The sequence below is a fragment of the Heterocephalus glaber genome, unplaced genomic scaffold (assembly GCF_053883595.1).
Source record: "Heterocephalus glaber isolate CG9 unplaced genomic scaffold, H.glaber_assembly_v1.0 deba00001778, whole genome shotgun sequence".
Classification (NCBI taxonomy): Eukaryota; Metazoa; Chordata; class Mammalia; order Rodentia; family Bathyergidae; genus Heterocephalus; species Heterocephalus glaber.
The window spans coordinates 612584-684134 of NW_028258465.1; the positions used below are offsets into that span (position 1 = coordinate 612584).

Here is a 71551-nt window from a genome sequence, read left to right on the forward strand (position 1 = left end):
AAAGCGCCATGACTTTTACATTCCCGTTCTTCACGTGGTGGTTCACTTGGAGCCCACGTGCAGCCAGGCCCTCCTCTGCCCAGAGCTCTGCACCCCAACCGGCATGCTGTGTGCTCAGCCTTGCCTTGCTCTGAGTCATCTCCTCGGGCCACCTTCTTGCTCTCTCGTGTAGCTATGGGTGAAGGTGCCTTAGTCCTCCTACAGGACTGCGAGCTGGATTCCCACAGCCGCCTTCCATCGTCCATGTTAGCTGCTGTGTCAAAGCCAGGCCACTCTGTTGCTACCCTTGTGCTAGCAGGACAAGGCCTAACGCTGTCTGCACTTGTCCTCAGCTCGCCGAGCCTTTTGGCTCTTTTCCGGTGCTTGTTGCAGCCTCTTCAGAGAAGACCTTGGAGGTCTTCCTCAGGCCCAGTAAAGGTCCCCTGAGCACCTTACCAAGAGGAGGCACGGCCCAGTGCAGGGTGGCAGGGAGGGAGGCCAGCACCCAGCATTGCCAGTGTAGACTGCACTGTGGCTGTTGCCACCCCAGGGTTCTGCAGGGGGCTCCAGATCCTGCTGGTGCCCTCTCAGGGACAAGGCGGACAGCCGTTCTGCCAGGGACGGAGGAGCCACTCAAATCCCCTCTCCTCTGCTTCAAGGCAAGCCTGTAGCATGTTCACCCCACTGCTACCTCTGTGTCCCCACCACGGGCTGCACCAGCTGTTGACAAACCCCAAAACAGTGCTCAAGTCCTGGACATGAGTCCTCCATGGTCGATTCAGAAGTTTCTTAAAAGGTTACTGACATGAATCCAGTTCACAGTGCTCAGCATTAGTGGGTCACACAGGCTGACTTTGTGGTTATAATCATTAACCCCCAGATTGTTTTTTTTCAAACATTTGCAAAACTTCCTCCCCCCCCCCGCCCCACTGACTTCTTAAACACAGCCTAAGGTGTCTGCGTCCCAGCAGTTTTTATCAGAGATAACAGCACTGTCCCCTCCCCAAACTACCTCTTCTTCCCCCCTCCAGACTCTGTCAGAGTTTTCTGTCAGAGTTTGCTTCACTTTTTCTATCTCCCAACATGATGCTTTGCCCACTTGGGCAGGGCATGTAGCTCAGAGGCAGAGCGTGCGCCTAGCTTGCAGGAGGCCCTGGGTTTGATGCCCAGGATGGGAGAAGGGAGTACTGTTCGGTTAAATTAAATCTTATTCCCGTAGTATGTGAGGAACACATTTTTCCTCTCATGGCAGACGGTCTAAAATGTTCAGTAATCCTTACCTGAGCATGTTGAAATAATTTCTAAAGGAAACTTGATTCTTAGAACAAACTAGTTTTCCTGCCTTAAAGAGAGGACAAGGGAGGTGTCTGCCTTGCTCTACCCACAAGAAGAAGCAGGTGGCTGGTCCCACTCTTCTCCAGATGGCCGCTGCCCCGAAAGTCTTGGCTGGCTCCAGCCCAGGTCTTAATGTTCAGCCACCTTGGAGCCTGGGACTTGAGTGGCGGTCAAAACTAGTTTTAGAATCAGCAAGGCCCTCACTAAAAGGCCCATAGTGAAAACAATGACTATGGCAATGTTCCAGATGTAGAAAAGCTGGGTTCCTTGTCAATTGCTGGTGGGAATGTGAAATGGCACTCCCGATTTGGAAAGTACTTGACAGTTTCTAAAAAGTGAGACCTAAACTTGGTTTATGACCCAGCAGTTCTACTCCTAGACATCTTCTCAAGAGAAATGCAAACATAGGTTCCTACAAACACAGGTAAAGGAATCTTTACTGCAGTTTTATTCATAATTCCCCCTAAAGGACAGTCCATGAGTCTCTCAGTTGGTATTGAAAAACAAAATGTGTTACATCCATTCATTGGAATAGTCTACAGCAACTAAAGAGTAAAGCACCAACCTCGATAACATTATGCTCATGGGAGGAAGCCAGACACATGAAAGAACTACGTGTTGTATGATTCTACGTATCTGAAACATCCATGAAAGGCAAATCTGCAAGAGAGAAAGCACAACCGTGACTGCTGGGGCTGAGGTAGGAATAGAGATTGACCAGAAATGGACCCAAGGGCTCTTCTGTTTTGTTTTTTTCAGATAAGGCCTCGCTATGTCACCCAGGCTGGCCTCAAACTTGCAGTGATCCTCCTGCCTCAGCCTCCTGAGTGCTGGGATTACAGGCATGCGCCACCACACCCCACTACAAGGGATCTTCTTAGGGTGATGGAAAATTGGCGAATTTTAAACAACTGTAAATTTACTTTAAAAATTACTCAAATGGGTGAATTTAAGGTTATGTTATTTATATATCCACCAAGGTTGTTAAAAACAACACAACAGATCGAGGCCTTGGTTAATTCTCCTTGGCAGCAGTGCTTTTTGTCTGATTACAAATCCTGAAGGGGCTCCATGTCAGCCAGCCCCATCCTTTTAAAAAATTATTATTAGGGGTGGACGAGGAGATGGGGCAACTGTGCTGACAGATGAGAAGGAGGCAAACCCCAGGCTTCTTCAACCACGGCCAGGCTGGGCACACGGCCTGCGGGGAGCCATGGGTCTCGGTGTAGCTGTGCCCGGGCCTCCCGCCGTCTTGTCCTGCTGTTGGCTGTGGGGTAGGAGTCTCTGAGGGGGGTTGTGTCCTGGTCCTCATACACATTTCAGAAGCTGCATGGCATGGAAAGAGCTACAGGATCCTGACCCTTGGATCAGCTGGATCCCATCTCACCTTAAAGGATGAGATCATTTCTCTCCAAAAGACACTTTTCAGACCTCCCCAAAGGATGGGAACCCATGGGTGAGGCTTAATTTGCTCCCAGCAGGACCTCCAGAGGCCGTTCCACCCAGGGGTCTAATTCTTTTGCCATGTCACCCCAACTACTTTTCATACCCTTGGACTCTTCTGGGTACAACTGAGGGTTTAAAAAGCTGTATCCACTTTTCCTTTCTAATGTCATTTTTTTTTTTTATTGTGTTAAGAACATGTAGCATGAGGTTGACCCTCCTGACGATATTTAAGAGCGTGATACAGTATTGTTAGCTACCAGGCACGATGTTGTATACTAGGTCCCTAGGCTTGTTCTCCCACAACTGAAACTTCACTCCATTGAACAGTAGCACCCTATTCCCCTCCCCCAGCCCTTGGCAACCACCGTTCTGCTTTCTGTTTCTGAATTCGACTGTCTTAGGAACTTCATATAATGGAATCATGCAGTATTTATCCTTTTGTCACTGGCTTCTTTCACTTAGCACAACGTCTTTCAGGTCCATCCATCTTGTCCCAAATGGTTAAAATTTCCCTCTTTTTAATGTGGAACAATATTTCATTGTACATATCAACCATGGTTTCTTTATCCACTCATCCACTGGTGGGTGTTTATGTCATCTCTGTATCTTGACTATTGAGTAATGCTGCAGTGAACATGGGAGTGCACATATACCTCTTTTGGATCCTGATTTCAGTTGCTTTGACTCCACATGCAGAAGTGAGAATGCTGGTAAGCCTATTACCATTATGGTAATTTTATTTTTAATTTTTTGAAAGCCTCCATACTGTTTACCATAGCAGCCATACCATCAGAACTTCCTATTAATAATGTACAAGGGTTCCAATTTCTCCATAGTCTTGCCGACACTTTTTCATTAATTAATTAGTTAATTAATTCATTTTTATGAAGGCATGTCTGCAGTACATAATGGTTACTTTCCTTGTGTGGAGTTGGTATATGCACATAATACCTCTTCATTCCTTTTTTCATCCCTTTTCCCTCTCCTCCCTCTTCTTCCCTCCACCTCTTGATTTACTTCCCATTTGAGAAAGATCTATCACCCTGTTTTCTATTGTCTTTTATTTTACTCTTTATTTATAATTTAGGCTTCTCATAGAAGAGAAACCATGTGATATTTAAACTTGTGTGTCTGATTTATTTCTCTTAACATTACGGTCTAAAGGTGCATCCATTTTCCTACAAATGACTCAAGTTCACCCTTCTCTATGGTAGAGTAGTGGTCTATTTTGTACATTTTCTTTATCCATTCATCTATTGATGGATATATAGGCCACTTCCAAGATTTAGTGATTATGTGCCACTATGAATATGGGTGTGCACTTATACTGTAATGTGATGCCTTTAATTCTTTCAGGAAGATGCCTATGGAAAATAGCTGGGTCAAATGGAATTTCTAGTTTTAGTTTTATAAGGAATCTCCAGACTGATTTTTAAAATATCAGCCATCTTACCAGGTGTGAGGTGATACCATGTCGTTTTAATTCACATTTTCCTGGTGATTGATATCCACCTTTCTATTACGAGTGCCTGGCGATGCCTGGGACCCAGTGGATGTTCACTCAGGCATTGCTGAGTGAGTGGATTAAGCCATAAGCAACTCTATCCTCACATATGACAAACCATGGTGCTGTGTGGACTAGGGGAGGTAAGGGGGTCTGTGACACAAAAGCAGAAGGCCCCCAGGCTGGTGAGATTCTTACCCCTCTGCTGGTGTTAGAAGGCTGCCAAGAGTGGCTGGGACCTGGGACTCTGCATGGGCTCACCACAGTGGAAGGACATGTGCTTTCTAAAAGAGTGAAATTTTACTCAATGCCCTATCACCTGCGTTGACGCCCCCTCCCCTCCCCTTCACCCTTCCCTTCAAATACCTTACACACACTGAGTCCCCCAAATGTGAAACCAAGGGGTTGTCTTAGTCACTTTCCTCTCTGCTGAGGCAAAATACCCAACACCCACGACTTTAAGGAGGAGCGGTTTATTTTGGCTTGTGGTTTCAGAGATTTCAGCCCATGCACGGCTGGCAGCCTCGAATGCAGAAATGGCGTGGGGGAAGGGTGTGGGCATGGGAATGCTGCTCACGTCAGGAAACAGAGAGGGACGGGAGGAGCTGGAGAGAGAGATGCACCCTTCAGAGTCACACCCCAGTGACTCACCTCCAACCACGACCCAGCTCCTAACTCAGCTGCAGCACCCTGTAATCCAACCACCTCCCACAGACCTGCCTCTAAGCACAGGAGGCTTTGGGAGACATGGCAGGTCCAAACCCCAACAGGGGGAGCCTGGGGCAAGAGGGTGGTGGGGCAATCATTAGAGTATGTCATGCCAAAATAAATATATGCATTTCCCAGCCGCTTTTCAGAGAACTGCAGGCTGAATGAAGACTGGTGTGACAGGTGTGGTGTTAACTTGAATAAAAAGGCCTACGTGATTGGTTTAGCACGGTTCTGGATATGTCAGCAGGCACCCAGGGCATTCTGTGGTGAGATGTGAATGCCAAAGGGCTTGGCAGCCCTGACCCTACAGCACTGCTTGCCAGCCCTCATGGCTTCTTTCTCAGGCTGGTTTTGCTCACTCCTTACAGCTTTCCCCAGACATTGTAGGTTCCTGGCCTCTCCAATATCCTGAGACCTCCACAGCACCTTGGGCTTCATTCACACAGTGCACTCTTAGGAGCACACTGCCCGGCCTCCCAGGTCTTCTTCTGAAATCTGGATGGAAGCCTTCCCGACCCCACAACGCTTCCATTCTGCATGTACCTAAAACCAGCACCACGTGGATGACGTCAAAGTCTGTCACCAGTGGGAGCAGTAGCTTTTGCATCTTGCCAATGGTTGCAGAGGCCTCTGAGTGCCTGATTTGCTGAGCATGATGAACTGAATCCTGGGGAATCCTGAAGGCCAAATGCCAATGCAGTCCTTCTCCCAACTGAAACTTTCTGAACCTGATCTTTACCAACTGCATTACTGTTAACATTCTGGTCTTCTGAGCTCCAACCAGAATCTCCCATCAAGCTCTGCCCACAGCATTCTAGTGCCACTTCTCCAGCCAGCATCTCCAAACCTTTCCTAACTCCTCCCAAGCCAATTCCAAAGGCCTCTGAATCGCAAGGTCAGGTAGCATCACAGCAGCCACTCCACTTCTCTGGTACCAACATCTATCTTTGTCACTTTCTGGCCCCTGAGACGTTATAACTGACACTCACAATTTAAGGAAGATGAGGTTTATTTTGGCTCACAGTTTGTAGAGGTTTCAGTTCATAGCTGTGTCCATGGCAGAATGGCATGGCAAAGGGACATTGCAGAGGAAAGAGAGGCCATGATGTGGTGTCAGGAAGCAGAGAGATCGAAGGAGGCCACACCCTCAGTGAGCCACCTCCTCCAGCCAGGCTTCACCTTCCAAATCACATTTAGCTATAAATTCATCAGTGGACAAATTCAGTGATGAGTCCTCACCCACATGATCCGATCACCTCCCTAAAGCCCCACCTGTGAGTGCTTGAGGCTTTGAGGGGGCTCTGTATAAACCATAACAGCCAATGACCAGGCCAGGATGGGAAGGCTCTTCTGCCAGGCTTGGAGTGGCCGGATGGTCGTGAGAGGAAGAGACCTAAGAATGGGCGGAGGCAGGGGCTGGAGAAGAAATGACAGTAAGAAGAGGTCCCGCATGCCCAGCATCTTGAGCACAGTGAAGATAAGAGAAAGAGGGGAAGACAGAGGCAGGTAGCTGTGCCAGATGACCTGTGACCAGGGTGGCTGGCTTGTCCTAGTACTGCTGCAAGGACTTGGACCCTTATGTAATACCCTACCACTTCCAATCCCCATGCACCAGCATTTCCCTGCAGCAGCCTCATTAAGGGCTGGTTTCAAAGCTCCTTCACAGGAGAGGATAATGATGCCAAGGAAGAGCAGATTTCTTGGGGGAAAGGGCAGGAGAGCGCTGTGAGCCTAATGTGGAAACAGGCTCCCACTCCTGTCTCCACCACAAGAAGGCCAGAGAAGAGAACTGGGTCCGGGAAAGAGGGTCATGGCTCTTCTTCTCTGTCCCAGCTGGCGCTCAGGTAAGCCCACCTGGGCCACACTGGCTTCCGCCCCTCTGGGGTTGCCTCTAGTCCTGGGCTCTAGGAGTGTTCATCCTAAGTGTCCTTCTTTGAGATGTGGTTGTACCTCAGGGGTGGAAGCAGACAATTTCCACCTCTTCTTTCAGCCTGGGTGCAAGAAGGACTGGAGGAGGAGGAAGATAGGAAGAGGAGACAAACACACCATGCAACTTCTGCTACTTTCTGACCTTATGTGGGAAGCCTGGGCTTCTGCTCCCCCTTTTTACCAGCTAAAATAAAGAAGGCAATTGGAGGTGTTGGCCATACACCTATGTCCATATCTCAGGGCTGCTAATAGCTGTGAAATCTTGGCCTATCACCTTGACTTATCTTCCCCGGTGTTAAATAGATTAAAGCCATCAAAGCGGATATGTTATTTTCTAAAACATTCTTTACTCCCCCTCTCAATTAGGCTTTTTTTTTTAGTATAAAGAGAAAATTGTCTAAAGCATGAGTTTACGATTTCAGGTGCCTACTAAAATCAGTGCTTTGCCTTCCCTGCCCGTCAGTCCAGGGCCCTACATCAAGGACGCTTCTGTAGGATATTGTTTGACTTAGAGTTAATGTGTTGTTGAGTATTTAAACACCCATCACTGTCTCTTCATGTTGAGAAAATTGCAGAAAAATTTGCCTTAGATCTAACTGCGAGAAACCTTTTGTTTCTCTTTAATGGATATTTCTTTTTTCACAGATGGTAATGTGGTTCTTATAACAATCACATTTTTACTTTGGCATAACTCAGCTGTAGTAATTGTAAACCTCTAGAGAGCACCCTGCTGTGTTAATTCTCATATTTCTCTCTCTCTCTCTTTCTTTTTCCTGTCTGTCTCCCTCCCTCTCTCCCTCCTTCCCTCTTTCTCTGTGTATACTTTAACTTCTCTTAACTTGGGGGAAGATTTCTTTCCAACCCTGTTCATATTTTAGGATATGTTTGTTGAACATTTTATTTTGAACTAATTTTAGACTCTAAAAAGTTGCAAGTACAGAGCACTACGTTCCTGATTACTCTTCCCCCTGCCTCCCTGACTTATCACTTGGCTCTGTGGAATATGTTTGGGAGAATCACCTGAAATTCATTTTGGGAACAGGGCCTACTGTGTGTCACTAATTGGAACACCCAGACGTTGTGTGCCTTGGGACAAACGGGTTGGAAATGACAGAGAGACATTTCAGTCCAGGTGGCATGGGGAAGATGACCCGGAATCTTCCAGTGATTCACTCAACAGTGACTTGGCAGCAAGGAGACAGGACCTTGAAAAGGTAGCTCAGAGAAAACTGACCGATAAGACAATCCTGTTAGCATCCCTTAATAGAAATTGACTGCAGTTTTAAATTATTGGGATTAATCATGGGGTTGAGATACAGTCTTCTTATGTGCTGTAAGCATTTTGTCCACATCTCATTTTATAGCTATGATAACTCTTAACTTGTTCTGCTGCTTTTTTCCCCATTCCCCTCCTCTCTGTTCAATCTCTCTTCCCCTCCTTATTTACAAAAACTTTGTTTCCATTTCTCCCCCGCCTTCTCTTTCTCTCTTGTCCTTTCTTCCTCCCACCCCCCTTAATTTGTGTTGGACTGATAAGATATTTGTTGAAATTATCCATAGGTCTAGTAGTTAAATCCTAGCACATAGTTTATGTTGCAGGTAGTGAAGCATTATTATGGCGTGATCCTATTTTGCAAGGGTGACAGATGCGTATGTGTGTGCATTTATACGTGTGTGTGTGTGTGTGTGTGTGTGTGTGTATACATTAAAAAGACCCGGTGGGAAATAATTCAAGGTTTAAAGCTTTCAACTGGATAGATGACTTACCTCCATTTTTGCATATGTATTTTCTATTTTTATATTGCAAAACATTACTTTTATACCAAGCAAAAATTAACAGGGCCGGGGATTTAGCTCAGTAGTTCCGGCGCCTGCTTCGCAAGTGTAAGGTCCCGAGTTCGATCCCCGGTACCAAAAAAAAAATATTAACAGAAAATTAAAGAAGAAAATAAAGCTTGGAAGAAAATATAAGAAAATTCTATTCTAATAGCTTCCCTTGTTAATGAATATTTAGGCTGTTTTAACCAACTTGCTTTTGTTGTTTATTTAGGTTATTTCAAATATATGTTGTCATTACACAATTCTTTTTCCTAATTTTTCAGGATTGTAAGAAGCAAAAAGCATATGTAATTGGCAAAACAAAAAGAGGTAGTGTGCTTGCCTTACCCGTGTGAGACCCCGGGTTCTATCCTCAGCACAAAAAAAAGCCCCAAAAGAAACAATTATTACAATTAAACAAAAATACTTAAGATACACAGAGAGCTCTAAGGCTACCTCCATATATATATACCAAAGTCACTAACACTAAAAAACTCAATGATTATGCTTACTCATTATGTATATTATTTGTACTAATTGCTCCACTGATCAAATTACTTGAAAAATAATTTTTAAACTAAACTATAAATATTTTAGATTTGGTGAATTATTTGTTGAAATTCCACTTGGCCAAATTGATTTCAGGCAAACCATCTGCTGTAGTTTGTGAACCTGGAAACACCTTAGCATTTTCCATCAGGCCTTGATGTGCTGTTGATTCACCAGGTCCTAAAATGTGAAGCAAACAGGACGCTTTCTTCAGCTGGGGTCCCCAGGTCCCTTGGCTGCTCTGCCTTTGGAATCTGTTCACCACAGAGTGTGAGCGGTCCCTGAATCTGTCGGGAATGTGCAAAAGTTCTTTACAATCTGCACTATGCTCTACTACATAGCATGTGGCTGTGGTAGAAACAGTCAAATGGAAAGTGGAACAAGAATCAACCCTTCCCCCCTTTAATTACTTCATGTGATCAGTTAGTGCAGTTATGTGTAATAAGCCTGGGGAGGGTGGGACTCCTGCTGTGACTATAATTGAGACTTTCCAATTCTACTCCAAGAACATTATATTCTCCCTAGGATTTTATAATCTCACATAAATCTGGAGACACTGCGAAACTCCTTCCTAGTGGGCTCTAAGTAGAAATAACAAGGGTAATCAAAATACATGGTGAATGTTTAGATTTTTTTAAATTTATGATTGTAAAAAAATGAACTATAAACCCTTCCTCAAAATACTCCCCTTATTTTAACACACATATCCCAGCCTTCTTGCCACTTTCTGAAACAGTTCTGGAAGTCTTCTTTCATGAGTATCTAAAAAATTTGATAAAAAAATACAGCGAATGCTGCTGCTGAGTGCTATCCAATGGAAATGCAGCCTCATAGAAACACACACTGCAGTGTTTTCAGCCACTGAATTCACTAGATCTGGCTCTACATGACTTCTGGCTCTTCCTCAAAGTCAAAGTGACAATGAAAGACAAATGTTTTAAGTTGATTCAGATCATGGAGGCAGCTATCTACAGCTAAAGACACTCACAAAAGAGACTTCCAGAAGGTGCCAAGGATGGGGTAAGAGTGTTGGAAGGGAGGGATATTTTGAGGGGGATTAATATCAATGTGCTTTTTATGGTAATACAATTTTTAATACAATTTAATACAATTTAAATATTCACCATATTCTTTTATCTCACATTGTATTTGTCCCTTGATACACTCGATCATAGCCATTTGCAGGGTGCCTGGCTAATGAAAAGCCGCAGTCAGCTCCACCACTCTCCCCTCTCACGGATGCTCGCTCCAAACATTTCCTTGTAGTGAACTGTGTAGCCTCGAATCATTCAAGTGTTAAAATCCAGTACTGACACAGAAACAGTACCAAACTTTGTCTCCATTTCCTCCTATATATTTATGCCAAAGTTGTTGTCACTAACTGTGCCTAGTTATCAGTTGATTCCATCTTAAAACAATACTTCATTTTCTAAAGGGGACCTGTTCCAAATGTGAACTACTTATAGGCACAGATTCAATTTTAGAAAAATAATTTTTTATTTTTTTTTGGTACTGGGAATCGAACTTGGGTCCTTCCGCTTGCGAGGCAGGCGCTGGAACCACTGAGCTAAATCCCCGGCCCTAGAAAAATTATTTTTAAAAATCAAAAGCAGACAATTCCAACCTCCAGCACACATTGTTGCTTCCTCCCCAGTACCTACCTTCCCCTTCATTTTCCTATGAGTATTCCAATTTGGTCTAGGATGGATGCTAATTAATCCAAGCCAATTATGGGAAGCTTATACCTCTACTGGGGGCTGGGAGGGAAAGGGTAATTGTGGGCCTGTGGGGGAAGCCAGTTGGGGCGCATCTAGAAAATGCTTCCTGCTCCCCAGGGTGAGACAAGGAAGTTGATGCTGACTGTCCATCCTTGGAAGTGTGTCCAGAACCATGGGAGCCATATGGCCACCAGCTGGAGAATAAAGCCAACGTGGGAGATGATGGAGCTGATGAAAATACCCAGGACTAGAACAAAGCTGAAAGTACCATGCCCAGACATCACTGGAAGACACACAGGTCTTTATTGGCCTGAGTGAGGCAAGGTTCCAGTTGTTTGTATCCCAAAGCCTTCGAACTCATAGCCAAGTGTGCCCTGGAGTTTACTCACTTCGCTCATGAAACATTATGTTAGACACTGAGTTCCAGTACACAAGCTTGTCCAATTTCTCAGTTCTAGGAAGCAGGCTTATCTGATCTCCCAGTTCAGGGCAGATTAGAACTAGCAAGTGAGAGGTAGATGAAGTGAGGGCAGCTGGTCAGGGAGGGAAGAGACACAGGTGGAAACCAGCACACAAGATGTGGCACTGGAGGGCCATCGAGTGTCCAGACAAACAGGTGCTCCCCTTCTGCCGCCCCAGTGTGTGCTGGATACAGGCCAGTGACTGAGCCATCACGACGGCCACGTGTCGTCAAAGGAAGTTTGCTTTCTTTCTGTTTTAGGAGGGGGATGAGGCTGAAAAATGTTTAATAACACTACTTTGTAAACAAGGAAAAGGTTAAATGATTAAAAGGGTACACTTATCTGAAAAGTCACACAGAGAACAAACTCACTAAACTCAACGAATGAGTATAATATACCCACAGAGATGCATGCAAATAGAACCTCTAGAAAGTCATCCAGAGAAAAGGAGGGAAAGAGCAGCAGGCAGTAGTCTGCTTGCTACGGAGAGCACTTCATTTCAGGGTCCGCACGAGAAGCCCTGGAGAAGCCAAGCTGGCGACTGAGTACAAGGCTTTGCTCTTCTGCCAGTGGCTTGAATAGACTCTGGTGGCTCAGAGAGCTGCCTAAGCTATTCTCTCAGAAGCCCACTAGTGGGAAACAAATAAGCTGCTTGACTTTTCTTGGTAGGAGGGGGTTGAACACTCCTAATTCAATGTAAATAATTCTCAAAGCCAAGCACTTGCAGCAAAAATGACTGGAATGGTCACAGACACTAAAACTGTGCCGTGCAAAACAGGTCCTGGGTCTCTGTGTGCACAAACACAGAGCCCAGCAGCTGATGTAGTTACTCCGGGAGAAGCCACTCCAACCCAGTCATTCCCAGCTACATGCCGGGTGCCAGGGAGCTGCTACACTCCACTGGCACCAGAGTCTAAAGTTTGGGGTGGCTTGTTTACCAAGGATGTGGGCATGAAGGATGCAGTGCTGAGGTGTGAGACGAACATGGGGGTTCTCTGCAATCCTCCAGTCACCTTTCAATCTTGCAGAGCCTACACCCAACAGAGCACTGCTCTGCTTTAACACAGAAACTTACAAATATGCAAATCAAGGTAAATAAAAAGGAAAAATTGGGTACCTTTTCTGATTACTCACCCATTTGTGTGTGTGTTACACACAATTTTTAAATGAACAGTAGGTGATGTATGAACCTCAGTGTTATTTAAGGAAAACCCATAAACAATTAAATAAATTTACCAAGAATGAAACGTAAGACTTTAGATTAGTGGTTTCGAGTGGTCTTTTTTTACTTCATGCAAGAATATTACCACCTACACTGAGACTGTGCTACTAGTAAATTATGATTATTATCATCAACCCATTATTAGTCAACAATTTGCTGGCATGGTCCTAAATAATCTACATTCATTATCTTATTTTATTATCATAATAGCATGAGTCTAAGTATTAAACCAGTTTTACTGATGGAGAAAATGAGGCCTAGAGCTGTGATTTGCTGGGGGAGCCAGAACAAGGAAAAGCTTGGGGTCCCAGAAAACACAGATTCATCCCAGAGGCAAAGGCTTAATCACACCAGAGTTACAACAATAGATTCATCTGCTGATGGACATACTGGATGTGCTACTTCTAAAGTTGAGCAATCGTGAATTGTGCTGCTATAAACGTGAGTACGCTGTGTCACTGTAATATGATGTCTTTGACCCTTTTAATTTTTCCACCTTGTGATGGCATGAAAACAAACCAGTTCAGTAGAAACCATACTTGGAAACTGAGTTTTGATATTAGGCGGAAGTGGTCTGGTGCTCACTGTCTGGTGACACCAAGTAGTCCTGGTCCTCCGTGTGACCCCGAGGTTGACAACCCATACTCTACAGTGGGCTGGGTTGCCGAGCTGTGATGTTAGGTAAGCCAGGTGTAAAAAATCCATTTCTGACTTATGATGAGTTTGTGGAGACACAACTCTCTTTGTAGGCTGTGGGTGGCTTCATCTCACATCCTTTGGACACCTTGTTGCTTTCCTTTGTCTCCGCTACATGGACACTGGTTTGGGATCATTTCCTTTTATTCCTTTGACATATCTTGCACCAAGATTGGTTCCAAATGTTGTCCATGCTTTTGGCTGTTCTGTTTAGTTGTTTTGTCTGTTTTTATGTAGAAATACAGAAAGTTTCAAGAGCTGTGTCACTGCTACTTCAACTTCACAGGACACTCCTCTACTCTCAGGCTTCCTACTTCGAATAACAGGGTTGCAGTAGTTACAGAATAAAGCCAACATCATTCTTGATTGGCCTTGCACTAAACCATAATGTTCTGCACAAAATAATTCTTGTTAACCTTGGCTCTACATTAACACCTTGGGACTCACTGTAAAGTGCTGAGTCTTTGGTCTGTACCCTGCAAGAGCCTCTGATTTAATTGGTCTTGTGTAGAATACTTCCAGTAGACTGTAAGGCAGACCAAGGTTTGGCAACCACTAGTATGGAGAAAAACAATTTGTTAAACATTTCTATTGAGACCAAGCCAGTCACTGGTTGCTCAGTTCACCATGAGTGTAGTCACTCCCCCACTCTTAGCCCACCTGGCTCAGGTGAGACAGGCCCATTACCCGCATCTGGAAAAGTCAAGCCACATAAGTACAGCCAGCCAGGGTGCTCCACTCCTGTCCAAGGACAAGCATGTGACCTGCCTGGACCAATGAAAAAAGTCCCCATGATTTCTGAAAGACTCATCAAAGAGTCGTTTTTTATTTTTCATTCAAATTGAGCTTCAAGGTCAATATAAAGAATTTGTTTTAGAATAAAGCTGAGGGCAAAGAACATTGTTGTAGGAATGGAAAGAGCAAGAATGTATCCTAATTGGCCTAATATAGCGATTCCAAATATATACTTATTTCCATCTAAATCAGGACAAATCGGGGAGAGAGAGAGATGGAGAAGTCAGGTAATTGGAGGAAAAGTAGTTCTATCCCCGAGGAGCTGATTGAGGTCCTGGCTTTGGATTGTTTCCCGGAAGAACTGCGTTGCCCTCTGCTCCTTGGTTCACCTGATTTATAACCACTCACAGGCATGGCGGGGGTCTTTGGACCTTGGCCTCCAGGCAGACTGCTCAGAGAAGGGAAGAGGACAGACTACAAGGCAGAGCCTCTGAGCAGACGCAAGAAAGGCCCTGGGAGACTGGAGCCATGCCTAACACCAGCCCCTGCCCACATTCCCCGTCGGGTGAGTTTCTCCTGAGAGTCATCATGCTTTGGGGAACTGAGCTTCTGCTGGCTGGGAGCTCCTAGGCACCTGCAGCCCTAGATCACCCTACTACTCTTAGGAGGGAGGAATGGGGACGGGACGGGGGACAGGGTGTGAGAGTTTCCCCAAGCTCCTTCACCCCAAGAGAAAATTGGTCTTCTTTTCCTCTCACTGAGCCCATGGATCCAGCTACGTATGAAGCCAGCTGCACTCTTGAATTTCCCAGCAGTGATCAAATACATTTTCTTTCTTTGTTTAAGAGAGTTTACTTAGGTTTTTGTCAGTTACGAAACTGATTAATGCATCAGTTTTCTTGTGCTTTAGTTAATGCATTGAGGGCCCATAAGGAAACACCACTTTCCTTGTGCTGCATTAGGCTTATCATGCTGGGTTTGAATGTGATTGTCCTTCGGGATTTTCATAACCTGGCCTTGGCCCTCCCTCCTGGGCCAGGTGGTGCAGTGCTATCCCTGTTGCCCTCAGAAAGGGCTAACACACTCATGTTTAAATGCATCCATTGTGCAAAAGTCAACACTTTCTAGTATTTTGCCCACAAGTTCCTTCCCCCGCACATACAACATTTGTCTGTCTATTTAAGAGAAATTAAGTTTTTAAAAAATGTTTTTCCTGATTAACAGTACTCATAAGAACATCTAGATAGAAAGAAGTATTTGCTCACCTCAGAATTCTCCAATTGGTCAGAAAATATTTTTAAAATTGTTTATTCAATTAAAGCTGTAAATGTGGTTTTAAAATATCACATGAGGAAGGAGTTTGAGAATAATTTTTTTTTGTGGGGAAGGTAGGAGGTACTGTGGTACTATGGCTTTTCCATGCTACTCTCAGATGAGTATTTTATCTCTTTCTGCTCTTTCCCCCTTTCCATCCTCTTTGACTAAGGGTAAAAGAATCCAAAATGTTATTTCTAATCTTCATCCTTTTCTCATTACAAATGTACTAACTTCATTTGATGTTAAGCGAGCACCATCTATAATGAAAGCTGTTGTCTGGTGGGGTCTTCTAGGTGGTGCTGAAGTGCGTCTGAGGTTCTTTGAGCCTCGCAGAACACATGAGGCCTCAGCTTTCACTACATCCCCAAATAACCAGTGAGAAAACATGATGGAAAGAAAGAAACACTCCATTCACGAAGTACAAAAGGGCATAAAATATATATGAGTAGCCTTAACAAGAAATGTGCCTGGCCTAACTGAAGCAATCCTACAACATTATTGAGAAAATAAAGAAGATGAATGAAGATAATGAAAGTTGGCATCTTTGTGTTTTTCAGATGGGGCTTGTGCTGGGGTCTGCCTGGATCGCCTGCTCATCCACGAGGCAGGGAAGAAGCAGCACGCGGCTCCTCTCCCACTCAGGACGTGGGCTGTACACTGCACTTCTTTGGGCTTCAGCTTCTGCATCGGTAAAGCACACCGAGGGACATTCATACTTCACCAGATTCTTGAGTGATTTAAATAACCCCCTACAAACAAGCGCTTAGAACAGAGCCTGCAAATACCAAACCCTCACTATTTATCCGTTGTTTTCACCATTTAATAAACTAATCCCCGACATAGGTACAGTGGTTAGAATCGTGTCACAGAGGAGAAAACTGATTTGAGAGACAATAATGGTTTACCTAATGGCGTCCAGAATGCAAGTGCCTGGGATTCCTGAACTGACTGTCCAACTCGAGGGCTATTATTACCTCTTTGTTTTTAGATAAGAAGGCAATGGTGTGTGTCTTGACATTCTGTAGAGTAATTCTACAGTTTACCTAAAAGAATAAGGAAGAAATGTTTGTTTAAAAAAATAGAAAAATAATGGGTGATAAGTCATACATGATTGCATCAAAAAGGTAAACATTTCTATGTGAAAATAGAAGATAATTAGGGTGAAGGCAGTGTTCTTTATCTTGATTGTGGGGTTACACAACTATAATTGTAGCCAAAATTTTTTAAAATTTACATTTAAAAGGGGAGAATTTTGTGTGTGAAAATTATACCACCATAAAAACTTGAGAAAAAGGTAATTATAATTTAAAAAGGAAGAAATCAACTAGGCAGAAATGTTGCCTATAACATATTTGCTAGAGCACCAACCAAAGCCAAACAATCATAACCTATGGCCCAGCAGTTCTAGCCCTGAGTATACACCCAGAAAGGAGCACATATCTGCCAGGTGAAATGTAAAGAGATGTTCCTAGTTGCTTTATCTGTAATAGCTCCAGATTACAAACAACCCAAATTTCCATCAACAATAGAATGGTTAAGAAATCGTGGTATTCAGACAATAGAAAACTACAGAGAAATGAAAAAGAATGAACTCAATATATAACATAGACGAATTTTCCAAACCTAATGTTTCATTTCAGAAGCTTAACCCAACCAAACACACACAGGATGGCTCCATGTGTAAGAAGTCTGGAACACGCTAAGCTGGTCCACAATGACAAAAAAGTCATGACTTGGCAGTGGCCACTGCTAACTGGCAGGGGACATGGGAAGCCTTAGGGTGCTGGGACTGTCCTATATCTCCACCTGGGAGTTAGTTATATGGGTGTGTACATATGTAAATATTGGTTGAGCTATGTATTTAAGAACATTCACTTTTCTCTATGTTAAGTTACACATAAAAAAGACCTAATCTGAATTTTTTAAAATGGGCAAAGGACTTGAGATCAGGAAAGAAGCAATCTTAACTGACTTAACTATTATGGACACATAGTTACACATGCCAAATCACTAATCACACAAATGCAAATGAAAAGTTTTTCTGAAATTATAATGCCTCTATTTGAGGGACATGAAGTTATGCGCAAGGCCCTGAGATGAAGATTTTTGAGGCAAGTGATTCTCAAGGAACTTCTGAAACAAGAACCCAGAAAGCAGAAAAGGAAGAGGAAGAAGATGCCAAGAAAGGGCACAGTTTCAGGAGATCTTGCCTGCTCAGCACTGTCCCGTGGGAACTGTGAGATGCATTGACTCCACATACAGTGGACTCTCGAGTTAGACTGGACTAACATATGAACGACTTGGGTTATGACCGGAATTTTAGTTTTAACTTATAACCAAAGTCTTGAGTTACCATCCAAATGCCTGCCACTTGTTCTTCCAGATGGTCTCAGATACAAATTTAACCCTTAAAGAGTGCTGGAGGGAATATGACAACATCCTTTTCTGTGTGGGGTTCACTGAGAAATCCTGGGCCAATGTCTCTCTAAGGACACTGAGATCTGCCAGTGTACAGGAGAGAGACTTTGAGGGCTGTGTAGAGGAGGCTGACCCTTCAATTGACCAACTTGAGTTACAGCCAGCGAACTGAGTTTGTAAGTCAAGGGTCCATGGTATTTTATTCTGTCTCAAGGTGAATCCTCTAGGCTTTCATAGTCTCTAGTGCTCAGGGCCATTGACTCTCGCTCCCGCACAGACTTCTAGCTTGCAGTGCCCTGGGCAGTTCTCTGCAGAAGGGAGCGGGGGATGGGCACAGAGAGACAAACAAGCAGAAGGATCCTAGTCAGAGCTCTGGTAAGCTTCTGTGATAACTGCCTTGCTGCAGGGTTGGAGATTATCAACCTGAAGGTTTCATCTTTGCACAAGATTGAACTGACCAATTGCGACAGAAAAGCCAGTGGAGAAATAAAGTCAGGAGTGAATGACCGAATGGTCTTTCCTGGAAAAGGCTAGGTCTTCAGTGTAACCTCTCCACATTTTATGTGAAATAGGTGCTTTGTTCCCAGTGTTGGCAGAAGGGAGATGTGGGAGATTTGTGGACAATGAAGTGAGGAGTGGATTCCTTGGGGAAGGACTCAGATCCTAGTTAAATCTTGGAATCGATGAGTCATGGCTATGTCACAGCAGAGCGTTTGGGTTGTGAAACTGAGTGTGTTCTTCCTGGTGGGCCTATTCGGTCACCCTCAATCCTTGTCCCCAAGCGCAGTCCCTTCTGTCCTGGAGTTCTTTGCTCCTAACTGCGTTTGATCTTCATGACATCTTGTGAGGCAGCAAGATCAGCTGTTTTCCAGATGAGTAAACTGAGGCCAGATAGGTTAACTTCTTGTTCCTCAAATTCAGCAGCACATTGCAATCATTTGCTGGAGTTTTGTAAACTGTTACTTGGAATGCTTGTGTATGAGGACCAATTGCTGTTTTTAAAACAGTTCCCAAGGTGATCCTGAAATACAGCCAGATCTGGAAAAAGAGGGATTACATGACATTTCCAGTGTCCTGAGAGAATAAGAGAACACTCATTCTTGGGTCATTAATCTATCCTTTTCACTCATTCACCCATTTATGGAGCATTTACTGCGAATACTAGGAATGCAACAGTCAGAAGTGGAACAGTGACAATTCTGCTGGCATCTTAAGAGATTACAGGTGGGAAGGTTGGGGCATCAGGTGAGAGGAACACAGTGTAGCACTGTGGTGTTCCCACGAAACTGTCCATGCTGTCAGGCAGACGGACCCGCTATGAACTTGGGGATAAGAGAGACATTGAACTAATCATTCCGAAAGTGATCAAAATTCCTAAAACTCAAGTTTTCATGCATTTGGGGAACGATAATGTCAATCATCTTCACACACAGGAGAGTCGCTGGCCATGTTGGGCCATTGGCACCGTCTGTGAAGAGAATCAAATCTGCTGTTATACACATCAAATGCCCTCTGTTAGTGAAACATTGTGGAACCCCCTGGGTAGGCTTAGGGACAGAGCTGCTCCTGACTGTCTGCTCTCACAGCCAGATTCAGCTACTTAGTGCAGAATTTTCTTATAGTTATCAGGGAACTTGCCTAGAGTCCAAACAGATACACAATTCATCCTTTGTTCCCTATCTTCTAATGAGTCAGTAGAGAATTGGGGGAAGGTTTTATTTTAGATAAAACAGGCAAACAAAGGGCATTTGGAGAAGCTGAGCACATTGGCATTAAGGGTTTAAGGCCTTTGGACAGGTATTCTCCCAGAGCAAGACTAACCAAGGACCAGGCCCCTACCCTGGCACAGAGACCAGAGGGAAGCCTTCCCTGGGGTGAGCTGAGTCAGCCACAGCTCAGGGGGCACCCACAGAAGAGCAGGGGACCCCGATTCTGGCATGCTTTCCTCTACATGCTCCATTGCCGTCATATGCTCACTATTTGCCCTGTAATATCTGTTTCTTTTCTTTTTAGTACCGGGGATCGAACTCCGGTCCTTGCGCTTGCTTGCACAGCAAGTGGCGAAACCACTGAGCTAAATCCCTGGCCCAACATCCGGTTCTTTATGTGTTCAAAATCTATTTCTTCCAAGTACCTTAGCATATTTTAAACAAGCCTCAAGATAATTGTGAAGAATAATTACTCTTCCTAATACCTGTACTTTCTTTAGGTTTTTGTCTTTCTAATTTAATGAATCATAGTGTCTTCTTTTGTCTTTTTCCATGTTTTTTTCAGCTCATCAAACCCTCGCAATAATTTGTGTTCTTTTAAATTCTCGTCCTGTATTTTTCTCCTTTTTAAAAATTTGTTTGTTTGCTTTATCTTTGAGAGCAAGTCTTGCTAAGTAGTCTGGATTAGTCTTGTACTGGCTGTGTCACCTAGGCATGCCTTGAACTTGTGTGTTCTGAGTGCTGGGATTGCAGGCGTGTGCCACCATGCCAGGTCCTTACTATCATTTATAATTCACACTTTTCTGGAGAGGGCAGAACTGGTACTAAGAGTGGAGGTAGCCAGGGGTGGTTCACATGCCTCTAATCCCAGTACTTGGGAGGCTGAGGCAGGAAGATTGCCATGAGTTCGAGGCCAGACTAGACTACATAGTAAGTTTAAGGCCTTATCCCCCCCCCAAAAAAACCCCAAAAGACCCCCACAAAGAGTAGTGGTAGTTAAGTGCCCTGGTTAGAATGTGTCCCCCAAGTTCATGTGCTAGAACTCAATCCCCTATCCAGCAGTGCTGGAAGGTAGAGTCTACAAGAGCTGAATAGGCCATGAAGGCACTGCCTTTAGAAGCAGATTAATGACATTATTGATAGGATGTGTTCCTTATAAAAGGATAAATTCAGCCTCTCTTTCCTGTTACTTTCTCTTTGCTCTTTTGCCATGGAATGACATAACAAGAAAGCCCTTACTAGCTGTGCCTAGCCGCATAGACTGTAATCCCAATACTCTGGGAGGCTGAAGCAGGAGGACTGTAAATTTGAGCCCAGACTGGGCAATTTAGCAAGACCCTGTCTCAAAATAAAAAGCAAAAATGGCTGTCAGTGCAAAGGCCTTGTGTTAAATCTTCAGTACTGAGAGAAAAAACAAAACAAAACAACAACAACAAAAAAACCCAAAACAAACAAACAAAACCTCTCACTACATGCAGTCCCTGCGTCTTAGACTTCCCAGCCTCAGAACTATGAGCCAATACATTTCAGTTCGTTATAAATTACCTGGTCTCCCGCATTCTGTTATAGCAGCACACAAGGACTAAGACATGAAGCTGTGGATCTCAGAGTGTTTCCCTGTAGACAGCACAATGTCAACAAAGCAAGTAAGTAAATTGAGTCCGTGCTGACTGTGTATGACAATACGGAAGATGTTAACCCAGTAAGTCACAAGCAAGGTGACTACTAACTACTAAAGCAAGATTTTCCCCAATAAGCTGCCCTGGGATAAAGCAAAGTTGACTCCATTAGGCAAACTTTCAGCTGGGCCAGGCGCTGGAGACAAGTGATGCAGTGAGTGATCTTTCAGATTCGGGGAGCTGTGAGAGACTTCAGGCAAGGGTGAGGTACAACTGCTGCCCCTACACTAGCTAACAGATATGCAGCTTACTCATAAGGTAGTTTCTTCCAGTGTTTAGGGTTTCTAAATGCTCCCTCCTTGTGTGCAGAAGGAGCTTCACCCAAAAGGAAGAGCATTTTTCTTTGATGAAACGACCTGGCTTCCTGACGAGAGCTGCATATAGCTTTGCCACTGAGGGGGTCGAGCACAGCGGGTCTGGAGCCAGACTGCCTTGGGCGTGAACCCCACTCACACCCTTCTGCTCACAGCTTCGCAGCCAGTTTCTCAGCCTGCTGGGCTTCCTTACTGGGAGAATGGAAGCATTACCAGCTGGCTGTCTCCTAGGTGGGGTGAGGATTCAGCGGGGTCATGTATTTCAAGTCCTTGCTTACTGTGGTGGATAAGTTCTCAGTAATCACAACGGTAACAATGAACATGATTGTTATTAAACGCATCCTATATTTGAAGGTGGCAGTTAGGCCAATCACTTTGTCTTCTACTCAGCATTAAAAAATTCAAATTCCTTTTGGAAAACTTTGAAATTGTCTCATTTTTCCCGTTCCATCCATTTGAGGTCCTTAACATAGTAGCTGGTGTCCCAACATGCTAGAAAGACTGAGAAACTTATTTTATTGTTATTATTTTTTTTTTAGTACTGGGGATCGAACTCAGGTCCTTGCACTTGCGCAGCAGGCGGTGAAACCACTGAGCTAAATCTCTGGCCCTAGAAATTTATTTTATTACAGCATGTTTCTTGTGTATCAGTGACCTTGAGTCATTAAAGTTTGCGTGATAGTCACTATGCTGAACTTGAGATTTCCCGCTGAGATATTATTGCTTCTCTTTTAAAAAATCAACTCTAGGAGGGACAACTGACTGTGGATGTAGCTCAGTGCCTAACATTCACGAATGCCAGCAAATAAATAATAAATAGGAAATAAAAATAAAGAGACAATCAGCTTGTGAGCAGGCCCTGAAAGCAGAGCAGGGAGAAAGGATGGGGTGCAGTGTCCTTTGTAATCCCAATACTCTGGTGGTCAGGTGAGGTAGATCTTCTCAAATAGTCATAAAATAAGAAGGCCTAATTAATAAGTCAAATAATCCTATAAGGAAGTAAGGACACAAAAAGAATCTTGGGTTCACCAGGCTTCCCCAAGGAAGGGACACCCAAACAAAGCCTGGGCTATGCACAAGGCAGTGGGGCAGTGGGAAGCAGCTGTGGAGGGGAATACTTTGTGGAGAAAGAGTACCAGAAAAAAGAGGATCAGAGAGAGAGGCCAGGGCTTAGAGACACAGGCTGTGATTCCAGTGACTTGAGAGGCTGAGGCAGGGGGATCACAAGTTGGAGGCCAGCCTGGGCAACTGGTGAGATCTTGTCTCAAAGTAAAGAAAAAAGGGCTGAGGCTGTAGCTCAGTGGCAGTGTTTGGCTGGCCTGTGCGAAGGCCTTGGGCTCTATCTGCAGCAAAGAAAAGAAAGAAGGAAGCACAGCAGCATCTCAGCTGGAAGGAGGAGCCAGATACGGCCAGCCAGCGAGATGCCCATCCAGTTCCTGCAGGCCCTCGCAGGTCTCATTAATGGGAACAGTGGGAGGGAACGCAGGTTATAGGAGCAAGATGTGGATTGCACTTTGCCAGGTGGTGATGCCTGCAGTGTGGGAAAGGCAGGAGCTGGGAAACAGCTGCAGAAGTCTGAGGACCCTGCCACCTGGGCAGGGTCTCCACGGAGGGGAGGAAGGAGGCAGACTCCTGTGGGAAACACCCCAGGCAGCATCTGGGGATGGGAAGATGTGGGGCGAGGAGGAGGAGGGGGAGGGGGAGGAGGAGGAGGAGGCAGCAGCCTTTGGGAAGATCCCAGTCCTGCGGTGGGCCACTGAAAAGCTGGGGCAGTTCTTAGGAAGATGGAGCCCCCCATGAGTCGCTCCACCCACGGCTTGGATGGAGGCTGTGAATTTTTCTTTAGACATGCTTAGAAGGTTCCAGAAGATTTCTGGTGAACATGGACTGAAAAACAAACAAACAAACAAACACATCTGGGTGTGGTGGTCCATACTTGTAAGCCCAGCACTAAGAGAGGCTGAGGCAGGAAGATCAAAGTTTGAGTCCTGCCTGGGAAATTTAGTGAGATTGTTTCAAAAATAAAATAGTAAAATAAAATAAAACGGGGGTATCTATTTAGCTCAGTGGCAAAGCACCCCTGGGTTCAATCCCTAGTGCCCCCCCCTTAAGACAAAAACCAAAACCAAAAAACCCCAAACAAAACAAAACAAAAATAATGGAGAGTCCTGATGAACAATTTGTCCAAATTGTGGTCATGATATTTCTTTAAAGACTGCATTTGTGTTTCCTAGATTTAGAATTTGTCCTCTTAGAGCAAACTCTGCAGACTGTAACACACTAGCCATCGCTTAAGATTTGGGGCTGTCTAGTGAATGGCGTCAGATTGCACTGAGCATTCAAATCTCTTCCCTCCTGAATCCAGCTCAGAGAACAACAAAATGATTTTTTTTTTTTGGTACCGGGGATTGAACTCCAGTTCTTGCGCTTGTGCAGCAGGTGTCGAAACCACTGAGCTAAATCCCTGGCCCCAACAAAATGATTTTTAACAAAACATAAATGCACAAGGGTGCAGGTGATGGGAAGGAGAGACAGCAACGAGACTTGGAAACTGGGAAGCTGCAGAGGCAGTAGTAACTCACGCAGGACACACAGCAAGCCGGATTTTAAGCCCGATGAGACCCAGCCCAACTTATCTGCAGAGCCCTAAAAATTGGATAACAGAGTACTTTCAAAACTAGAAATGAGGGTAGGGCCTTGGGGGATTTGGTGGGATTCACTGCAAGAACCTGGTGTATCTCCAGGTCCCCACTCTGATTCTTTTTCAGGTGGGTGACATCCTCTTCCTAGCTCGTTCTGGTCACAAAACAAAGGGACTCTGGCGTAGTTACTGGAAAATATGAGGGCTACGATATGGAAGACAAGGTATCAAGAGTAAGTTTGTAGGCTGCTTCCAAGGTTTAGATATCATGGATTGTGCTGCTATAAACATGGGTGTGCTGTGTCACTGTAATGTGATGCCTTTAGCTCTTTTGGGAAGATATCTAGAAGGGGACTAGCTGGGCCAAATGCAAATCTCCATACTGATTTCCATAATGGTACTAGTTTACAGCTTATCTGTCCAGACAAATGCATAAAGAAAATGTGGCATCTATACTTAAGGGATCTATATGTAAGGGATACATACACCCTGAAAACATGTTAAGTAAAATAGATCAGATATACAAGCTTGAATATCAATGGTTTCTCTCATTTGAATAATCCAAGGTATAAATAAAGAACAAAATAAAAGACTGATAAAAAGAAACAAGGAAATAGATCTTTTAACAGGAAGGGGACCAAGACATTGAGTGTGGGGGGAGGACCTAAAAAGATGTAATAAGCATCATGTTCAAGTACCAACTACCCTCAATAAAGGTAATCATTATATGTTGCAAACCCAAACTAAAAAAAAAAACTAACAACATTAAAAATAGGGAAAAGGGGTCTAGAGATGGAGGGAGGAGGCTTATAGGGAGGGGAAGAAGAGTAGAAAGATCAAGATGTGTTAGGTGTACCCACTCCCTAAGATGATGGTAAATGTCATGTACTGAACAAGAACTAAACAGAGAAGGAGAAGGGGCAAGACTGTAAGTTGTGCACTGAGACTTCCTCAAGCTCCCGATGCCAGGCTTATGTTTCCATGGCAGGAGGCTGAAGCTTCCAGCAGCCGTCCCAGCAGCCCGAGAAAAGACACTGACACTTGTCGGCCATGAAGGCCTGGTCACCTCATCCTGAAGCAAACCTCACAATGGAGTGAGTGCTCTTATTCACACAGACCACCCCCTTAAAAATGCCCCATCCTTAAAATAAAACTGGGCAGCCAGGGATGGTCCGACATTTGAGGAAAGCCAATTAGTCAAAGATACAGACTGAAAACAAACAGAAGAAATCAATCTGCAGGAGACAAACTCAGCCAACAGAAAACTTTAAACAAACTCTCATGCCTTCAGAAAGATATTAAACAATAACAGGGTTATTTATAAAAGGAATTTTCACTGAGCTCAAAAGAAACCTATACATTAAAAATATGACATTAGAAATGAGAAATGCAGGGCTGGGGATTTAGCTCAGTGGTTTCGCTGCCTGCTGCGCAAATGCAAGGACCCGAGTTTGATCCCCGGTTCCAAAAAAAAAAACATTCAAAAATGAGAAATGCAGGGCAAAGAATGGTGCCACATGCCTGTCATCCCAGCACTCAGGAGGCTGAGACAGGAGAATCACTACAAGTTTGAGGCCAGGCTGGGCTACATAGTAAGTTCAAGGCCTTCCTAACTACATAGCAAGATTGTCTCAAAATTAAAAAAAAAAAAAGAAATGCAATGTAAGGGCTAAAAGATAAAGTTGAAAACTCCTGGGAAGAAGAGAAAAAGACTAATACAGGATATAGGAGGAGATAATGAAAATCAGAGGGCCAATTTAAGAAGTCCAATATCCAGCAACAGGATTATTAAAAGAAGAAGATAGGAAATAATCAGAAAAAATATCTCAGTTTTTAGAGGATGTTAGGGGGCTGCTGTGAGATGTGTCAAAGCCCAGGCATCTGAGGGTGTCTGAGAGCACCTGAGGACACAATCCCATCATTTAGTGCAGTTGCACTATGGGGCTTCGGTATATAATAATGAATCAGCATAGACAACCCACACATGTGCCATGCAGCTTGCAAGGCTGTCCAGAATGTTTTGTCTTACTATGTCTCAGTGAACTGATAAAAAAACAAAAAAAACCCTAACTACTACAAATACTTTTTTGGAAAATAAAGCTGGATTCCTGCTTTGCTGTCTGCTGCATGTGTGTTCTTTCCTTTGGGAACCTCACCTTACCAGGCCTCCCTTCTGCCACCAGCAAGGACAGAGAGCCCACACATTAGTGAGAACAATGGGTTAAAATAGATACCAATTGAGACCATCAAAATAACATTTTCATTGACATATTTCTAGTACCTAAAATAGTGCCTTGCACCTACTCTATAAATCTGAATTGTAGAATAAACTTCCCTGGAGGAAGTCAGTGCAGAAGAGGAGAACACCTCTAAAGCTGTGGCTGGAGGCACATCTGAAGAAGATTAAAGCCACAATGGCCAGATCTGCATACTTTCCTAAGGGATGAAAGGAAGCTTGAGATTATTGGCACCACCCTAGACCATTAACTCACTGGGGTGGGCCATCCTCTCCCACTCACTGGTTAAGGCCACTAAGACTCAGAAGGCGTAACACTAAAACTACAGATTATCAACTAAGGTTAATGATGCCATCCACATGCCCTTGTTACTACTGGGTCAATATTACCAAAGCAATTATGCTTGAAATCTTACTGGTTGATTACAGTTTTAACCCATGTTGTACCCACCCCTTGAGACTTTGCTCTATAGAATAGCCTTTGAGAAGTGGGCTCTTTGGCAACCCATTTGGGACCCCTCTGGTCTCTCAGGAGCTATTCTTATTCCCCATTCCTATTCTCAAATAAATTTTCCTACTCTTAACCTCCATTTTCCTTAGAATTCACTCTTTGACTTTGACATCTAACATGTTGAGGGGTACATTTACTTCCCCCATATTATTCCTATATGAATTTGTTCTTCTTAATAGCAACACCTGAATCTAGAAGACAATAGAGCGATCCATTCAACATTGAGAGGAAAAATTGACTTTTCTGCTTTTAAAGAGAAGCCACGTAGCTGGGCGGAACGGCACAGGCCTATAATCATAGCGCCCTGGAAGGTTGAGGGAGGATTCCAAGTTTCAGCTCAGCCTGACAATTTAGCAACTTAGCAAGACCCCTGTCTGAAAATTATTGTTTTAAAGAAAGGGGGTGAGGTGGGGGTGGGGATTGGGAATGTAGCTCAGTACAAAGCCCCTGGGTTCAACCTCTACTAGGAGAAAAAAGGAAACCACTGATATGTTCAGATATACAAGATCTCCAAGTTTGCTTCCTTTGCATTTTTTCTCAGAAAGCTTCTAAATTGTGTCCTTCACTAAAACAAGGGTACAAGCAAGGGAGGGGAATACACAGGAATCAGGAAACAGAATCCAAGACCAGAGACAGGCAAAGAGAATCCTCGGGATGACCAGGAAAGGAGCCTCATCTGCTGCCTGGACTAGGGCTAGAGCACCTCCAACTGACTGCTTTAGAGCAAGTCTGCATTCCTGTAGAAGATGAAACAGTCGCTAGTGTATCTGGATATACTGAAAGGAGATTTACACAATTGAGGGAGAGGTAGAATTAGTAACATGTCAATAAAAGAAAACCCAACCAAACAGCACTCAAATAATCAAGACAGTAAAATAAAATAAGAGTCTATAGAAGGAAACAGTCACTGTGATTTGCAGGGATTAGCTGTGAATAGCGTTTTCCTGCTTCTAATAATGCATACTATTAATATAACGATGAACCTGGTGTTTCTACATCGAGATGATGGGTAGAGGGGATGAGTGCTCAGGATGGCAGCAGGGAACAAGAGAACGAGATGAAGTCCTTACTTCTGGAAGCAGAGAGAATGTCTAACCTGGAAAACCCTCTGAGTCACACTCCAGCTCCTGCGTTACCTAGGAACCTGGAGGGAAATCCCCTAGGACTCAAGGGTGGGCTGGGTGTGGGGAAGTAGCTACCCGTAGGGAATAAGGATGGGTGGGGGAGAATGGTTAGGGATGGTTGTTTTCAAAACTGCAGATCTGTTTGATTCTTTGAATTATATGCATGTGTAGCTTCAGTAAAATGAAACCAACCCAGGAAATTAGGCTGTGGAAGTATCTGCTGTCACACAGACCTAATTGTTAACACTTCCTTCAGATGATGTTTTTAACTTCTTTGAACATCAGTTTCTCATCTGAAAACAATGGAGATAATAATGTTACTTCCATGCCTGGTAACAGAGAGGATGAAATACAGTAAAGTGCACAAAGCCTTAGCACCATGCACTTAGCTTTTGGGGGATTCCTTTCGCTTTGCTTCTTTGCATCCTTATTTTATTCATTTGCTCTTTCCCCAGATTATCAAATTTCCATCACATTTATGATCAGATCAGCTTCCACATATTACAACCACTTCACTTTGCTTGGAATTCTGACTGCTATCAAATGCATTGAAAGATGAAATCAGTATCTACTAAAGTGGCAAAAGCAGGCATAGCACGCTCATAAGGGTGGCTGGAAACATATCCACCAGGAATTATAAGGAATCCATTTCTCACTTTGCTATCTACAGTATCTGGATTTTAAAATTTTATTTGTACAATGGGCAGGTAGCACTCTCTGATCACAAAGCAAACAAGCCTATTTCAAAACCTCTCCCATTATAAATTTGCAATTTTATGATTTATTTTTAAAGGTGGCTTTTTCTCCACTTTCTATGTGAATTTTGCTAGTCTGACTCTGTGAGAGCCAATGTCTTGGGACCCTGCTGTACCTCCCCAACAAAGACACTCTGTCTGCTGCCTACATCACTCCAGTTTGCCCATACAGAAATACAGGGTTAATGGCTGGTCTGGGTCACAGCCAGAAAGTGGAGGGTTAAGACTCACGTTCAAGTTTCCTCACTCTAAGCCTCATGTTCTTTCCACCATGGGAACTGACCATCAGGAAGTGACAATCATCTCTCTGGGCTCAGATTCATAATATGAAGGTGTGCAATAGGTGACCTTTAAGTTCCTGCCAGCCCTAGCTTTTCATGACAAAATTTAAAGTGCATCATTAACAATATTTGTTCAAGATCTGTATGGGGACTACGGATTCTACCAAATGCCAAAAAAGTCCATATGATCATGAAGTCCAGTTTTCTTGCTTTCCATTTCTACTTCCTATCTTATGTATAAATACCAAGGTATAAAATGGCCGTGTGTTTTATTTTCTCTTTCAAAATCCCTTATCAATGCTAAGCAAAGGGATTTGGAAACTCATTATGCATTTCCCCAGAAGCTGCAAAGTTGTGAAATTCACCAGGCTTGGGGCCTCCCAGGAGAATGAGCCCTGATTGGACAAGACAGCTGTTTGCAGCGATTGTTCGAGGAGTTCTCAGAAATAACGGAGAGGAGTGGCGACCCAGTTCCGAGCTTCCAGCTTCCTGTTAGGGCCCACATCCAGTGGCCATAGATGACATCCCACGGGGTTTTCTTCTTCCTTGGCCACAGAAAGCACTTGGAAAGCTGTGCTCAGCCAGCTGGGGAGGTCACAGATGTCACAGCCCAGCCTAGGGCCCTGGGGGACTCAGAAGGAACAAAAACCAAATTACTGCGAAAAACAGAGTTTCAAACTGAATAGAGATCAAAGAGATTGAGTGAAATGGCCTTTACTTAACTGTCGGCTGAAGTCTGTGTAATTAACTGTGTGACACACCTGCGCAGGTGGCCCCCCCCCCCCCCCCCCCCCCCGCCAACAACCCCTTGCAGCAATTGGTCAGAGGTCTTCCCCACGCAGTGGTGGTACCGCCTCTGGGACATGAAACTCCTTCTGCGATTGAAGATCCAGGACCCCATCTCAAAAAACTTCTTTTGAAAGACAAATCCTTATGAAACTGATCTGAGAGCTGATTATGTGTTAAAGGCACAATCCCAAACATCTCTCCTAAGTACCCGTGAGCGACTTCTGAAGGCTGAGGCACTGGTGAGGAGTTTCTGGTCCTTGCGCACTCTGCCACTTAACAAACCATTAAATGGAGCTAATTGCTATCAATATGTGGCCAGCTTGAAAACAACTCCGTCCTGCCCTTTGTATTCCCACACCTTCTCTTCAGCAAAAGGGAAGCAGATCAAGTGATGGAGGGGTGGGAAGGGGAGGCAGAGATTTAAGATGTGCATGTGCCGAGGCCCCATGAGGAATACGATCGTTATGTACCGCAAACGTGTGGGAATAAAAATTAAAAACTTAGAATCAGACAAAGGAGGTTATATCGCAGGTGCTACTCAGAGGCAGATGAAGGGAGACTCCCTCTGTCCCCACCTTGCAACACATCTGTACAGATCTTTCTTCTTTCTCCTCATAAAATTTGTATCCTCTAAGGAATATAATGAAGTTAGTCAAAAAGGTGTGTAAGACTTGTTCCTTTCCCTGTGGTCCCTCTTTCAGTCATGTTTCCATTTTTGTATCTCTTAGGACAGATAAGAGAGTCTTACTTTGCTGAGGCATGTGAAAGAGAAAGGGGTGATCTCCCCGTGTACCTAGCTGTAAATCTTCAAAGGATTGAAATCCAAGTGGTATTTATGCACAGTGGAGTACTATTGTGCCATAAAGAAGGATAGATTTAAGTCATTTGTAGGAAAATGGATGCACTTTGAGATCATAATGTTAAGTGAAATAAATCAGACATTCAAGCTTAAATACCATGAAATACCATGATAATAAACATGATTTCTCTTATATGAGAAACCCAAAGTATAAATTAAACAGCAGAATGAAAGCTAAATAACAGGAAAAGGGAAGACAGATTTTTTGCAAATGGGAAAGGGATGAAGAGGTGGAGGGACTGGGGAGGTGAAGGGGATGAACAAAGAATGAATGTGAACTGCAGATGTGCCTACCCTCCACTAGGAGTATGACCAGTGTGCACTGGAGACATGTGTTCTTAAAAAGACTATTTCTAAAGCGCTTAGCAGAGTGCTTGGCACCCAGCCAATGCCAATAAGCGTGAGTCCATACTTTTATTGTGATTTTATCCTTCTGGGTTCTGCCGCTTTGTTGCTGGGGAGGATGACAGAGCTTCCGCAGCCCAGATGGGGTCAGTGTAATCCACAACGGACCGCTGTGCTGTGTGGAACTTGCTCAGCCTGCCCTGGCTTCCAGGACTGGTAACTAGAAAAGAATGCATTTAGCTTTCCTCATCCTTGCTAATGGGAGTCAGCTGAAATAGCCTGGGGATTATAATTTTAGGAACTCTGACAGGAAAGGTTTGCAAAACTGTGGACAAACACAAGCTTCCTGAGAGGCCACAGACCAGGTGACTTTGCTGGGATGTCTAGTCAATCGGGGAGATGGTGAGGGAAGAGTGTGTTTGCTGGGCACCCGCGGGCATCTCATCTTCCTGTCCCTGGTCTCAGCTTGTCACAGGAATCAGCAATGGGATTATTATTTGATGTGTGGCCCAATTGCTACTTCCGGTCACACAAATAAAGCTCTAAGAAAGCGATTCTTCCTAGCAAGGCAGTCGACTTTTGTCATAAAGGAGCGTGTGCAATGGGTAAGTTGGAAGAGGTTTCAGTCAGTGCTAGGAATGATTCTTTTATATTAAACAAACAAAAGATGTTAAGGTGTTTTAGTGAGTACTCTTACCTAATGGAAAACAGGTTCTTTCAGTGAAAATGAAATTTTGATAAAAGGTGAAAAGGCAGTAGTTTATCCTGCAGATCTCTTCCTGCAGGTGTGCAGGCAGCTTATGCGTTGCAGCATTGTTTGTAGCACAAAAGATTGGAAATAATGTCCATCAACAGGGGAATAATAAAATAAATTACAGAAGTTCAGCAAGGGAATATTATGAGGACATAAAAAAGAATGAGCGAGCTCACTGGGTTTTATTATAAAGAAAGAGCAAGGTGCAAAGGAGTATTGTAAAAAGGTTTAGGGAAATTTTATACATATATTAATTCACAAAGGCAAAGTTATCTCTGAAAGGGTATAGGAGGAAATAGGAACAGAATGTTAGAGCTTAGGGAATTGACGGTTGGGGACAGACAGACTCGCTTCAGACACCTTGGCCCATGTTAATCATGAATCTGCGTGAATGCCCTTTCTTCTCTAGAAAATTGTTTTTTAATTTAAAAGAGGGAAGTACAGTAAAGAAAAGGCAGTGATGAGTTGGCCATCTCTCAGTGGAACGGAGAGAAAGCCAGGAAATCAGATAACATTGTTCTGTTTTCCTGAACCTTGTAATTTCAAAGATTTCTAGAAATATCCTTCAGGAATGTCAGACAGTCACGGTGCCATTAACGTCTCCGGCCACTCAACACCAGGTGAATCTGCGAGAATCATGCTGGGAATGCTACAGACATTTTTTCCATTTTACTGTAATTTTTTCTCACGCTGTCTTAGCAAACCCTTCATCAGAAGTTGAGCTCTCTGCAGCTAATCCGGTGAGCGTCCTGCCAGCGCCCACCTTGGGTCAGGGCCGCGGCCAGGGACTTCTGGATGCGGCCGGAAATCCGCCTCCCTCGCAGGGCTTTCCCTGGTTCAGGGCCAGCCAGCCTGGAAAGGGCACTGGGTAAAAACTAGGAACTTGTAACAAATGTTTCTTACTATGTCAGATACCACAGTAGCGAAAAACTGGTTGAGGAAGTACATTGGGAACTCTATCTTTGCTATTTTCTGTAAATGTACAATTGTCCAATAATAGTTAGATAGATAGATAGATAAATGATAGACTAAAATTAAGTGCTTGTTATCACCAATTCTATTAGATTTTCAAATTAAGAAAAAATTCTTTATTAAAAAATGATTTGCTTATTTTCTCTTTTTATAAACTATTTCTAGCTTTGTTTATTATTTTATTTTTTTCTGATTTACCCAGAATTGCTTCTTTCATATTACTTTAGAAATTAAAAGATTGGTTCATAACACTAACCTGATTAATCCAAATTCACTACCTTCTGTTCCACAACTTCCAGTGAATTGTTCAAAAACTGCCATTCGGAGTTGTTTTTCTGTCTTGTTTTGCTATCTTGGTATAAAAATCAGGTAAAGAACACAGTGTAAATATAATAGAGTGTGAATAACCTTTTCGCCCATTAGACTCATTTATTCTCTGAACTCATTTAATACGTGAAAGATGCCAATAAAATGAATAGATTGAGAGGTTGGTTGTGGAATCTCCCAAGTTGAACATTTTCCATTTATCTGTCTTTTGTGTTAATGTGAGCCCTAATTTTTTGTTTTTGTAAACTTTACAAACTTGGTGTTTTTGGTCTTTCAGATACAATCACACCTATATAAGAGAATCACACAAATTAAATTCATAATGAGGTAATTTTGAATTCAGAATAGCCAATGACTAATTTGGTGACATTCCACAACAGCCATATTATCTATACTTTTCTCTGTACATGTTTTCAGTTCTCACGAGCCTTAGAGAAGAACACACAATGGAATTCCGTGATCAGTAATAGACCAGGGCAAAGGGAATGAACTCATCTTGTAAAATACTACTTCCAGGTGGCTGGGGATGTAGCTCAGTGGCACCGTGCCTACCTGGCAAGCACAAGGTCCTGAGTTCAATCCTTGCTACTGCAAATAAATAAATAAAAATACTACTTCCAGGCTGAGGCAGAGTAAGCAGATCCTTTACCACCTATCAAATGTTTGGTTTTCCAGTGTCTGCTAGACCTTGAATTTCTGTTCCTGGGACAGCGCTGGACATTGATCAACAAAGGTACAACATCAAAGAGTATACAGCTGTTCTGCAAACTTTTGGCACACTTTTCTGTAAAGGGTCAGGTAGAAAATAATTTGGGCTTTGGGGACCATGGCAACTCTGTCACTACTCAGGCTCTGTCCCTGAAGATTGCCAACAGCCACAGGAGATAAACGGGTCTTAGGCTGCAGTCTGACAACCTCCTGACCCCTGTTAGTTTGTTTTGTTTTTAAATTGCATCTCCAAGCACATCACTCCACTCTGGGGACAGTGCCCAGGACTGCTTACATCTAATTAGAACTATTTATGTCTTGTGTGACGGTGACTTGGTTTCTTATGTTGTGTGGTAGAGACGCAGGCTTCGGGGCTGGAGAAATATGGTTGGAATTTCAGTACTGCCCCGCAGTAGCTGTGTGGTCTGGAAGCTTCCTTCTCTCATTTGTGGAATGTGGATAATAAATCCTACTTCAGAGCCATGTTGTAATGACTGAATGAGAATGGATGCCACACACCTGACACAAAGGAAATGCTAAAAAAATTATTTTTCTTCCCCAAACCTGCAAGAACATCCTCCTCTATGCATGGGGGAAGCGGAGAGCATGCCCAGCTTACCCACATACACGTGTAAACCCTTTCTCAGACCTCAGATATTGAAAATGAATTCTAATGAGCTTTAGTTTCAGATGATGCTATTTTAAAAAATCTGTCCTCAATTTCCAGGAATGCATTTTGTGCAGTTTTTGCAATCTCTCACATGCTAACCACAACCTGTCATCAAAGTGGCCAGAGGCTTTGATTCTGATGACTCGCAGGGAAGTAAAGCCAAACTAGAAAATATATGACCAGATTTTCCAGGGGCACGGAGCAAAAGAGATCTTAAAGAAAACAATTTAGATTTTATCGGATGCATGCTATGACCATATCTAAGCTTTTTAGAATTGGTTTTATTGTAAAAGTGCTTAGGGAATTTGCTTCCAGTGCCCTAAGTACTGGGTTGTAAAACAATATACTTGAAATTATTCCCCTTTGAAAAGTGTAATTAAAAATACAATACACAAGTGAAGCACTAGTGGTGGGAAATACGTTCATAGCTGGAGAGTGATTTGGTGTATTTCCTAACTTGTGTAAACATACTTAGATACTATAGAATTGAATGTATTTAGCATTAGATTTTTAAAGTTGGGGAATATTTCATTCTTTCTGTATTTAAAAAAATGTGCTTCCTCACTAGGAAAATTATTGTGCTCAATATTAACACGGCTATTTAACATGTGTAAAGCACTAATATCTTCAAAGAAATAGTGTAGTGCAAAAGCAATACAATTTTGGGAAACAATAAGCCACCCAACAGCTGGGAGAAATTATTTTTTCACGCAGATTTGAAGATTGGATGTCTTAGTCATGGAGTCTTCTCCTTGATTATTGGCATCAGTACTCTGATATGTGACTCACTACATTTGTTTCTGTGTTCATTTATTCATTTACTCAATGCATATGTGTTAAGGCACAAACAGTATATGAAGTGTTAGGAATATATTTTTTCAGGGGCAAATAGATGAGTTGATTACAATATATTTTCTAAACACTATGGTACAAATATGTAGCAAGATTTCAAAGAGCAATGAAGAGGTAAAGACTGAGGCTCCAAGGTGCAGACAGGAGTGTGGGAGGGAAGAGTGTCGTCAGACAGGCTTCCCAGAGAATGCAAACCATGCTTGGGCTAGGTACGGATGTTGCTGACGGTGTTGTGAGGATGAGAAAACCAGGAATTGTAGACATGGTGGACCATGTGATCTAAATCAAAGGAGCACACACGTGTTCTTTGCATCTGAGTGTATTCGTGAGTAGTTTGATGCAGGTGAAACATGACATCGGAGTGATGGGGGATGGAAATCTCTTGGCATAATACAAGGCTTGGTCCTTAATCTAGTTGGTCAGTGATTTCTTGTCTATCGTACTAGTTTTTCTCTATAAAGTCTACAAAGTCTGTTTTCAATGGCCAAAAATCCAGATGTACAAATACAGATGTGTTTGTAGGTTTAAGCGCAGACATACCTCTTACCTTGGGTGACTGGAATTTATTATAAGGATGAGTTCTACTCAGGAGACTGAGGCAGGAAGATTATAAGTTTGAGACAAACCTGGGCAACTTAGTGAGATCATTTAAAATTAAAAAAATAATAATAAAAGGATGGAGATGCAGTTAGGTGCTCCCTGGGTTCAATCCCCAGTACTGCCTAACTAACTAACTAACTAAATAAACAAGTATAGATTGTCGGGAGCAATGCTACATAATTTTAGGGTAAAATCATTTGGTTAGCTTAGTTCTCCTGCCTACAGCCCAGCTATGGAATTCCAAGACATAATTCCATTTTGGCCTCCGGTCACAACTGAGACCTCAATGATCCGGTGGTGCTGTGATTCTCCAGGGCAAGAAACATTCTGGAAGTTGAAAACATCCTGGGAGGAACAAACATCTACTCAGTTCCTCATTGCTCTTGGATTGTTACATCTTATTTATGCAGGATGTACTGAACTCTCTGCAAGTCATTTGTTACATTTCTTTCTCCTGATGTACTGAGTACTGAATAAAAGGTGTAGTAAACTGGGGCCTTTTGTCTTTGTCGTCCAGAGCAGCACTGATCAGAACCAAAGCTCAGCTTCTCAGTCTCATTTTTCTACCTTTCCTGTAATTCGCCTTGTGCTGCCATGGCTCGCAGGAGACTAGGACTCACTGCAGAGGCTCTGGTAACATCCCCTTTCCCTGTTACCTACAGTAGATTAGGGGGCAAGTAAGTACAGAACTATTTGAATACAACAATCAGGCTGCATTAGAACTGGAGCATTGTTCATTCATCTCCAGGATTATATAGCAACTCTGGTGCCCCAAAAGCAATGCTAGGGTTGTCATCACATGGAACCGCATTCATTCTTCCTGCACAAGTTCCCTTCCATTCATTTAATTCAAGTTCTCTCTCCTCTCTCTCTATTTATTTACTTACTTGATTTTTGAGAAAGCATCTCACTTTGTAGTTCAAGCTGACCCTGAACTTACTATGTAGCCCAGGCTGGCCTCAAACTTGTGGAGAATCCTCCTACCTCACCTTCCCTAGTGCTAGGCTATCCCTCTCTGCATACTTCTGTGCAGAAAAGCAGTAACAGGTGGCCCAGGCATGCTGCTCTCAGATCTGTTTACCAGGTTGGCATCTGGGAGCTTGGCGTTCAGGGGGTTTGTGGCCACCCCTGAAATGCTGAGTCCCCCACTGTAGCATAGTCCATGCTACATACTGCTGTCATTCAGGTGGCCCAGGGCCTTGGCGTGTGCCCGAAGAGGGTGCCCGTGTGCCCAGGCCTTAGTACAGACCCTGGGCACTGAGTCTGCAGCGAGCTTCCTGGGAGGCAGCCGCTCCTACCTGCTGTCCTACCCACTGCTGGAGGAGCCTCGTTAGAAGGAGACTCTTGGAAGCTGGTGCTGGTTTCCTCCAGACTCTGCCCCCAGTGCCTTTTCCCTGTGATGATTCTGCTGTTCCCTGTCACTGTCCCAGCCTAGGGAAAACTCTACATCCTGCTCGTCATCAAACCTAGGGGTTGGTGGTGAGGACTGCCACATAGCTTTGCTTGGGACTCCGCAAGGAAGCTCACCTTACTCACAGGACACCACCCAGTCCTGATGCTCTGATTTCCGGCTGCCTCTCATCTTCATCTAATATCACCCCCCAAATACTCCCTAGTTACCAGTTCCACTAGATTCCTTGCTGGTCCTCATTCCAAGAATGTTCTAATTCAAAGCTTTTCACTTGCATTTCCCTCTGCCTGTGCCTTTGCTCCCAGATATCTGCCTGGAAGTCTCCCTCACCCCATTCTTACCTCCACACATACCTACTCTCTTCTCCTGTGGAAATACTAGCATACCGATTTAAGGGGGAGGCACATAGCCCCCAGACATAAAGTCCACCTGGCTTGCTGATGGCTGTGGTTCTGTGACTAAGTACAAGCCAATAGCATAAAAGCAGAAGCCAGGTTTTTTTGTCTGAGCCCAGCCATATTGGATTTTTTCTCACTTGAAGTTGGCGCTAATCCTACTAATGTAAATCCTAATCTCTACTCACTTTGAAGTCAGGCACAGAGTGACCTCGTTCAAAACATAGTACCACATGAGCTTCATTTTGTGGGCATAACCAGAAAACTGACCCGTAGAATATTGTCCTATGGGAAATCTCAGCTGTGGAAAAGCACTGTAGTAATGCTCTCTGGTGAGTCACATGATCTTGTGTCCACACACTTTTCTGCAACTCGATGTAGTTATCTTCCATCAAAAGGCAGAGATAGGAGACCGAAAGAAAAAGCAAAGGTTATCTCTTCACCCTTTGTATCTGAGTGATACTGGCTTTGCCCAGTGGAATGGGACAGAGGTAACACTGCAGTTCTAGAGTCTAGGCCTTAAGACATGTCTAGGCCTTAAGACAAGTCTAGGCCTTGAAACTTCTACTCATCTTCTTGGAAGCCTGAGGTCATCAAGCTGTGAAGCTGGTGAGGCTTACAATAGCATGGAAGACCCTGTGGAGAACACGTAGGCACCCAGTGCAGAGCCAGGACCAGCTGGCAGCTCTGTGAGTGAGGGCTTCTGTTAGGGTCTGGAAGGGATATTCCCCCCAAATCTTGTGTGTCCAAAACTGGGGCTTGCGGAAGTGATGAGATCATGATGGCCCTGACTTCAGTGCATTAACTTAATTGATTTACTTATAATTTGACGGCTATCGAGAGGTGATGAAGATTTAAGAGTAGAGCCTAGTGGAATGGAGTGGGTAACAGAGGGCGTGACCTTAGGGACTCTATCTCGTCCCTGGCCCCTCCTCTCTGGCTCTTTCTCGAGCTCAGCTTCCTGGTTGCCAGGACCTAAGCAGCCTTCCTCTGCCGTGCCCTTTCGCCATGATGTTTCTGCCTTGCCATGGGCTGACAGACATTAGAGCCAGCTGACTCTGGACTGAAAACTCAAACCACAAGCCAATATAAACCTTTACTACTTTAAGTTGTTTTTCTCAGGAATTTGGTCACAGTGATGAGAAAGCTAACTGACATACCTTCTTAGACGTTTGGCCTCAGGTAAGCTGTCCCATGACAGATGACTTGAACAGATGAGTGCTTGCAGGCGAGACCAGAGTCACTCCCAGGTGAGCAGCTGACAGAAATATGAGGGCAAAGAGTTGCTGTTTTTAACTCAGTTTTGATGAGGATTTTTGTGCAGTACCTGAAGAAAAAAAAAGCCTGAAAGTGAACAGCAATTTAATTAGGATTAGAAACTTCTAAAAGGAACTACACAAGCTTTAGCTTACTACTTTTAACATTTAAAATGAGGATCATAAACTTTCAATAATAAGGAAAAAAGAAGAAAAGGAGTAGCATCAGATGGTGAAAGGAACATTGGATGAGAAATTAACAGAATTGGGTTGGACACCCCCTTCATTAACTAGTTTTATGACCTTAAAAAGTTGCCCAGCCTCTCAGTGTCTGACTTCCTCAGGGACAGTATGAAGATCACTCCACTGCTTACTCATTCATTCAGGAAATTTCCATCACTCCTTACTGCTGGGAACCGTTATCATGAGGGCTAATATGATAGGAGATATTAACTTTCTATGTACATTTTTCTGCATAATTTGCTTTTAAAAAACATAAAATTTTCTTTATGAGCAGCAAAAATAATAATAATAAAGGTGTTATGGAATTTGAATTGTGTCCTTCCTAAAATCCTTATGTTGAAGCCTCAAATCCTCAATACTTCAGAATATGACTATATTTAGAGACACAGCCTTTGAAGAGGTGATTAACATAAGTTTTAAATTAAAATGTCCTAATGCAAAATGACTAGTAGATTTCCTTTTTCTTTCTTTCTTTTTTTTTTTTTTGGTACTGAGGATTGAACTCAGGACCTTGTGCTTTCAAGGCAGGCATCGGCACCATTAAGCTAAATCCCCAGCCCCTGGATTTCCTTTTTTTGAGACAGGGTCTCACTCTGCAGTTCAGAATGGCCTTGGACTCAGTATGTAGCCCAGACTGGCTTGGAACTCATGGCGATCCTTCTGCCTCCACCTCCTGAGTGCTGGGAATACAGGTGTTCGCCACCACATGTGGCATGGATTTCCTTATAAGAAAGGAAATTTGGACACACACAGAGACCAGGAACCCACGTGCACAGGGTTAATGCCACGTGAAGCCATGGTGACATGCTGGCTCTTGGCAAGTGAAAAAAGGAGGGGTAAAAACCCAGTCTACTGACTCCATGATCTTTGGCTTCTAACCACTGGAACAGTGAGGAAATCCACTTCTCTTGTTTACTCCAGCCCATTTTTAGTATTTTGTTGTGGAGCTCCTGGCAAACTAATAAAGACTGTTATGGCTTGTGTCTAGATGTCACCCCAAAGCCTCATGTGATCTTAGGTGGGGCTTTTTCAGAGGTGACTGAGTCTAGGATGTGTGATTGATTCCTGGTGCAGTGCTAGGCCCGAGGGCACTAGGATTAAGGGTGTGAGTTCTACCTGCCCTAAGTAGTCTGGAGAAGAAGGGGGTAGAAAGACTTCTCTTGCTGCTTTTGCAGTCTTCTACCACCATCAACTGTTGCCCCTCTGCCATGTGCCACCCTGCCTTGAAGCCAGCTGATTATGGACTGAACCTCTACAAACTGTGAGCTAAATAAACCTTTCCTCCTTTAAATTTGGGTGTCAGTATTTTGTCTCAGCAATGAGAAAAGTAACTAACACAAAGATATTTTCATATGGAAAAAGAGTTAATGTGTTTAATGAGGTCATGGTCCATACTCCCCTCTGCTCAAGTTCAAGAAAAAGAAGAAGGAAATGCATCATCTATGTGGCTGTGTTGTGGCTAAGGGGATGTAAGTGGAAGAAATGTGTAAGCTGAAGCTCCGTGTAATTTCTGGGTCATCTCCACCATAAAAGGTAAGTCACCTGCCTCAGAGTCCCTCTCTTTCTAGGGGTCGGAACACTGAATGTGGACGACCCAGCTTTGCCCATGAAGCCACCTTAGAGAAGGACAAAGGGGAAAATGGAAGCAATCTGGCTCCCTGAGTACTGCAAAGAGGACCCCAAGAACCTGTACTGCTCACCTTGGGACGTAACCGGAGCAAGAAGGGAGGGAGCTTCCTTCTTAAGTGTCTGCATACACATGTTTGCACTTCGGTGTTGTTTCTTTGGGCTGCTACCCCTTTACCCTAATGAACAGGATCCATCTCTTTCTTAATTTCTCAATGTTTGCTTTCCAACTTCCCCTTCAAAGTTTCCATGGCGCTCCTATTTATCTCACCTACGTGGGATAGATGACCTAGCTGGTAGGGCACCAGAGAGACACTTGTGTGATATTCTCCTACCTAAATGTTGAATAACCCTAAAAGGAGAAGCCAGTTACCTCTCACTGCTCTCGCCTGGTTTCTCACACAGATCTCCGCCTTGCCCTCTTTGTCCTACTTGGAGAGAACAGCAACCTTGCCCTTCATGGTTTGGCCTTGCAACCAATGGGCATGGCCCACCAACAGGACTTTCCACCCTACCTGCCCCATTTCCCTTTTCTGTCTTCTGAGAGACCCTTGCCTCAGACCAAAAAAAAGAAAATCTGGTAAAATAATGTAGATGATTAAAGAAGGTTTATACAAGGTGGGGTGGAGGCTGGTCTTGGCCTTATTAGATGCTGAAAGATTATAAATACATAAATAAAAAGTAATTAAAGCATAGTACATATTGAGAATAGTCAGAAATCAGTAAACTAGAAGATAACATGTAAGTAGAGTTCTTAAAGTAGAAAGGGATAGTAAGATTTTAAATAAACTGCAAGTCTGAGGAAGAGTTTTTAAAAAATAAATAACACTGGGAAAATAACTTTTTGATGGACATTGTATTAGAGATTTGCATCACAGCATATATAGTGATAGATCAATGATTTAAATATTCAACCATAGCGAATTGGAAATGAAATAGAAGAAAGACTGTATTATTCCTTTATGATGAAGGGACTACCTCAAGCAAAAAAAAAGCAATGGAATAAAATATAGGAAAAATAATGGAGTTGACCATTTCAAAATACAAAGTTTCTAAAACACAGATAAAAGGAAAGGGCAAATCACAGTCTGGAAAGTTTGTACAACATACATTGCAAAAAATTGGGTTACTATCATTTGTCAAAATTCCAATACTGGTTACACCAGACTCGGCCTGTCTGTCCTACACCCTCACAGATGGACGCGTCTGATGAAAGACACAAACCATGTGGACTGGCCTCACTTTACACTGGCTGCCGAATGCCTTCAAGTATGACTTCAGTCCACATCTAAGATCGTAACGTGTTTTCCTAGTTCATTTGCTCTCCCAGAGTTCCCAACCACTGTCTCATACCCACTTCTCACGCTTCAAAATTCTAGCACCTCCTCCCCATCCTCTCTCTAAACTGATGATCTTGCTTACAGCACTTGGAAGAGTAACGATCAGAAGAGAGCTGCCACACACAATCAGAAGAGAACTCACCACCAAATCAGCCAGAAGAGCCATCTGTCTCTGTCCCCTCCACCCCTGCAAGGGCTCTAGCTCCTGTCCCCTGTCCCCTACTCAAGGGCAAGGATGTGTCTCTAGCAATATGACCTCCACCCCTAACTGGGTCATGCTCTTCAGCCTAGTCATTATTTTTCACGTTTCTCCCCAAGTCATTACCCTGTTTCTCGGCTCTCCTTTGCAGCAAGCTTCCCAGAAGGAGCTATCCATACCTATGTTGCCTGGCCCAATTCCTGTACTCTTGGCTCTCTCTCCAACTCAATTCATTTAAGCGTTCATCCTCCACCAACCTCAGGGCAACTGCTCTTGTCAAGGTCACCAGTGGTCTTCATTTTTGCGAATCTCCATGGTTGATCCTCAGTTATAGCTCACCTGATCTATCTGCAGTATCAGACACGATTACCCCTTCTCTCCAGAAATATCAGACTCACTCTTTATCCAGCATACTACTGTCCTTCCTGTGTTCTTCTGGCCCATTTTTTAGTGGCTAAAATTGTCCCTGTCTTTCCACCTTTCCCCAAACTGCTGCACGTGATGTCCTCCCCATTTCAGTCAATGACACCATCTTTCTAGCTGTCCAGACCAAGATGCTGGGAGCCATGCTGGCGTCTCCTCCTGTCACACTCAGCAGACAGTGGTCCCCATGGTGGTTCCAATTTCCACATGGATCCAGGTGCTGATTACACCTCACCATGGTGACTGCTACCACCCTGGGACATCCTGGACTGTGCCAGTGGATTAATCCAACTCCTGACAGATTTCCCTGCTTCCATTCCTGCTGCTTTTGCTCTGTTAGGACTGGTTAGGTCAGGTTAGCATGTCATAGTGTTACTCAAAACACTCCAACAGATGCCCATCTCCAAGTAGAGGCCACACAAAGTCCTCACGCATGAATGTGTGATGTGTGTCTCCCAAGCCCACCAGCTTCTAGACTCTCTCCTCCTTCACTGCTTCAGCCACAGCAACCTTCTTATGGTTCCTGAAAAAGCCAGACCCACTTGTATCCTGGTAGCTCTCCCTCTGCCGGGCTGCCTGAACCCAGGGAGGTGGCCACAGGGTTTGTTTGTTTCCTCCTTTGTATCTTTATTCAAATGTCACCCTCCCTGACCACTGTCTGCAGCTCTACCTGCGAAACCACACTCCTTCCTTGTTTCATTAGTATCCATTACGTGTAACGCTACCACATCTAGTACACTATAACATTTTAGTTATTTTATTGACTGTCTGCTTCCTAAAAATATAAACTCTATGAAGTCAGGGAGTTTTGGATTTTTTACTGATATAGTCCCCAGTGCTGCCCCATTATCAGTTGCTCAAGAAAAATGTGTTGAATAAACTAATGAGTTATATTTAATGCCTGTACAAAGGTGAAATAGGGATACAAATCTCTTCAAAATTCCAATTTAATTTGATAATATACATTATCAGAAGTCTGAAATTGAACTCAGTAAATTTTACACCCAAGAAATTTATCAAACAGTTTCCCCAACTACTATAGGGCAAACACTGTTCCAGAGTATTAATAGGTATTTGGAAAACGAAATTATTCTGAAAAAAAAAAAATCTCTTAACCTGCTGTGGTTCTGAGTTGATTATACACAGTTATTACCTGGAGAGCTTTAAAAAATGTTGGGGTCTTCATCTGCTTTAATTGGTGTGGATGGGCTGTCTCTCATTTCATGCTATTAGCAGGCCTTGGTGATTTCCGAGATCCTTTACTTCATTAAGAGCTACTGGTGCTCATTCTGTCAACATCTCCCGGTTTGTATTTTTTTTGTACACAAAATGATGGGTTTGAGCATATGTGGGATGCTCGTGTTCATCTGAGAAATGCTCTCAATTAGGGGTTTGTATGGGAGCATTTACTATTTCTTCCTGGTGACTTACTGTGGTGTGTGTGCTTGCGTGTGTAAAAGCTGAACTTTACATAGAGTCATCCACTCCAACACGTGTCAGGCTCAAGGTCAAGGTCTCTCACACACTTTTTCTGGACCTGTAAGGGGCAGGGATCTGAAGCTGGGTGAGCTGGGCTTTTACTCTTCTCTTCTGATGCTTTCTATTCGTGTATTTTTACACAGGACCCTGGGAAACACTCAACAAACAGTAGTAACTCTGAAGCACCTAGGGGTGGAGCAATTTCTGGGTTCTGAAGGACCTCTGACCCTACAGAAGCCTTCTCATCCTCTCTTTTTACATGTGAGTTGTAGCATTTCTTACAGTATCCCTTTAAGGATGAGGACCACTAATATTTCCTCCAATTAAATAAATCTTTCATCAATAAAGAAATGCTTTATCCGTCTCTAGTTCACTTGGCAATAGTTATTTTATTTAAATTTTTTTCATAAACAACAAATCCAGGCAACTATTCAGAGGCATGGTACACTTTAAAAAAGGTTTTTAGAATTTAGAAGCCAAAATTGTCCATTCTATCTGAAAAGATGATGTAATTGACTTTCAATCACCCATTTAGGGATCTGTGTCTTTCCAAGAAAAACTACAGTGATTCTTCCCCAGCAGATTCAGTGTGCAGATGCTACTGCACTTAACACTGTCAATTCCAGAACATTAAAAACTCCAGTTAACCATTTTGATAATCCAAGAAAGAAACAGTTAGTGTATGTCTGTTAGTTTTAAATCCCAGCTCCTTAACTTACTATAAAGTGAGAACAATCACTTCACATACATTATGCAATTCTTCTAAGTGTAAAACTCCTGCATGTAGCAGAAGAAACTCATCAACAGAAAATTTATTTTCTCTCCTACTGATACATACAATAACTTTTTCTTCAAAGCAAGTTATTTGTCCTAAAAAGTGATTTTCTTTGATTATCTAAATGCTTAATTGGGTTTTTGAATGCTTGGTAATCATCATTTGGTTGCTATTGTTGCTTTGGGTTAAATCTTTTTTTTTTGTAATTGAAAAAAATTTTTTGTTATTTTTGAGACAGGGTCTTGCTATGTAGTTCACGCTCATCTTGAACTATGTAGTCCAGGGTGTCTTTGAACTTTCAGCAGTTCACCTGAGTGCTGGGATTACAGGTGTGTGCCATTAGGCCCAGCTCAGTTAAATCTTTTTAAAGAGATTAAGACTTTTTTTTTTTACCTTGCCCATTATGTTACAAAGTGGATTATCTCTGTAATGTGGGAACACTGTGGTTCTTATTAATTTTTTATTGTTAAATTTTACCAGACAAACCTTCAGGTATGAAAAGACATTACTTGGTAGGGGCTGGGGATTTAGCTCAGTGGTTCCACTGCCTGCCTCGAAAGCTAAGGACCCGAGTTCGATCCCCGGTACTAAAAAAAAAAAAAAATTACTTGGTGAGTTGTTTTATTGGAATATTTTAAATAGACAGTGCAAACAAAGTGAAAATGAACTTGGTAATGAGATAAACCTTTAAACCCGAGAGTGAGCATGGGATCCGGATGCTGGACAAAATTTAGACAAGCCTTTATTAATGAGGACCCAGATAACCAGGGTCTTTGCCGTACAGGATTCTGGCAGATGTCCTGCTGTAGTATAGTACTGGGACTCACTAAGCAACCCCCTTAGGCAGTTGTGTTGAGATTCCATGCATAAAGTAAGGAGTCTTAGAATAAATTTATGTTTTGGCTGTAAAAAATGAAGACTCCCAAAACAAACAGCTTTAGAAGAGGACTATGAAGTAATCTTACGGGCCGGGGATTTAGCTCAGTGCTTCCCCCGCCTGCTTTGCAAGGGAAAGGTCCCGAGTTCAATCCCTGGTACCAAACAAAACAAAAAACAAAGATGAAGTAATCTTACACACATGCTGACAAATCAGTAATGTAATCATTTTCCCCTAACTGGGTGGGCCGAGTGGCACTTACTTCATTGAAGGAAAGATTACTATTAGGGAAGATTATGTACATAGCAGCAGTTCTCCTGGATACCCCTTTCTGTTTTTGTTAGCCACTACCTTTATACCTTTGAGTGATTTGGGAGTAGGTGAACCACCTAACCTGAGCCGAAGAGCTCCTGTACTGCCCACATTATCTTGTTTTTCAACACTGTCTTTTGTTTTCCTGAATGAGAAAGCACAGGGCTGCCGTTTCCTTTCTGAGAACTGCTGAGTGGGTAGGAAGTAAGTAGATGTTCAGCTGAGTTCTGGGGGAGGGCAGAACGGGTAGGGCTGGGTGCTCACTTCTGCGGAAGCTTCTGGTTCCTCTTTATAAAACATCGGTGTAACTGTTCTAAGCAGCACTACCTCATCCTCTTTCTCGAGAAAATGAGAATTCAGGGTGGCTACATTTTTTTTTTTTTTTTTTGCTCAAATTTGGCCACAAGTCTGTTCAACATCCTTAATTGGTTCCTATCTATTGTTCGTCTTTTAAAAAGCTCATCAAACCTTTATAAAGATCTAAGTATTGGTTTTAAGATCTGACTTAAGTATTGCTTCTGTGAGAATGTTTTGCCTACATTTAAAAATGTAGCTCTGAGGGGCCGGGGATTTAGCTCAGTGGTTCTGCCGCCTGCCTCGCAGAGCAAGGACCCGAGTTCGATCCTCGGTACCAAAAAAAAAAAATGTAGTCTGTAGCTCTGAGGACAATCCAAGGGAAATGTCAGATAACCAAGGCAGAATCCAAGTTTCTTATCTGGGTTGGAAGATGGGATCCCCGAGGCTGGGCCCTAGGCCTGCCTAATGGCATGGTGTGTTTTCATTTGATGTTGAAATCAAGCTCATTACTTTACACCACATTCCCGCACTTAGAACTTAACTATGAAATTAAAACTTCTGCTTCCTTAAGAATGTCTTGTCTCTCATTAATGTCATGATTGTTTTAAAAACTATTTTCTAGGGGAATAGTACATTTATGCTGCTTGTTTGCGGATATTTAAGAAGTGGTGGTTTATCTAAAAATATTTAGAAAGGAGAAAATTTGCATACGTTTCCCTACCGGATAGTTAACTAGAGGATTCTTTAAAGCCCTACTATATATCCTACTGCTACTTTATTTCTTCAATCTATTTTGGACTCTTAAAAATTCCACCACTGCAGTTTAAGTCTAAAAATTACTTACCCTGGGGTGAAGACTGCCTAGATTCAAAAATTTAGTTGGCGCCTCTCCAGCTATGTATCTCTGGTGAATTTCCTTATCCGTAAAATGCGGGTTAAAATTAGCACTCATCATATAGAGTTGAGGAGCGGATTCAACAATCACAATTTAAGCTATTATTCCTTTTAAAATAGAAAATCGAAATATTGTAAAATCGAAATATTAACCCTCTATCTACTATTTGCTAGGTACTAGTGGGACAACTGTGATCCAGTTTCATCTACACGGCAGAGATCTTGGTTTTACTGTCCCGGTGACTAAATTACAGTTAGGAAGGTTGACCAGTTGTCCTAAGAGTTCAAGCCGGGGTGGTCTCCAAGTACACGTACTTTTTTTCTTCAGGTTATGTCTGTTTCTCGTCGCTGTTGTATGATTAATTCCTTTTGGTTGTATAAAAACAGGCGCAAATTAAGAGAAAACTCGCGGGGACGGGTTAAGAAAATCGAGAAGTCTGCAAAGGAAGTGAACGAATTTCCTGTCTACTTGCTCGGTGTAACCGAGGGAAAAGTGGTCGATCAGAGCCTGTTTACAGGGGCTGTTCAATCACCAGCGAACGACCTCCTCCTTCTGGATCCCAATTTAAAAGTGCCTACAATGTGGAAGCTGAATTCGTTTCCAGGTTCCCCTCCGGCCCGAAAAGAAGTCCAGTCCCGCAGCCCCGGACGCGTTCACCATCCCAGCCTGTTCTGAGATCCCGACCAACCACCCAAGCGTGGCCCTGTTCCTACCCGCTCGCTCACTTTCGCACCCACCGAGTCCCAAATTCAACCGATCCCCGCGATCGCGGGCTAAAGGGCAGGGCGGGCAGCGCCGCAGAAAACGGAGAAGAACCCGGTACCAGGGATCCGCAGACGCCGGACGTGCAGGGCGGGGCGGGGCCGGATGACGTCACGCGGCCCAGCCGACAGCGGATTGGATGGCCCAGGGGGCGGGGCCCGCTCTGCCAGCCCGGGGGAGGAGCCAGGGGGCTGCGCGGGCGCCCTCGGCCGGTCCCGCCCCTTAGTTTCCCGACCCTGCGCTGGATGGGCGTGGCGACGTCGCCTGACGTCACAATGGGAGGAGCGTGCTGGGCGTCCCGCCGGCGCTCGGGCGCGTTTTGCAGTCGGTGTTTGGGACGCGGCGCGCGTGTTTGCTCGGTCTTCGCTCCAGTGCGGCGATCGCAGTGGGCGCCTTCCCGGGCACGGGACTGGTGCGGGCCCGAGAGTTAGCGTGACGGGCTTGGCACGGACGTGTGCCCTCACTGCCTTTTTTTGAACCTTTATCCGCTCGCCGTCCTCATTGGGAGCGGGGTTGCTGGGCGAGTGCTTCGCATTTTTCTCCCGAAGTGGTTTTGTCCCCGGCTTCGGGCCGCCAGGCTTGGCTCCCGGTCCCCAGTAACCGCCCTCGCCCCTCGGCCTTCCCTGCCCCGGCCCCCGGCCCCGCCCAGTCACCGCACCTGCCTCGCTATGAACGGGCTCGGCGACCTGCCTGTTTTCATAAAAGACATTAAGCCCGGACAGAAAAACTTAAATGTCGTCTTTATTGTGCTGGAGATAGGTAAGTGGGGTCCGCAGCCCGCCCCACCGCCCGGCGCGCCCCCCCACGTGGCCCAGGCGCCCCCACTTCCAGCTGCGGAGCCGCGGGGCGCACGTCTGGACGCGACCCCCCTCTAACACACCCTCTCGGTTTTCACTCTTCGCAGGACGCGTGACCAAAACCAAAGACGGCCATGAAGTGAGATCGTGCAAAGTGGCAGATAAAACGGGCAGCATCACTATTTCTGTGTGGGATGAGATCGGAGGTCTTGTACAGCCTGGGGATATTATTCGGTTGACCAGAGGGTAGGTGTGCACACCACGGGGAGGGGAGCGAGTGCAGCGCTGGGCCCGGCTGCCCCCGCCCGCTTAGCGCCAAGTTCTGAAGTCCCAGGACCCCGCTGGGGCCCCCAAGTCCTGAAGTTCTGACTTCTGAGTCCCTTTGGCAGTGTTGGGGTGCTACACGGCTTTAGGACAAACACACTTGGTTTCAGGCACCAAATCCACCCTCTCCCCACAACTGACAGGTTAGTTGTATTTTTAAATACTGTTCTGGGAGTGGAGTCTTTTTAGTAGATCGATATAGTCCGAAGTTTCACCTTTTAATAAGTCATTTAATTCAGGATATTCCGTTCTTTTTCATCTCCACCCATTTTAATGACTTGAGAGCCTGCCAGTATTTTATTTGTGCTGGCGGTAGTAAGATGATGCGGATGTAAATGAAAACTTGAAGAATTTAGCATTCTCTGTGGGTGTCAAATTTGAATTTGTACTCAGAAAAATTTAAGACTATGTAGCCCAGGCAGGCCTCAGACTCCTGTCAATCCTCCTGCCTCAGCCTCGCAAGTGCTGGTATTATAGGCCTGTGCTACCGCCCCTGGCTGGGAGGCTCATTTTTGAAAATGATTTTCTGTTTTCTGTTCTATGAAACTGAAATGACTCGCAGAAAATGCTTGACAGAAGAACATCAGTGACACCTCCATCCACAAGATTTAATTGGCAGATGGATGGCTTTACAAAATATCTTAGCACTTTTTAATAGACTTACTTTAAAAATTTACCAAATTGTAGGAAGATAAAAGGTCAAGAAAGGATCTTGGAAATAGAATCTGGAGGCTTTTGTGATCAACAGAATTGTCATAATTTATCCATCAACTATGGGAAAAGTAGGTGGAGGTTGATGCTGGCCTAAGAACCTCAGAAGCACCGGCCTGCCCTGTGTGTAGGAGCTTAGAGCTAGCTAGTTGATGCTGTCTAACAGGCATTACAACATGCAGGAAGTGAGGTAGAGAATCAGCAAAGCAGGAAATGACAGTCAGGACTTAGACATTGTATTTTCATACACTGACTCATTATGACAGTAATTATGTCTTTTAAACTTCCACATGTTTAACTTACACAAAAGAGAACTTCTGCCTGGGAGGGTGTGGTGAGGATTAGCATAATTGAAGTTTTCTTGCTCCCAAAATATCTTTTATTCAGTGATCTAATGATTAAAAGTATTTTACACACTGAAAACAGCATCTTGTTTCAAATATTTCATATTCTGTAGTGTTCCCATTAAAAAATTTGTCAAAAAACTAAACTTTGTAGTTACAATATTCAAGGAGCACAGTTACTGAGGATCACAGTTTTTAAAAATTCAGAGCTGTAGAAGTTCTGTTTACAACTTCACTGTAGCTTTAGGTAGTAAATATACCTCCACACTTCAGTAACCACTTCTGTAAGATGGGAATAAATGCTCCTTAAGGTAGCACACTGCTTGGATCACTTCTCGGCCTTTTGGCTAAGATCAAGTGTAGCACACTGCTTGGAGTGTGGCCAGTTGTTGGCCCTTAAATTCTGGCTAAATCTAAGAAAAGTGGCTTTTGAAAACAGACATATCTAATATCTTAAAAGGATGGTTAATTTGAAATATTGGCATGTTTGTAGCCCCTGCAAAACCGATCTCATTATTCTCATTTCTTAAACAAGTGAAGTTAAATGTTTTAGTTGTAATTGTTTTTTTCTCCAAATATTCATTAATATTTACTATAATGTGAATTGTTAATGCCCTTGCTTCCTAAGTAACTATTTGTATAACTTGAGAATAGTGAGTGGAGTCTCTAATAAACCTTACTAAAAAGAGAACTGTAAAATGTAAACTAGTGAATTTTTATTAACCTATATTAGAAGACAAGCTAATGCTATGTTTGGCTGTTATTTAACTGTGTCATTTAAAAAGTCATCGAGTTACCACGGTGGTTACAGAAAAACCATTGAAAACCAAACCTTGGACCGATGTTATAACATTGACTTTCAAGAGTAAACAGTTGTTCAGCCTGGTTGGTATTAAAAGTTGCAAAGTTGGAAGGGCAGGTGGGTGAAAGATTTGTGGCTTCAGCTTTTTTGTTTTTTTTCAGTAGTTTGATTAAATTCTGCCAAATTTTCAATTATGTGGAAAACCTGTGGCTTATAGAGGCAGAAGGAAAACTGTTACATTGGTACCTATCTCGGCCATGCCAGAGTGTAAAAGTAAATACTAAGGTGTTGATTTTATATATCTTGTGGCTGAAAAAAAATAATAACTTCTTAAATTTCTGCAGTTAAGAGCTCTTCTTTTGTTAATTGTAGATATCATCACCTGCATATGACAATGCTTGCTTTACAAAAAGTCTTACTTTTTAGGGTTATAGTTTAGATAGTGATGTCATGATTTGGCCTCAGTAGTAAGTTAATCAAAGCTCGATTTATTATATTTGATTTACCATGGGAAACAGACGGCTTGACTCCAGCTCAAAAAACTACGGCATGGAGATTGACTTGTCTCCAGAAAACTCACTGCTGTCTCTGTTCTCCAGGTATGCGTCCATGTGGAAAGGGTGCCTGACACTTTATACTGGAAGGGGTGGTGAGCTTCAGAAAATTGGGGAGTAAGTATTAAAATGCAGTCCCGATAGTGGGATAAGTTACAATTAATGTCTACAGAATATTGGTAGGTACAAGCTATAAACCACTTCCTTGGCCTTTTTTGATAGATAAATTGTTCAACAGCTTTATTCTCATAAGGAGGTACTAGTTCAGCAGCTATGAGTAACATTTCCTGTGGTCTAGAATGTCCGTTTTTCCTGCAAAGAGCAGTAAGGAGCAGCAGACACCAGCCCGGTGGGACTGTGTCTGTAGGCTTTAGGAACATGCATCTTTCAGGTGTCATTTGAAGTAAATTCTCTCTTCTAGTGGTTCACCAGAATAGAAACCAGGCATAAGTTTTGGGCCATAGAATCAAATTTTCTTTTTCTCTGTGCATGGGTGAATTTGTACTCTGTGAAGAGGACTTGAGGCAATGAAAACTGAAGTCCTCTATTTATTCACAGTCTAGGTACGGTGCAGGCAGCCGCAATGCGAGCTTCCATACACTGCTACCCTGCTAAGATCTCCACCCTGGCCTGGAGGAACCATCCTCTCCAGGGTTGTAAAGGTAACTGCCTCCATGTAGCCTAGACTTCTGGGTGGCACTCGTAAAGTATGGTATCAGCAGTGAGCCAGACCATCAGTGAATGCCCATTAAACCAGAGGATATTTAGAGAGAGAAGCTAAGGATGGCACCGGGGTGGTGGGCAGAGAAACACTAAAGGAATAAGGTTCTTTAGAAAATGTTTTTAATAATAATTTTGCAAGCTTTTAAAGATAAGAAACTGATCTAACACTTTGTTTTCATTAGAAGGAAAATTGAGGTTTTTCCTTAGAGCACTGTTAGTAGAGTTGTGTGTTGAGAAGGTGTCAGGTTGGTACTTCTAAGCCTGTCCTGACCTGGTGTATAACGGGCTTTACAGCAGTGAGGGTCACTTGATTCCTAATGACGGCTTTTTGTCAGGATCAGTGAAGTGTTTCCCCAAACTGCTTCTAGTTTCTTATTAATTAGTGGGGTGAGGAGCTAAGAAAATGCTTTCCTGTAAGCTTGGTGCACATCCTGTCATGAGCTTTTGTAAGAATCTCCAGGATAAGCTGGTAGCTTGATAGCCAATGGTCTGCCTTTGTCGACAGAACCCACTCTAAACCTCGGATGATTATCTTTGCAGATTCACAGTGATTGGTCCAGAGGGACGGGATGAGCGTGTGAGTGGTCAGTGTACGTCCATCACACTGCTGGAGACACCTGTCTGGAACCCAAGCGCGGTTCACTGGCATCAGCCTGTGTGGAAAACCAGACAAAGATGTGCTGCTCTGTCCTTGATCTTTGACATAATTTATATTTTGCAGTACTAAAAAAGAATTTAAGTACAGACTAGAGCATTTTATGTGTGGCAGTCAAATATTGGCTGTTTTTCTGGACGTAAGCATTTAGGAAATGTGTTGTAAATGATAACATTAGTTAGCCGGTGTTAATTCACTTGATACCTAAGTTATTCCTGTAAGGCAGGGATGTTACATATAGAAAGGTTGACTAATCAGAAGTCATTTAACTTGTCCTTTATTTTCTTTCAGATTCTGCATGGTTTATTCAGAAGTGCCAAATTTCAGTGAGCCCAACCCAGATTATCGAGGACAGCCAAACAAAGGGGTAACTAATCCAAATGTGCAGTATATTTCTAGGGTTGGGCTAATTTGACTTTTATATTATGATTCTATGATTAGGCTAACCCTGTAATGTCTGGAGTGTAATGAAGGCAATTATAAAGTCTTTAATTATTACTTGTGTTTGTGAGTCTAGACAGTGTACGATGCTACAGATACAGACTATGTGACACACAGCACTTGGCATCACAGAGACTCATGTCGGAATTGAGGGTCTCACAGAAGCTGTGAACTGGCTTGGGAAACATCCCCAGCTCTTTCAGCAGTTGGATAGACTTGGACAGATCTTTACAAAAAATTTGTTAAAAACAAAATTAAAAAACCCTTCATAATGGCCGGGGGTTTAGCTCAGTGGTTCCGCCGCCTGCTGCACAAGCGCAAGGACCTGAGTTCGATCCGCGGTACCAAAAAAAAACCAAAACCATATTAAAGATAAAATAATTTCATAATATAAACTTTATAACAGTAAAAAGCTTCATCTGGTGAACTTAAAACTTTTTTTCAGGCCCACAGTGAACAGAAGACGAATTCCATGAATAGTAATACTGGTACAGGTACCTTTGGACCAGTGGGTAAGATTTTTATTTTTGCATATTTGTGAAATTTAAGTGTAGAAACTAAGGGAGTTACGAAAGATCTAGAGGAAGCCAGGTAATTGTGCACGCCTGTAGTCCCAGCTACTCAGGAAACCGAGGTGAGAGAATCACTTAAGCCACTGAGTTTGAGACCAGCGTGGGCAATGCAGCAAGGCCCCATCTCAAAAAAATAAAAGAAAGACTCACAAAGGAAAAAAAGTGATTGTAGGCATAAAGCAGTACTAAAGGTGAACTAATAAACCGAGTCTCCAGATAAACTGATTTTAGAAGGCAGGTACACTTGCAAGGCGATTTATTGATATTGAGCACATTCTGTGTTTAATGTTTGGACCAATTGTGAATTCATTAGTGAATGGTGACTAATAACAAAGTCTGAAATGAAATGCCGTTTTTTTCTCTCTAAAATTTCTGTGATCTAGTGATTATTTGCAGTAGATACGCACTGAAAGCCTGTCTTCAGAGTGATACATCTGGAGAGTAATAGTAAATTAATCCCTTAAGTTGCATGTCTTTGAAAGATTAGCCTTTTTCCTGTCACATGTCTTGTTAATGGTCTTTGCACCCTGCTGAAGGTCTTCTGAAGCCTTCATTAACTAACTGAGGCAAAGACTGATGAGCACTCATTAGGGGCTAGCTCTGTAGGTGGCCGGGTGGCCTGTTTTGGCACAGCTGATACCATGTGGGAAACTGCGAGGTTTATATGTCTGTTGGGAAATGGTGATCATGTCTAAGCCTAATGCCAGTAGCTAAACATTTTTTGCGTTTTTTTTTTTTTGTTTTTTTTTTTTTGTAGCTCTTACAGGCAGTGTGTGTATTTATGTTTTTTCCCTACTTTATCTCCAATTTTGTTGCCCAAGTTGGTTTTTTTTCTCCCTATTAACACAGCATCAAGTTAATGTATTTGTAATAGCGATACATTTGTAAAGACTTAGAGTCTACATTGGATTTTCTTTTCAGTTTAAAAATGGGGTTTTTTCCCTAATATTCAGAGTATTATAACATATGTTGACACTTCTAATCGGGTACTTCTGTAGCTTACTGTAGCTTACTGTAGACCACTTCTTACAACAGTGACCATGTTTTGTATTCTCTTTTAGGCAATGGTGTTCAAACTGGTCCTGAATCAAGGAGATACCAGGTTTCCTATGCTGGTAGAAGCAATGGCCGAGGACCTGTCAGTCCACAACTCCCAGCAGCAGCTAATAATCAAACAGTCATGACCACAATAAGTAGTGGCAGGGACCCTCGAAGAGCCTTTAAGAGATGACCTATGCCAAATAGTCACATGTAGTTTTTAAACTACATGCCCTACTTGAACACTTCTTGCACTTTTATTTATTGTTAACTGTGAAAAAAAATATGTTCTTTATTGGTTTCCTTTTACATTTTTGTTTGAGTGGTTGGTTTTTATAGCAAAAATGTTAAGCTACTCAGTCTCATAGTGAAGAATGGGAACACTCTAAACAGTAGGGGCATTTATTTTTTGAGCAAAATGTTACTGAATATCCTCTAAAAATTCTGCACCCATTTCAAGGGTTAATTACCTAAAACATCAGCTTTATAGCCTCTATGAGCCTGTGTACTGTATAAATTTCGTAATATTTGACATTAGACTTAGTGGAGATGTTCTTATGTTTTAAATCTAGATGTTACCAACTAAAGCAATAACCAGAAAAAATAGAAACAACAACTAAAAACCAGAAACTCAGTCAATGATAGCAATTTCTGCGTGTTTTTGACTCAAGGAGTGACTGACTCTAGTGAGTGACTGCCATTAACATTTTCCAAGGACTGAATCATCCTAAATTCTTGCTTATTACCAGAGAACAGATTCTCTGTCAGAATTATGAAATAGAATGTGATCTGTACTGTAACATAATTTTTAGAAGAAAGCTACAGTTGCTTTAATATTCATTAACATTATAGAGTACATTGAAGAGAAATTACAAACTAAGACCTTGAATATTTTCGAGACTACAATATATAATTGTATAATTTGAGAACATCATAAAGTCAATAAACATTGACCTAATTCTAAAAAATAACTGGTAGATAAACATCATAGTGAAGGTGATTCAAATTGAATTCGTGTAGTACTAATATTCAGTCTCAAGTTACAAACCCTAAGTACTTAGAGGTACTCAGCCTGAAGTGAAAATCCTTGGTACCTCCTTTTTCTAAGAGGATCATGTGTGTGCTGTCAGTTTCTGAACACAGTTCGATAGCCTTATTAGCAAAAGTTAAATGACTCAAATTATAGCTTTATTCAGAAATTTAAGTTGGAATTTGTGTGTCATAAATGGTACCCACTTCTACTCTTTACTGTAGGGTGGATAACTCAAAAACTTTGTTAGAATTCACCTCTTTTTAAATATCTCTTGAATAAAACTTGTGTTCATGTTAACAGATTTCGCTAAGTTTTGCTCTTTCAATGCCTTAAAGTGGAGAGCCCAGTACATCTTAACTGTGGTTGTTATGACCACTTCAACCTGGCAGTGACTTAGCCCTGCATTTGTCTCTTTTCTTCCAACCTCAGATCATGAGTTTAAGTAGATCTTGTTTGAATTTCCATAGCATTTGAATATAAAAATTTGCCAGATTTTTTATTTTGGGGGTCTAACTCAGTGTATCTTCCAGATACCTGGGACATGCTCTGTGTGAGGCACTAGGAAGAGTGTTCAGGGTAAGACAATATTTAGCAACCTCAAGGAGTTTATGTATGCTCTGTAGTTCTGAGGTTTTTATATTAAGGGAAAAACAATTTTTCGTTTATTCATATCAATGATTACAGATAATTTGTTTTTGTTACATTTCAGGATATCTCAAAAGACATCTAAGGACAAATAGATTGTGTTTTGAATAAAACAAATTATTATCTAATTTTTAAAGTCCAGAGGTAGGAGCAACAACATATTTAAGTCATTTGTGGGAGAACATAGTGTTGAAGGTGATTCTAAAAGAATTCTGCGGTTGGGAACTATTAGAACACTGCCAGGTATGGATTGCTGTGCTTACAATAATGATTTCTCCTCCTCTTAACTTGATGCCTGAAAGGTACTAGGCTTGGTGCTTTCTCTGAGCCTTAGGTTCTGCAGCGATGAAGTAAGAAGGCTGCTTTCTGGAGTTGTGTAGGACATGGAGTAAGTACTCAGAACAATTTCTGGTAAATAGTAAGTGGTCACATGTCATCTAATCATCAACTTGAGAGCAAGAAAAAAAATTGGGTGTGGAGGTATCGTCATCTGTTAACATACTGCTTTTGTGATTGACTCTTGCCTTGATAATTTAACCTTGTTCTGTGGTTTTATTATTAACAAGTTTCTTTTTTCTTAAGGAAGGTCTCCACAACCAAAGACAAGTGAATTACAGTTCATAATATTTGCCCTGGACAGCACTCATCAAGAAGTTAAGAGGAAGAAAGTTTCCACCTTTCTCCTTCCTGGCACTTTCAGCTGGCGACTTTGAAATAAATTTAAACACCACCAAGTGAAACAAAAACATTTAGTGTAAAAATGCACTCTGCAAGGATTGGGCCCCATTTCTGAAGTACATCCGAGCCTGGCCATAGCCAAGCTGTCTCAAGTCTGGGCTGGTCTGGGGCTGAGTGGTACATAGTGGGATGGAAAGATGAGACCCGTTGTGCCAGGTGACAGTGTGAACTGAAGGCTTCAGGGCACTCTCCCATGTTCACACATGCAGGGTTTCCTGTAGTGGACCTACTCACCTGCTTTTTCTCTGTAGTCTTACTGTTTTAAATTTGAACACAGTTTAATTTGAGCATAGTTTGATACTAGTCACTTCGTAGCTACCATTTTAAATGAATTTTCTTGGTTGAAAAAGTGATGCTGAAAGCATATGTGAGCTTAGTAAATTGTCATTTTCATATGAATACTTTCAAATATGAAGATAAGTTCAGTAGCCCTTCACAGTTTTCTCAGGAGGTACACACTGGGAGTTGCACTGCATTGCTAGTTTACATTTTATGTAAGGATCTTACAGTTGAGCCTAGTTCCTGAAATGACTTCCCCTTTCTGATACCATTAACATAGTGGCTATTTGCTTCAAGCCATTTTGGGCTGCACGTGACTCTTAGATTCCTTTCTAACCTAATGAGTGTTTTAATCTTGAGACTCCTTCCCCATTACTATTTTCCCTTTCAATCGAATTTTCCTTCTCTTTTATCTTGGATAAGAGTTAACATTCCCACTGGAAAAGATGGTTAGTCATTCTCTAGTGGGCCATGTGAGGACGTTAGAGGCAGAGGTTCTCGGCAGTGGTGGGGAGCCTGTGGTGGCTAGGGGACAGCTGATTAGGATTACATGTTGCAGGGATAAACAGCCCAGTGTTTCAGAAGTAGTAATGATTAACAATTGAGGGATGTGCGGAGGAAATTAATTGTGACCTTTGGAAAACAGCACTGTCATTGGTGTTACACTCTGAGGGAGAAGCTAGAAAAACATTTTACTTCTAGGTACTGTATATTTAAATTCTCTAGGTGCCTCAAAGTTGGCTTTATTTATGTGTATCAGTTTGGATTCAAATACTGAAACCAAATCACTCCAGGCTTCTGAACTGAGTCTATTGGTAGTTCTCAAAGTATAGGTCACAGGCTAAGGTATACGCTAGAGAAAAGTCTAACTGACAAGCCATTAGTTTAGCTTTTTTGTGGGGTGGTATTGGGGGTTTAACTCAGGGCTGTTACACTGAGCTGTGTACCACAGGGTCTCGCTAAGTTGCCCAGGCTGGGCTTGAATTTGTGATCCTCCTCCCTCAGTCTCCGAGGAAGCTGAGTAGTTTAGCATATTTACATTTGCAGCCCAAAGTTATTAGAGCGTTTTAGCTCTTCAGCTGTTACGAGATTTCATTTAAGCCTTTTGAAAAGTTACAGTAAGTAGACAACACAATTGTATCATGGTTCTCCAAGCTTCTAGAACATAACCAATTCAAGGCTTGGATGAACTACTGAACAGTAATAGAACCTTGGTCCTTTGAGATGCCATTGATAACACCACACAATCATGATACCTATTGTCTAATCTCAACTGAAGATTAGACAAAGCCTGTTATCATTTCCAACTGGAAATTCTAGTATGTATTTTACTCATCAAAGTACATCTGGATAGGATAATTGAATTTCTTGGTCCAAACATTGAATAGAATAACATAGATTACATGCTGAATAAAACTTCTGTTGTTTGTGCACCACTTATGTGGGATGCCCTGGGAAGTTGATAAAAGGATGAATTACTGCTCAGACCTACTTCGTCCTGGGAGAACTTGTAGTTTGGGAGAGCTACACTTGAAACATCCTGAGGATTTTTGTTCCCTGCTCTTGAGATTGCCCTTTCAGCAGTTTAGATAGCTTTGAAGTTACGTATGTATGTTTTCTGTTTCTTTTCCCAATGTGAAGCTAGAATATACTAAACTTCTGGTTGTACAGGGACAGTTGTGCTTTAAAAGCTGTACCTCTAAAGCACAGAATTGATAGCAAGGGCCAGTCTACACAAGAGTTTGAATACAGCCTCTACATTGCAAATTCTGAGTTTGGTTCAGATAGAATTATTCAAATTATACCAATGCTAAGGTCAGATCACTAATGTAGGGTCACATGGTTTCACCTGACCCTATACAAAAGTAAAGATAAATTCTTCACTCTAACCTTTATCAAATCTAAAACAGTCTTTGTTGCATGTCTCAGCACGTACATCTGCAGCACTTCTGGTGTCTGTCCCTCAATTCACTATTAGAAGGAAGGCTGGTGAAATGGAATAGTAGTAGAGTTGGAGGCAGTGTAAATATTCCTGAGCACACAGCACAGTCATCATCCTTACAGATCTCCTGTAACAGGAAAGAAGCTGTGTATGTTTCCCACAAAGTATGTAAGGCATGATTTGATTGCCACATGGTGCTAGTCTTTAAATATTTAATAGCCCTAGTAGGAGGCTGACCTGACCAGTGAGTAAAAACAGGGCAGTTAGCACTAGTGCCATCTACTGGGTGATTGCTGCATTGTTTATAGTATAGGAAAGGTCCTATTTTTATTGGATAATTTTTGATGGCATAAACACGATAGGGAAGATCATTAAGGGGTAGTTTAAATCTAGTTTGTGAATGAACAATACTCAGTGACATTAAAAGTGAATTTCTCCCAGTTAAGCAGATTAAATCCTGAACTACCCCTAAAGTTATAGAAAATATGGGCAAAGTTGCTAAGTTTTTTATTCCCATATTTGTCAGTATTACTGGTGGAAGTATAAACTGTTAACACTTTTTTTTTTTTTGGTGAAAACAATTGAAGATTGTGAAGCTGCCCTTACACATTTTATTCCTTAACCAGTAGTCTGTTATAAAATCTTGGACAAATGACTGCTGTTATTCTTGTAGGCATGTGAGCTTTGTAGAATATAACCTATTTCAAATGTCAGACTGCTTTGGTAAAAATAGGGCTTTGAGCTGAGGAGATGTGGGTTTGAGTCCTGGACCTGTTATTTATTAGTTCCATGAGCATCATAAAATAAGGATAATGGGGTAATGTACTCACTGGGTTATGAGGACTATGTAAGCCAGTGTGTGCCAAACATCTCTATATCTAAGGCTTAACAAATGCTAAATCCTTTCTTGGAGATAAATACTGACCATTTCCCCAAGCCTTTTCAAAGAGTTTGTCATTTTATTTTAAAAATACATTTTATTTTATCCCATTGCCCCCTTAAGCCCCCTCCCATGAGTTTGTCATTTTAGAATTAAAGATTTACAACATCTTAGGTTTGTTTGAAAACTGGTTACTAAGCAGTTCATATGAATTACTGCAATTTTTAAAAACAGTCAAGGTTTTACTCTTCTCTGGGCATAGAAAAGCACTTGCTATGATGACATGTGGGTTTGAGTCTTCATTACAAAGCTCTGCCAATTAGCTGACCACCCTGTATTGTCTTTGCATTTATCTTTGCCCAGAAGGTGAGAACCTGATTGTAAAATCCTAGGAAAAGGGGGCAAGGTTTGTACCAGAGAAGGTTTGGCTAAAGGAAGGCAAAGGGCACCCAGAAGGAATTCTCTATTCCCAGTGACAGCCTTTAGGGTTGCTATGTTTCTTACTTTCTCATGGCTGGGACAAAAAACCTGACAACCACAAGTTAAAGGAGAAAAGGTTTATTTCAGCTCACAGTTTGTAGAGGTTTCATTTCATGGCTGGCTCCAAGGCAGGGCAGTGTGGCAGTCAGGCATGGCAGAGGAGAAACAGTCCATGGCACCACAGGCAGGAGGCAGCAAGCCTTCCTTTCCCTTTTTTGTTCTATCTAGGCTACAAGCCTATTGGTTGGGGCCATCTACATGCAGAGTGGGTTTTCCCTTCTCAGCAAGTCCATCATCCACACCCAGAACTATGCTAAACCAATCAGTGGACACCAGTGATTCATTCACTTCCCAAAAGCCCCACCTATAGGCCCAGATATAAGTTATAACACTGCATTCTGCAGTACAGAGTAATTTACTTCTGATACAAAGCATTGGGTAGCTTTTCTCAACATTTTATGAGAATGTTTAGGCAACCATGTTGAGAGTGTTAGTGTAAACACCTGTATACTTGCCACCATTTTGCCACTGACATCTAACTCTGCCTGTCAAATACCCATTCATTCATCCATTTTAATCCATTTAAAGTATACACTAGTATGTTTTTCACTAATTTCAACATTCATTAAAATCTAGTATTTCTCCCTTTTATGGTAAAATTGACAAAGAAATGCATCTATTTTAGGTGTATATTTGTGAGTTTTAACAAGTGTCAAGTCAACCTGTGAGACTCAAGCCCCTCTGAAGATGTAGTGCATTGCCACCCTCTAGAGAATTTCCTCAAAAGTCTTCAGAAGTCACGTGGCTTGAGTAGCCATCACTTGGGATAGTTTAAGAATCACTTTTAGATTAAAGGGAAAATTTCAGATATGCCAACATCATCTCTAGGTTTAAGTTCTACAACTCCAATTTTACCCATGCTGAAGTGCAGCCAAACACAACCCCCTCATGCATCTCATCAATGTAATTCCAAGACCGTGGCATTTTAAAATTCCATCCTTTTACTTCAACTTAGCTGTAGCTCATTTTTTTTTTTTTTCCCTCCATCAACATTTGCACCTGGCAACCTAAATTCTTGAGGCAAAACCTGCTCAATGGAAGCCCAGCTGAGCTGGGGGACTTGCAGGTCCAGGCCTGGTACTTGGGGTAGGGGGTAAGTTGCTTGCTGGGACAACACAGTCCTCTGCCCAGCAGAGGAGGTGAGAGCCTGTAGCAAGTATGAGAAGAGGCTGCTGGGGTGGAGAACTAGGAGCACGGGTGTGCACTGGAATCAGTGTTTTCAGGTGTTTAGCCCTTCAGGTTTTAATTGCCAAACTCTTAATTTTCTTAAAGTATAAGCTGACCACAAATGCCCTCTGCTTTTTTGGGATTTTTGTCCTACTTCTAGGCTGGACTTTGGAGTTGGCAGACTCGGAATGTCTAAATTGGTTTCTAAGCAAAGTGCCCCCCCCCCCTTTGGTCAGCAGGGAAACGTCCCTAAGTGAAGCAGACTAAGCCACTCCAGCAACATGTGCTTTCCCAGTGTGTGCACACACACAATGCTTGGCACACATTGTCACATCCATCCGAGGTGGCTCTGCTCTGAGCTCTGTGTTTTCCATTCCCGTACATGTCTGACATGCTACATTGGAATGTGCTCTATGACCCAACAAGCCTGCCCTTGGTCTGTCTTTGCCCAGTAGCTAGCTGGCTTGCAAGTGGCTGATAGGAAACCCCTACCTGTTTGTTATCTGTGGGTTGTTGTCTTCTTCCCCACTGACGCAAGACTTCTCCGTGTGACCTACTTTGACCAAAAGGATCTTTGCAAATTTGATGCCTGCAGAAGATTGAAATGTGCTTGTACATTGGGCCCTCTCTCTCTTGAGGTGCTTGGGGTCCCGAGAGTGTGACGAGGATGTGTGAAGTGGCCCCAGCCTGCTTCCTGAAATATGTGTGGCCACTTGAGGACCTTGGATGACAGCCTACCACTCTCCAGACACGAGACTGACTCTGTCTTGGATCACCCAGGTCCAGCGGGCTTGCTGGATTGCTTCAGTCACGTGAGTGAGAGGAGCAGAGAGATGTGGCTGAGTCCTGACCAAATGGCTGACTTACAGAATTTTGAGGAATAACTGTTGCTTTGTATCAATAAGTTCAAGGTAGTATGCTAAACATAGCAAAAGCTATCTGATAAAATAATAAAGATACGATGGCAAAAATAGAAAAGACACGTTCACTAAAGCATCGCTAAAGGCTGGAAAGAGCTCATATGCCCACCTATTCAGGAGTGGTTGAATAAACTATTATAGCATTCACCCAGGAGAAGAGGAAGGCACTGAAACATGGCTGGGAAATATCTCCATCCTTTTATGAAGTGATCTTCAGGATATATTGTCAGGTGAAAGGAACAAGGTATGGGCTAATACATATAGTATGCTGCTGTTTATTTTATAAAGGAAGGATATTATGTATCTTGCTTTTATTTTAGAAATGAATTAATAAGAAATTAACAAGAATGATTTCTCATAGGGAAAAAGGGAGGACATGGACAAAAACTTGATACAACTTCACAATTATGTAAATGTTTTATACACACATAATCAAGATGAAAATAGTTATATACCTAAAGAAAAAGCAAAATAAAATGAAATTAGCTGTGCCGATGTCTTAACCACACAGAGAAGAATTAAGTATTTTTAAAACACAGTCATTTGTCTATGCATTCTTAGGGGGAATGCCTTAAGGTAAGAATAAATTGAGAAGGAATATTAATATTGTTAATAATGCTATTATTCTGAATCTATTATGCATATTTTGCAAGTTAAATAAAATACACAGTTTTGTTAATAACATTAGGAATCAAGAAGCAGAATATCAAAAATGCTAAAGTTATAAATTAGAATTACAAAAATGAATGGGAAATGTCATTATGAAAGCATGATGCATTTCTTTTTTAAAATCACATTTTCTAGCTCTGGTAAAGAGCAGTAATGAGCCTCTAGAACCCACATAATAGTTTCTAAATGTTATTTCCCATTAAAGGGAATGAAAGCTCCTCAGAGCAGTGGCAATAAATGTACAAGATGAGCCGGAAATGTCTTGCTGTACCTGAAAGTTGTTACAGAATACTAGTTTCATTTCAGAAGGACTTAGGAGCCAATTTGACAGGATTCTTTCTTTTGAAAAATGGAAAATGTTGTATATGAAGATAATAATTGCAATAAATTGAAATGCATTAAAATATGTGAATTTAAAAATTATATACACAAATACAAACTTTGTAGAATATTAGGAAAGTCTTTGTTCTGAAAACAGGCAAATAAAAAGAATAATGGAGCATTTATACTGCCTTTTCTATAACAATAGTGTCTCAGGGTGATGTAATCTTTGTTGTAGAAATTTCTCCTTTGTAAAGAATTCCAGTTAACAAAGAAAGAAAAGATCATTGTAATATCACCATTTTACTACCTCTGATAAAATAATGAATCTAGGAAATGATTGCCAATATCTTCTAAAATTATTGTGGAAAAGTTGATGAGAAACTTAATAATGAATGGGTCTAGTTTACAGTTCAGCCCCTGGCCTCCCCCATTCATCACAAATCATAGTCGGGCCTCCGTATATGCACAGACTTACTGAAAGATTGAGACAATAGCAGTATTTTGGGTGCAGTTCATCATTTCTGGTTAGCATGAAAAAATTACAAGGCATACTAAAAGGTAAAAACACACAGTTGAAGAGAGTGTACATCAGAACTAAACTCAGATATGGCAGGGATGTTGGGCTTTGCAGACTATGCAAGGACAAATGGGCAATGCAAAGAGAGAGATTGAATTCTAAGAAGCAAAAGGACATGTCAGTGATCATAACCAATGCAGCAGAAATGAGGAAGGCCTTCAATGGGCTCATCAGTAGAGTGCATTGGGCTGAGGAAAAGATCTTGTTAGAAATTTTCAGAAGTGAAATGCTTAGGGGGAAAAGACTGGGAGAAAAAACCCAGAACATAATATCCAAAAACTTTGGAGACATCTATAAAAAAATATAATGGGAATATAAAAAGAAAAATAGAAAGAAACAGAAAAAATGTTTAAAACAACAATTGAACATTTCCTTGAATTAATGTTAGATACCAAACCACAGGCCCAGGGAGCTCAGAGAACATAAATGAGGGTAAGTGTCAGAAAAAACTACACCTAGGAATGTCATATTCACACAACAGGAAGTCAGAGATAAAAAATACCAAAAGAAGCCAGAAGAGAAAACAAGCTTACCTACAGAAGAACAAAGGTAAGAATTATATCCAGCTCCCTGGCAGCCATGTGCTGAGAGAAAAACCCACCCACTTAGAGCTGGACCTGCAAAATTATCCTTTGATAGTGAAGAAGAAATGAAGACTTTCTCAGATAAGCAAACACTTAGGGAATTCAGTGCCAGTAGATCTGCCTTGTAAAAAATGTTAAAAGATGTTCTTTAGAAAGAAGAAATTGATATAGGTCGGAAACTTGGATGTACATAAAGGAAGGAAAAAGGAAAAATGAAGGTAAAATAAAAATTTTTAATTTTCCTCAGTTCTTGTAATGGATAAATTTGTTCAAAATAGAATATCTGGGTGTGGTGGCACACACCTGAATCTCAGTACTCTGGGAAGCTGAGGCAAGAATACTGCAAGCAACTTAGTGGCTTAGCAAGACCCTGTCTCAAAATTAAAAAATACAAAAAGGGCTGGGGATATAGGTCAGTGTGAAGGTCTTAGCTTCAATCCCCAGTACTGCAAAAACAAACCAAACACGAAATACAAATAAAAATAATGTATTTGATTATGTAAACTATATGTAATATATAATATATTTTGATATATAATATATGTGCAATATTGGTATTAGTTTATCTATTATATATAATACATACATAATCAAGTATGTAATCAAATGGTATCTGTTATATGCAAGCTTATATGTAAGTAAAATGAAGTACAGCAATGACACAAGGTTAGGAGGAAGGGATTAGTACTACTTTGTTATTATAAGATGCTTACATTAGCTGTGAAGTAGTACAGTGTTGTTTAAAAGTGGACTTGGATTAGTTGTGAATGTATATTAAAAACTCTAGTTTTTTTTTTAAATGGAGTACCACTCAGCCACAAAAAATGAGAAATTAGAGACGTTTATAGCTAAGTGGATGCACATTGAGGTGATACTCTTAAGTGAAATAAATAGGACACATGTGAATAAATACCGAATAGTTTCTCTGGTGTGAGAAACTGAAAGTTTAAACAAGGACTAAATGTATAGTAGGTAATGTGAAATAGGAAGAAAAGGGGCAAAGGGGAAGGAAGTGGGAGGGCTAGGGGAAAGGATAGAAGGAAATGGGATTAATATGAGAAAATGGAAAAATAGGAACAAAATCTTTGTAAATAGGGAGGAATGGAGGGGTTGAAGGGAGGGCTGGCCAAAGGTGAAAAATAAGAACCAAGAGAGACTATGTAAAGGTGCAAATTTCCAATGATGAACGTCATTATATTGTATACCTAAAATGTACCAATGATTAGAATGAATGATCGATAATGCAAAATAGGAATAAAAGGTCCAAAGGGGTAGGGGTAGTGGGAGGGGCAGGGGAAAGGAAAGAAGGGAAAGGAAAAATGCTGAGAAATGGAAAAAATGGAAATAAAGTTTTTGAAAATAGGAAAGGGTGGAGGGGGTGAAGGGACGGCTAGGAATGGGGAAAAAATAAGAACCAAGATGCATTATGTAAAGGTACAATTCCCAATGAGAAATGCAATTGTGTTGTATACCTACAATGTACCAGTAAAAGAATTTAATAGAAAAAAAAACTCTAGGGCAACCACTTCCAGAAAGTAAGTAAATTAATTAAATAACTGATATGCTAGGAAAGGAGAGAAAAATGGAATCACAAAGAACACTAAAAAATAACTCTTCTGACTGGTTGGGATCCGATCAAGAGATAGGAACTACATAGCACTTAAAGAAGTACTAGGGGACTGGTTCACTACTAAGTAATGAAGTAACCCCTAGAGAACAGGGGAACAGGAGGCAGAAGGTGCAGCTGCTACCTCTGGGACTGAGACAGGACACCCAAGTGTGGGACAAATCTACAGCAGTCTTTCCTGAGCCTGGGCGGAGAGGTTGAATTGTGGCCCATGATGGGCCACTGGACGGCGAGGTCCCTGGAGGCGGCCCAGTTGAGGAACTGGCCCAGTGCCTGCTGGTAGCTGTCCATGGGACACACCAGTTGGGTACCTGGGAGACTCACTGGGAAGCTGGCTGAGTTTCTGGGACCCACCCACTGCCTGGGTGCTGCAGAAACCTGGGCCATAACAGGTAGCTGCTTGGCACTGCAGGCTCAAGCAGCCCGGAACCTAGCAGAATTAGAAATCCCTTCCTCCTGCAAAGTCGCTCTGGTGCCCTCTACTGATGAAGTTTAACATCTTGCCAGCTGACAAAAAGTATTTATGGAATCCGGCTCTAGTGTCCCATATGGAGGCAAAGAAGGGTGGATTGCTCTGGAGCCGAGAAATAATACGTGGGAACAGACTGGAGTTCTCAAGGTGAAATATTCGTAAGACCATGATCGCTCAAGAGGGGGAACTGGTATAAAAGATTCCTTACACTTTTCCATTCATTTTCATTATTAAAAATGTGAATTGACACATTATCTGCCCTGATGAAATTAAAGCTCTGTGGTTATCTAACAATGTAGGACTGCTCAGAATTTAGGGGAAGCAGGTATCAACCTCATGCAACATGAATCTGCCCACCTCGGAAGATGGAACTCTTGCCTGGGCTGGAAATGGGGAGAACTGGACTTGAAAGTTTGAGGCTGGGACTGGGGACCAATATAGGTGTTAGCATGACCTTAACCTTGAAAGGGTCTGGTAAAACAATTGCCCTAAATAAGTGTAAGTGTGCTAAGCACTTAACACAATGCCTGGAATATGCGGAGTGCTACATTCATGATTTCCCTGACAACGAACATGAAATAAATATCCCTGCTGGCCAGGCTTCTGCCCGCCCTTACTAGGTAGAGTTATGGAGACTTTGTACAAAGTAGACTTCAGCCCTTGGACTCTGGAAGGGTGGACTTGGCCCATGCCTAAAAGTGTCCTGGGTGGTGACCACTAGGGCTGGTCACAGAGGCAGAAGAGCGCAGGGGAAGGCCCTGTGTGAAGGTCACGGCTTCTCAGTCTGTATGTAGCCATCTGCAGGCCCACGGAGGGGAGACATCTTGCTCCTGGTCGGGGTAAGGCAGAGTGCAGATCGAGTTTGCCAGCGAGTGGGAGAAGCTGAGTGAGCCTTGCCTGGCACTTTTGGAGGGGGCTGTTTGTTGACTGCCCTGACGGTGGTGGTGTTTGAATGTGTATGCATGTGAACATGGGTGCCACAAATACACAGGTGTGCAGCTGGGTAGGGACATCTGTTGTGTGGCAGCAGTGGTACTAGGCAGACTCAGTGCCCTGGTCTAACATAGCCAAACTTATATGTAGGTTAAATCTATGAGCAAATCCTCCTGATGAGTGCTTTTCTCTTTACCGGGAAGTTGCATTTCAGACACATTAAATTTATGGCAAACAAGCCAACAACAACAAAAACCAATAAAAAAAGATAGAAGTGAGAAAGAGAAGACAGAAATATCCATTTTATCACCATGACCCCAGTGATTGCTGTCACCTAGTAGCCTGGGCTCCCCTGTGTCTCGTTTGTCTCACGGTGGAACATCTTGCTACTCTGCGGGAGTCCAGTCCTTAAAGTCTCTTTGTTTCTTTTTAATGCAAAGAAACTGCTCTGTGTAGACCTCTGCAAAGAATGTCAACTTTTTGATCCCTTTTCTCAGGAAAATAAAATTGCAAAAATTATGTTTTGCGAGGCTCTGTTATATTCAGTGGGCACATTTACCAGCCATATCCTTGATGGATTCGGGCTGTTTGCACACAAAAAGCATTCCAAATTATTTTAAGGGCATTTTGAACAAATTCAGGTAAACATGGTTTTATTTTATAGGCTGGCTTGAGACTCTATCCCTGCAAAATACACGACTCCTCTGCCTGTTTTGTATTATACACTTTGAATTAAAACAAATGCCTCATTTGAATGAGACAAAATCAGTGTTACGTGGAAGATGTGTCAAAATTCAATTTGTCATTTTATTTCATATAAAAACTAAAGTGGCTGAAGCAGGAGGATCACAGTTTCAAGCCCAACCTAGGCACCTTTGCAATGTAGTGAGACACTCTGTCTCAAAATATAGAATCAAATTTTTTAAAAGGCTGGGGATGTAGCTCAGTATGAAGGAAGGCCCTGGGTTCAACCCCTAGTATCGGAAACAAAATGCATACACACACACACACACACACACACACACAAACACACACCCCACCAAAAAACTCAAGCAGCTCCTTAAGAGGAGGGAAAGGAAAGGATGAAAAAGTGAAGGCCAAGCTTGAATGTAGCAATTGGGCAAGAAAGGGAAGGGGATATAGGCAAACGACCCTCACCAATTTAAGGAACAGTGCAACAGGCTGTGAGCTTCCTGTATGCACTGTGAGGTGTAAGTCTGCCTCACCTGCCCACAAAGTGGACATTTAAAAATTGCTTTGCACCCTCCTGCCCTCTGTGCATGTCCTCACTCTAAAATGGTGAAGCCCCCCTGATCCACACGATCTTGTGGCCACCACTCAGCCGGTGCAAAGTGCTGTCCACTCTCCGTCCTGCCTTGCCTGTTTTGACTTTCTGGACCCTTTGCATTATCAGTGCGTTCAGGGGTTCAGGCTTGTCTGTGTTTAGTGTGGACGGAGGAAGAAGAGGCCCCTGGGAAGAGAGGCCACGCTGCGCCTATGCTGGGCTCAGAAGCCGGAGCCACGCAGGCCCAGATGCCAGACCGGCCCGGCCTCGTGGTTTTGGGGGACGGGAGGTAATGGAAAGGATGAGAAACGTGCAGGAGGAAGAGATCCGGGAGTGGCCGAGACAAAGCCCGGACACCAGGGCTTGAGCTGGCACTGGGCACAGAGCAGGGACTGATCCCAGAGGCTCTCCTTGGCCCGGATTCAGTCCGGACCCTGGACAGGGGAGCGCTGAGGAGATGCGGAAGGTGCTGATTCACGGAACCTGTGAGAGGGCAGAGTAGGGGTCGCTGGGCCCTGAAGAGTCGGGGCATTCACAACCCACCTGCAGCCTGGCCCAGCTGAGAATCCAGAGGGCTCTGTGAGAGGGGCAGCAGTGCATGTGCAGGGGGAGTCTGGGCCCTTGCACTGTAGGGGGTCCCAGAGTCCTCAGCTTGGGGACACTTGCGGGGAGCTGGCAAGTCCATACCAGCCCTACAGTCTGGGTTGGGCTCAGTATTAACTTCTTTGTTGAACATTTTCCTTGGAACTTCAAGTGATCTCCATGCATGCAACATAGAATTATGCAACTTCACAAAAAGTGGTTTCAAGTGTATCCCATGAAATACATGTATTATTCCCTAAAAGTCCAACTCATTTTTTTTTTTTCACTGTGGATGACTCAAGCTTATTATTATATGCGCAGGCTCCAGTTTCTTAGTTTTCCCATAGCATTTTCTTTAGACTTTAGAATGTTATTAATGCAACCAGTGTTTAAGAAAATACATTGGATAATTCCTCAATACTTTTCAAGAGTAGTTTGGGAGGAAAATTAGTTTTCTAAGTTTGCTTTATGTGATTTCCACAGAAACCTCCTAAAGCAAAATCAATATGCACTAAAATCCCAGGTGCTGGAGCTCTGGCTGTCAGTTTCTCACTAATAAATGTGCTAGATCAAGTCCCCTGCACCTCTCTTGGGCTCTCCCAGCACTGTGTATCCAGGTACACTTTGAGAAAACCAAATGCAAAAATGTCCTGCTGCATGAGAATTTCCACTTTGTATCCACCTCACTTACTGCACTTCTTTGTTTCTGTTTCCAATAAGAGCTTTGCAAAGCTGCATGATATTTAAACCAATAAACTTTTCAGGAAGGAAGGAAAGTCAATTTATAAGAATAACTGGTGGCTTTTCTTGATGACGGAGGAGGGAGAAAAAGTCAGCAAACAGGGTTCTATTCTCCACTGTCTACTTCTTACCTCCAGCCTCCTTCTTTCTGGTGGGGGTCGGGGTGACCTCAGTTCCAGGCAGGCCTGCCTGCCCACCCGCTGGGCTGGCTAGGGCTCTGATCCTTGCTCATGCCAAGCGGGCTTGGGTGCAATGTAAAGCCTGCCTTGCCGACGCTGCTGGCTAATCACTGACAGGTCATGTCTACTGGCTTCTCGTTTCCTTTCTTCCACAAACACACATAGAGCATTACTTCGTGCTTTCCAGGGATTAATAAAAGAAAAGACAAACAGAATAGG

The 71551-nt window shown here is 42.7% G+C and overlaps 1 protein-coding gene and 2 long non-coding RNA genes across 7 annotated transcripts; 2 read left to right on the plus strand and 1 right to left on the minus strand.

Annotated features, from left to right (window-relative positions):
* Nucleotides 1-6575: 6575 nt before the first annotated feature.
* LOC101717985 (uncharacterized) lies at nt 6576-21928 on the plus strand. Of its 2 annotated transcripts, XR_002390613.2 has the most exons (4): nt 6576-6819; nt 11107-13113; nt 14514-14668; nt 15978-21928. It is a non-coding gene; the product is annotated as an uncharacterized LOC101717985 (long non-coding RNA). The 2 variants fall into 2 exon arrangements; XR_015447848.1 differs by lacking the exon at nt 11107-13113.
* Nucleotides 21929-29340: 7412 nt separating this feature from the next.
* LOC110346511 (uncharacterized) lies at nt 29341-48472 on the minus strand. Of its 3 annotated transcripts, none has more exons than XR_002390605.2 (4): nt 48206-48470; nt 38931-39097; nt 33064-33159; nt 29341-29711 (listed from the first exon to the last, which is right to left on the minus strand). It is a non-coding gene; the product is annotated as an uncharacterized LOC110346511 (long non-coding RNA). The 3 variants fall into 3 exon arrangements; XR_002390607.2 differs by having other exon boundaries at nt 48230-48469; XR_002390609.2 differs by lacking the exon at nt 29341-29711 and adding an exon at nt 29911-32687 and having other exon boundaries at nt 48206-48472.
* Nucleotides 48473-48525: 53 nt separating this feature from the next.
* Nabp1 (nucleic acid binding protein 1) lies at nt 48526-56549 on the plus strand. Of its 2 annotated transcripts, XM_004868956.4 has the most exons (7): nt 48526-49013; nt 49159-49297; nt 51832-51903; nt 52345-52448; nt 53456-53531; nt 54051-54117; nt 55239-56549. In XM_004868956.4, the coding sequence occupies exons 1-6, from the start codon at nt 48923-48925 to the stop codon at nt 54079-54081; spliced, it is 513 nt and encodes a 170-aa protein (XP_004869013.1). In that variant the 5' UTR covers nt 48526-48922; the 3' UTR covers nt 54082-54117; nt 55239-56549. The 2 variants fall into 2 exon arrangements, with proteins under 2 accessions (XP_004869013.1, XP_021103382.1); XM_021247723.2 differs by lacking the exon at nt 52345-52448 and having other exon boundaries at nt 48557-49013.
* The last annotated feature ends 15002 nt before the right edge of the window (nt 56550-71551 follow it).

Bases quoted from the DNA above. Each gene is read 5' to 3' on its own strand.
- Nabp1 (XM_021247723.2), top strand. From the start codon at position 48,923: ATGAACGGGCTCGGCGACCTGCCTGTTTTCATAAAAGACATTAAGCCC. The intron at 49,298-51,831 runs GTAGGTGTGCAC...TCTGTTCTCCAG, and splicing joins ATTATTCGGTTGACCAGAGG to GTATGCGTCCATGTGGAAAG. The intron at 54,118-55,238 runs GTAAGATTTTTA...ATTCTCTTTTAG, and splicing joins AGGTACCTTTGGACCAGTGG to GCAATGGTGTTCAAACTGGT.